Source organism: Scylla paramamosain, chromosome 15 (genome assembly GCF_035594125.1).
Source record: "Scylla paramamosain isolate STU-SP2022 chromosome 15, ASM3559412v1, whole genome shotgun sequence".
NCBI lineage: Eukaryota > Metazoa > Arthropoda > Malacostraca > Decapoda > Portunidae > Scylla > Scylla paramamosain.
The window spans coordinates 10,133,512-10,196,011 of NC_087165.1; the positions used below are offsets into that span (position 1 = coordinate 10,133,512).

Consider the following 62,500-nt stretch of genomic DNA (forward strand, 5'->3'; position numbering starts at 1 on the left):
AAGTCACTGACATTGATTTGTATATTAAGTTTGGCAGTTTGCTGAGTGAGAGCTCTCTGACACACAGACTAATAGATAGATAGACGTACAGCTAACACGTAATGCAGACACCGTGGCATAATGCTTACAGTAATTTTACCATTGCAGTTTTATCTCTGTGTAAGTAAACTTTTCATTCCCTTCAGGTCAGCCAAAGGTTCTTATTCTGAAACCCTTTGCTCTCTCATCATGACTGTTTTCGAAGGCCACAGAGATGATTAGCCTGGTTCTCGAGAGTGTTTCTCCTGTTAATAAGACAGAAATCTTGTTAAAAACCCGTGTAACTTCAAGTAGAGCTTTTTGAATGTAGTGGAAGTGCGGCGCTTAAGTGTATGGTCCAAACAGAAGCCCTAGAAATTCAGTGCAGCACGTCACTAGTCTGAACGTCTCTTCGGACACATCGGAGCAAAATAATTTCTTTATATGTTGGGCGAGCGTTCCGTAGAAGATCAGTGCACTTGATACCTTCTTAAAAGATAATCATGTGAATCGGTGAACATTTTGCATTAGTGTCATCATCCCGCGTGCTGCAATGGTGGTTTATGAAATTTTGTAGAGTTGACCCTAGGAACTCCTGAGGATTCTAATGATTAACAAGAATGGAAAGTACTTATGAATGGCATGAACTTTTTAACTGGTTATAAATTACAGAATATATACACCGTGAAGTCAAAGTTTACAGTAATTTATGAAGGAATGGTGACGTACGGAAGAGTGGGTGTGTGAGTGTGTTTGTGTGATTGACAACGTGAGCTTCCTGGTAGACGCGCGGCTTATTATGATTTTGCTGGCGTGGTCTCTCTCTCTCTCTCTCTCTCTCTCTCTCTCTCTCTCTCTCTCTCTCTCGTTTCTTCGTCTTCTTCCTCGTCTCCTTTTTTTCTTAATGATCTTGTTCTCCTCCTCCTCCTACCTGTTTTTCGCTAATCATTACTTTCTGTTCCTTCATTGATGTTTTTCTTTTAATTAGTAATGCTGAAACCTGAACATTCTCTTCCTCCATGTCCGTCCTCTCTCTCTGACATTGTATCCCTAACCTATGCACGAAAGGTCAAAGAGAAGGTCAAAGGTAAAGAGAGAGAGAGAGAGAGAGAGAGAGAGAGAGAGAGAGAGAGAGAGAGAGAGAGAGAGGGGGGCGGGGGATGGGAAAAGTGTTTAGTTAGTGTAACCCCATCAAATCTTCACCTTTCGATTTTTTCTTTTATTTTTGTTCTGACATGTTTTGTTCTCAGTTTTTTCTGCTTTTCTCTCTTCCTTTCTTCCATTCAGCCATTCCCCTTTCTTTTTTCCTTCATTTCCTCCCTCCCTTCATATTCCTTCCTCTTTTTTTCCATTCTCCCTTTTTTCCTTGTTTCTTTCCTTTTCCTTCCTTCCTTCCTTCCTTCCTTCCTTCCTTCCTTCCTTCCTTCCTTCCTTCCTTCCTTCCTTCTCTTGCCCCTCACTTCCTTCTTTCCTCTTTTTTTCCAAAACGTCAAGGAAAACTACAAAATAGTGTTAAAAAAAATAAAAAAAAAAAAAATATATATATATATATATATATATATATATATATATATATATATATATATATATATATATATATATATATATATATATATACACACACACACACACACACACACAGAGAGAGAGAGAGAGAGAGAGAGAGAGAGAGAGAGAGAGAGAGAGAGAGAGAGAGAGAGAGAGAGAGAGGAAAATACAAGTATGAATGAGGCAATATGACTTTCTCTCTCTCTCTCTCTCTCTCTCTCTCTCTCTCTCTCTCTCTCTCTCTCTCTCTCTCTCTCTCTCTCTCTCTCATGCAATACATAGGCTTCTTTTTTGTTGTTTTGCGTGGGCGAGGCTGTACAGTGATTCTTTTCAATGGTTTCCTGTTTTTTTTTTTCTGTTAATGTCAATGATGCAGTGCGTGGAGTTTGTCGGTGTTGTTGTTGTTGCTGCTGCTACTGATGCTGTTACTGCTGTTGTTAATTTTACGTCTGTCTGTCTTTAATAATAATAAAATAATAATGATCGGTTTATAAATCTTGCAACCTTATAGCTGAAAATCCACATGTTACATACTTAAATACTAACGTACATTACTATCATACGTATTACATCTTAAGTATACATTTAACCCTATGGAAATATCTTACAATTTGATACTGTGGCTGCCAGATGACGCTGGTCAACCTAGTAGACTACTTCCCGGATGGTCGGGCCATCCCGTGTGTATTTTTGTATTCAGACTTTAGCAGCGGGTCACAACTCCCGACTTACACCAGTTACTTAATCTCTGGTAGATGAATAGAGGCTACACTGTAAAGAAGTCCGCCCAAAGCCTTCTGACTTGACCCTGCATTCGATTTTGGGGCCTTCCGAGTGTGAATCGGGCTCGGTAACCACTGTCCCCCTCCCCCTTTTCTCTCTCTCTCTCTCTCTCTCTCTCTCTCTCTCTCTCTCTCTCTCTCTCTCTCTCTCTCTCTCTCTCTCTCTCTCTCTCTCTCTCTCTCTCTCACACACACACACACACACACACACACACACACACACACACACACACACACACACACACACACACACACACACACACACACACACACACACACACACACACACACACACGAGACCTGCAATGGCGTACCGCGTCACCAAATGGCGTTAGTGTTTGATTTATTAGCGCCGGATGCTCCACCTCCCTTTGAAGCTGGTACACACCTCCTACTGAAATTGTATGAGAGAGAGAGAGAGAGAGAGAGAGAGAGAGAGAGAGAGAGAGAGAGAGAGAGAGAGAGAGAGAGAGAGAGAGAGAGAGAGAGAGAGAGAGAGCCGATCGAGTTTCAGCTGACATAATTGAAATGTTAAAAAATAAATAAGTAAATAAAAAGAAGAATACCATCAACACTCTCCTTCCTATACAGTATGTAGTGGTAACTCAACTCGCTTTTCCCTCAGCGACATGAATATAACTTTATCTGTTCCTTCACCAGGAGTGCTGCGAGGGATGGTGACGTTGCGCGTGGCGTTGGTGCGGGGCTCCTTGGTGCTCAACGCTGTGCTGGTGCTGTACCTGTGCCTCACATGGATCTCCACCACGCCTAACCAGCACTCGCCCTCCGCAAGGGACGTCATCGACCTCTCTACCCCTGCCGCCCTCCAGTCCATTCACAATGGCATCAGTGTCCTCGAGAGCTTCAATATTGGAAAACCTGAAGCTGAACCATTAATGGTACCCTCCAACCCCCTGAACCAACCCCCCAGTGCCATGCAGGGAGATGAGGGCATGAAGGACGTGTCTCTGGGCGGCAGGAGAACACTAGGACAGCTTCCTGAACAGGCGGGGGCAGTGAACGGTGGTATAAATGGAGAAGCAGGGGCCGCGGAACAGGAGGAGCCACCCCGGGAGGTGCAGGAGAGTGTGGGGGTCACAGAGCAGCTGGTGGAGCCCCTGCCGATGGACCCTCCTGACCCGCCGCTGGACTCCCTAGAGCGCAAAATGTACCCAGACCTGAGGGAGTGCACCACGAGGCCGCTGCGACCCTTCTACCAGCAGCGGGGCGACTACTGGGTCTTGGAGAACTACCTGCCGGCGGTGATGTCGTTCCGGTGTGACGAGTCCATTACATATACCACCCACGGCGACTACACTTTCCTCGATAACCTGGAACCTCTCACGTCCCGCTGGCAGGTACGTAGACTAATGCTGGTGGTTTCTTAACAGCACAAAGAAACATGTGTGAAGTCTTTATAAGCACATACAAGAAATAAGGGGATAAAAGAATAGATTTTGCAATTTCTAGTTCGTATAATGGTTGAAGGTGGCTTTAGATCAAGAAGAAATGTTTAGAAATGGATAGTGAGTGTGGAAAGATGTGCATAATAGCAGAGAAACTGTTACTGGATGCTGTGAAGGTGGAGTTAGTAGTAGTAGTAGCAGCAGCAGTAGCAGTGGTAAACGTCCTAACAGCAGTATAACTATCAGAATTTTCATTATCGGTGAATCCACTAGCTCTCAAATATCAGCTTCTTCCATCCGTGATAAAGTGACGTGTATTTTTTAAAGATCACTTGAGGAATTTTATACAACTCTGGGATGCATTGCGTGTTCTGAGGGCGGTGCCGAGACCCCTGGAGGTTGGTGTGAGTGGCGTGAAGGGCGATCGAATTCAGGTAGTCGAGTCAGGTTACCTGATCGAATCCTCGCCGATTGGGGTGTCTGTCAGTGGTGGTGGGGCGAGGAGTGGAGGGGAGGGCGTGTGAAGTTTTAGTTCTGATGGTGATGGAAAGAGAAATAGTAGTAGTAATAGTAGTAGAAGTTATTGCTCTTGTTGTTAACCCGATATCTGTGCCTAACTTTAACACCTGCCGCTTACTCGTATCTTTCTTGTATGGTACCCTCACCTGCTCCACACACCTGACTCACGTGCTTACATCAGGTATAGCGGAACCCTTCTCACTTTGATGGTGCCTGTCGCTCCTCCGCGCTCAGGCTTCCTCGGGCAGACGTCCAACACACACACACACACACACACACACACACACACTCTCTCTCTCTCTCTCTCTCTCTCTCTCTCTCTCTCTCTCTCTCTCTCTCTCTCTCTCTCTCTCTCTCTCTCTTTCATTTCGCTTACCAACTCATTCCAGCCACCAACACGTACGCAAACAGACATACACCTGACAGCTACTAATGACGGATTTTGAAGTGTTACTTATATTTTTGAAATTATCCACATTCTAACTGCAGTGAAATATATTACAAGGTTATACATATTATGTGTGTATAAGTTCGAAAAAAAAATACATACTCCGTTACCTTGAAAATTTCTTTGAGATTTTGGTTCTTATCTGATCGGAGAGAGAGAGAGAGAGAGAGAGAGAGAGAGAGAGAGAGAGAGAGAGAGAGAGAGAGAGAGAGAGAGAGAGAGAGAGAGAGAGAGAGAGAGGCTACCATAACGGAATATTTCACGTGCTCCACCGTTACACACACACACACACACACACACACACACACACACACACACACACACACACACACACACACACACGTTCCTTTGATCATTGGAGTGTTGATGTTATATGAACAGTCTTCGGTTTCATTAACTTACCCTACACATCTTGTTTTAGAATAGACAATGCAGCTTATCACTAAAAGCCATGTAGGAGCCAACAAGTCTGCTGCTATTTGCCCTTCCTTTGCGTTTTCTTGTGTGGCTGTAGATTTTATTTATTTATTCACTCATTTATTTATTTATTTAGGATATCACATGTACCATTACGAAGTTTTAATTTTTGCTATTTTTGTGTTTTATTATTCTTTTTTTTTATTTCTCATAGTAAACGACACTAGCCTTATAAACCTTCCTTCCTTCCTTCCTTCCTTCCTTCCTTCCTTCCTTCCTTCCTTCCTTCCATCGGTGATACATATCAGAACTGAAACCAACAAAGTCCTTCCTTTTCTTCTGCCTATTTTCTTCTTTTTTTTTTCTTTTCAAAACGTCAGTATATCGCAACAATCGTGTCTTTTAATGAGAGAGAAAAAGTGCGATGAACAAGAATGAAAGACGAAAATATTACATTACACACTCTCTCTCTCTCTCTCTCTCTCTCTCTCTCTCTCTCTCTCTCTCTCTCTCTCTCTCTCTCTCTCTCTCTCTCTCTCTCTCTCTCCTCGTACGTGATCATTGTTTGCCATTATCGAGGGGGTATAATAGCTGGTCATGTTAGTTCAAGTCACCTACCGAGCTGCTTTGATTCCTGATAAGTCGATTCACAACTCCCTCAGGAACAGGACTGCATAATTTGGTATTCCACTCACTTTACTTTTATTTCTATATATATTTTTATTTTAATCTTTTACATTTATCTTATTTGTTTACTCTCTCTCTCTCTCTCTCTCTCTCTCTCTCTCTCTCTCTCTCTCTCTCTCTCTCTCTCTCTCTCTCTCTCTCTCTCTCTCTCTCTCTCTCTCTCTCTCTCTCTCTTTTGAGCCCGTATTGCGGAAGAGGAATTAGATAAATAGATAGATAGATAGATAGATAGATAGATAGATAGATAGATAGAGAGAGAGAGAGAGAGAGAGAGAGAGAGAGAGAGAGAGAGAGAGAGAGAGAGAGAGAGAAAGTACAAAACACCATGATTGATGAAAGTGTTCGATCGTACGAGAGAGAGAGAGAGAGAGAGAGAGAGAGAGAGAGAGAGAGAGAGAGAGAGAGAGAGAGAGAGAGAGAGAGAGAGAGAGTCAAAATAATGGAGTAGAAAAGTGTGATGGTATTGTGGTAGCGGGCGTCCATTGGCTACATTCGTGTTCCTGATGGAGTGGCTGATTGGTTGGGTACTCCTCTGTCACGGCCCAGCGTTTCAATCTACGCTCGTGTGTCAAGTGCTTGTTCAATAGCCGGGTTACTCGTTATTAGGGAGGACTAGAATCGTCTCTTCCACTGCTAGACCAACCTCACCTGTCGCCTGTATCTTGTTTCGAGAACTTTATTTGTATTCTGCAGTCTTTTAGTACGGTTTAAGGTAGGGATGTTGTGTTTACTTTTTTATTTTTGCGTATGTATCCCTTTTCATCATTTTTATTTAATCTATTTGTGTTCTGGAGTCTTTAAGTGATTTGTTGTTTAATATAGGAATATTTTGTTGCCTTTACTTTTTCGTGTCACTTTTCATCACTTTTATTTTATTTATTTGCGTTCTGGAGCCTCTTGAAATAGTCTTTGGTGTTTTCTTGTCTCTTTTTCTCTGTGTGTGTGCCATTAGTCCCATCACGAACACTGTTTTTAAGACACTCATTACATTTACTTGTGTATTGCAGCCTCTTACAATAAATAGTCTGGTTTAAGAAAATAACACCCTGCCGTCCCTTTTTTATCCGAGTGCACTTTTCTCCCCACTACCAACAACTTTTTTCGGAAATTTATTAGTGTACTGCAGTCTCTTAAATAGTTCTCTGGTATGACACATGATAAATGCCCTATCTCTTTATGACACATGATAAATATCCTATCTCTTGTTTTTTACGTTTGGCGTGTAACATTTTATTTAATAGCGGTCTGAATGTTAAGCCTTTCAATGCGATACCCAACAATCACGTACAGGAAAGAAAGGAGCGAACAAACTGGTTTTCTAGTGTCAGCCTGTAATATGTTTAGAATTAAGCTTACGTGGTAGTTTTTCATGCTTATTTTAGTATTATTCTATCGGAATACCCCCCCCCCAAAAAAAAAAAACACACCATTAGAGGGCACGGGATAAAATCTCGATAAGGACGTACAGGAAACGAAATAGTGTATTAAAGGGCGTTCTCGTGTTAGTATGTGTTAGTAGGGATGGTTATAGAACAAAAGGTAGGTTCTCGAGTGGTTTGCGACTAAGGCGAGGTGAGCCAAGTAGCAGTCAGAGTTAATAAATAAAGGTCTATAGAAAGAGAAGGGTCAAGCAGGGTGTGGTCGATATGGTCTCTCTCTCTCTCTCTCTCTCTCTCTCTCTCTCTCTCTCTCTCTCTCTCTCTCTCTCTCTCTCTCTCTCTCTCTCTCTCTCTCTCTCTCTCTCTCTCTCTCTCTCTCTCTCTCTCTCTCTCTCTCAGTGCTTAGGATTGTTAAACGAGAGAGAGAGAGAGAGAGAGAGAGAGAGAGAGAGAGAGAGAGAGAGAGAGAGAGAGAGAGAGAGAGAGAGAGAGAGAGAGATTTTGAACTTTTAATGTATGATATTTGTCCGAAGAAGTTGTTTACAAAATTGCTGGAAATACGTTTTATAATTGCAGATATAATGGAAATAATTGCATTCACTTAATCTGCTTGCTCTTTTCTGGCCACTTGCGAAGAGTGCCAGTATGTTTATTAAATAAGTAATTCTTTCTTGTTACGCAGTATTAGAAAAAGAACACTCCTTAAAAGCACATCAAGTTTCAGAAGATTTGAGTAGAATTATCCACACACCAACACACACACACACACACACACACACACACACACACACACACACACACACACACACACACACACACACACACACACACACACACACACACACACACACACACACACACAGGTAAATAAGTATTGGTAAGTAAATATTGGAAACTCAATTATTGCTAACTCTCTCGGCTCTTCTGTTTGTCTATGAAAGCGCCAGTGTAAACGGATTAATTTTCTTTTTTTATCGCTTCTTTTTGCATTCGTTTTTGTGGCCTTCGCCGGTCTCCCTGACACGATAAAAAAGATAAAAAGAAAGAAATAGTAACAGAATGAAAGCACACACACATTGCAATAAGTTCGTATAATGTGTACATACGAAATTATTATTTTTAAGAAGTCTCACAAAACTGGTACGAAAGAATCAGGACCAAAGTAAAGTGGGGAATGTGAATCTGTCATCCTGTGCACTCATTTCGTGTTCCTGTGGATTGTTAAGTAGTAAAAGCGAGCAGGGAAAGCAAGGTGACCATTCCGTAGTTTTCAAGGATGATTAGTTTAAATTATACCGTGAGTAAAGATTAAATAGAAGAATCGCTGTGGAAAAAAAATGTTAACTACTTGCCTTGCTGTTCATTTTACACACACGCGGAGAGAGAGAGAGAGAGAGAGAGAGAGAGAGAAGAGAGAGAGAGAGAGAGAGAGAGAGAGAGAGAGGAGAGAGAGAGAGAGAGTTTGAGTTTACATAATGTCTTAAAAATAGGACCACGCGCCCCTCAGCAGATGTTTCCTTTCCTCACACACACACACACACACACACACACACACACACACACACACACACACACACATACACACACACACACACACACACACACACACACACACACACACACACACACACACACACATCCTTCCCTTCCCTTCCTGTTGCCTCCCTAAACTCGCTCCGTTTTCCACTCTGTCAACCATTTCCGAGCCTCCCCCAAAAACTTTTCCTTCTCCCTTCTCTTCCCTCGCATGGCTGCAGAGAGTTTGTTTTTCCACCGGCTACGGCATAGATACAGTAGCCAAGTAAACATAAAAGTAAAGTATTGTCAAGGTTTGTAGGCCAGAATTCATTGTACACCTGTGATTTGTAGCTTGAAAAATGCACGTGTCTGGTCCAGTCTGCTCTGAATACAGGGTGCTTTAGTGTATAACGTGGGCTGTGCGCCACTTAAGGCAGTTGTAGTGGATAGCATGACTCCTGCACGTGTTTGCTTCCCCGTCGTGTGTATTTGTACGTCAACCAGCTCCCTCCTTCTCCTCCGTCCTTGTCGTGCAACACCCCACACCTACACCAGTACGCATTGATTGTACATAAATACACACACACACACACACACACACACAACACACACACACACACACACCACACACACACACACACACAGGTGGGAGAGGCAGGCATTCAGACAGACAGACACAAACAGGCAGGCAGACAGACAGAAATGGATGCTTTCTTCCCTCTCAAGGTGGAGATAAAATACAACATTGAGGAGTCAATAATTATGTCCATAAACTCACGATAACGTGTGTGTAACAGCTCGATTGCTCACTCACTCAGTCACTCAGTCACTCAGTCACTCACTCACTCACTCACTCACTTACTCACTCCTCGCCAGGGCCCCGTGAGTGTGGCCTGTGTACGCTCCTGGCGATGACTTCAACGCTACGGTCAAACACCATCCTGTACCTTCGTGATTGCTGGGCCGAGGGTATCAAGAAATACGTCACCTTCCACCTCTTCTTCCACGTCACCCACACGCCCAAGAAGGTGAGGTGGATTTCAAGGTCACGCGAGGGAATGATGTGTTGTTTTTTCTCCCTTCCTATAATGTAGCTATTATTTTTATCTCTACTTCCTGTATTGCCATTCTTCTTTTCTTGATTTCTTTTCGCTGTTATATTTGTCGTCTCGTTTGAACTGGGATGGGTGATTTTATTTTTTTATTTTTTTTTTATTTTTTTAAGGTATCTTTGGTTATTTTTTTTCTTTGTAGAACTCCGTCATACAATCAATTAATTATTCTATATATATATATATATATATATATATATATATATATATATATATATATATATATATATATATATATATATATATATATATATTTTTTTTTTTTCATTTTATGGTGTGTTTTATGCTTTATTCTCTGGATCTTATCATAATTGACTCTTATTTTGTCTATTTTTTTGACCAACATGTATTTCTTTTTCCCACTACAGACTTCTTTATTTATATATTTTTTGATATCCATTTCTTGCAAAATATACATTTTTAATCTTGTTTCTCTTGACTAATAATAAATCACGAACTATTACTCATTATTACGATTATTTATACCAATGACTGCAACCCGTCTTCCTCCCATGGCATCAGATCCCGTCCACGGAGGAGGCTGCTCAAGAGGAAGACGGACTGTGGGCAGGAGCCGCCTCGCTGGGACCAACGTCACCACTTACAGGCAGCAGAAGAAGCTCTTGTACCCCGTGAATGTGGCGAGGAACACCGCCAGGCAGGCAGTGCAGACCTACTTCGTGTTCCCCTCAGACGTGGAGCTGTACCCATCCATCAACTTCATCCCTGGTGAGAGAGAGAGAGAGAGAGAGAGGAGAGAGAGAGGAGAGAGAGAGAGAGAGAGAGAGAAGAGAAGAGAGAGAGAGAGAGAGAGAGAGAGAGAGAGAGAGAAATGTACAAAAAAGTAAACAGATAAACATGTAGTTCAAACCATTAGTTATAAGACCGAAGAGAACACAGACACACACACACACACACACACACACACACACACACACACACACATCACACACACACACACACACACACACACACACACACACACACACACACACACACACACACACACACACACACACACACACATCGAATTTTGTCGCAACAAGAAAATTATTGCATGCTCATTTCGTGTTTTCTGTAAGCCACCAATGTCCTCGTCCCGCCCTTCGTACATTGGTGCAGTAAAAACACTTCAATGGAAAATCAGCCGACCAGACACATTTCCTCTTCCGCGACTTTCAAGGACGAAAAAGAAAATGTTGCAGAACTCAACCTCCGAAGGCGCTCAATAGACTAAACCTGAATAAGTTGTTCTGCTGTAGTGGGGAAAACAGGTGTGGTATCCGAGCCTGACTTAATCTTGTAACGAAGAGGACGCGTGTTTGTTTGCTTTCATGGTTATTGTCTTGTTCAGTTCTTTTGTTTATAATTGTCTTTTTACTGTAGTCTTTTTTTTTCTCTCTTTTTTTAAGCTTCAGGTTGATATTATGTTAGTTTTAAAAATATTTATGTTGCACCATACGATTTGAACCATCATTGCTGCGCTCTCCCCTCCCCCCCCACCCACACACACAAAAAAAAAAATCCATTACTTCTTATTCTATACTGCTTATTATTTATTTATTTATTTATTTTTTTTTTGTTTTTTCACTTTGTAGGGTTTAAATATTCTACAGTTTTTATGCACTTCTGGCCGGTGCTGTATGACCTTGTAACCGCAGCGAAAAAAAAAAAAAATAATAATAAATTACTTCTCTCTACTTACTCTGTTACTTTCGTCTGGTCGAGGACTCTGCAGCCTTGTGTGGGGAGAACATTTGCGGTGGCAACAGCTTTCACAAATCGTTGAAAAGACCACGCATAAAAACAGCAAAAGAATTAATGCCAAGCTTTTAGTTCATGTATGTATGTGTGTGTGTGTGTGTGTGTGTGTGTGTGTGTGTGGTGGTGTGTGTGAGTGTGTGTGTGTGTGTGTGTGTGTGTTTAAGTGGGGCATGAGACAGCACAGGTGAAGTGAGCATATTAATGAATGCACAGGTGGTATTGCATAATTTATATCTTCCTTTTCTCAGTTTGACATGTTTTCTGCAGTTATTTTTATTAAGTTTCTTTTTCTTTCATTTTTCAGTCAATTCGTAATATAATCAATATGTCACAATTAGAGGTAAACTTAGTAATATGCAAATTTTTTTCTTGTTTTATATTATTTTTGCTATCCTTGTTCTATTTTCCTTCATTGTTTTTTTCCTTCGTCATGTTTATTCGTTTGTTGTTTCTTGGTCACTCTTCTGTCTCTTTGTTTGTCTTTTGTGGGTCCTTTTCTTAAATTTAATTGTCTGATTATCTTCCCTCTATTCCTTTTCTTCTTTCCTGAATTTCTGTACTTGTATGTCTGTTTACCTTTATCTTCCGTCTCTCTCTCTCTCTCTCTCTCTCTCTCTCTCTCTCTCTCTCTCTCTCTCTCTCTCTCTCTCTCTCTCTCTCTCTCTCTCTCTCTCTCTCTCTCTCTCTCTCTCTCTCTCTCTCTCTCTCTCTCTCTCTGTCTCCATTCACGTCTCACCTTGGAACAATAAGACAATAGAAAAGAAGATAGACACACACACTCGAACTTCCCTTCCTCCTCGTAACATATCCTTAACTGCACAGTCTATGTAGTGAAAGAAGTGCCGGAAATTGAGGGAACAAGATCGCTACACCTTGTACAACATTGACTTTATTTGATATTCTTTGTTTTGTTTAATGGGAGAGGCAGTTAGTATTACTTTCATTCGTATTTTTTTTTCTTCCTTTGGGTCTTCCTCCCATGTGCATAAGAGTTAACAAAAAATAAACATTGAACGGTACACCAAGCGCATCTCACGGTAACCTCAAAAACTACAGTATGTTATTAAATTTCATGGTCTTACACCGCAAAGACTACTGATCCTATTCGTCATGTAGTCGTTTGGGCAGAAGAATGACAAATGAAAAAGGGAAAGGAAAGAAAGAAGGCTGATCGAGATGAAAGGACTGTATGAGAGACGACTTGGGAAAGGTCTGAGTGGTTTGCTTTTGGCCTGTGTGTATTGCTGAGAAAGAAACAGTCTCCCCTTGATGAAGTTTGGAGGTGTTTTTGAGTTTTCTGTTTTTGTCAGTGATAAGTAAATAGATATACAATTATATAAGTAAATAAATAATGTATGATATAAAAATACGATCACTGTTTTCCTGGTTTTGTTTATTGAGGCTTCGTTGTAGTAGTAGTAGTAGTAGTAGTAGTAGTAGTAGTAGTAGTAGTAGTAGTAGTAGTAGCAGCAGCAGCAGCATTTATTGTTGTTGTGTTGCTCATTCACCATCACTATATATTAATTTATTTATTCTTTTTTCAGAGTTCTTCCGCATGCTGAAGCGTCCGGATACTTCCAACACAACCAATCCTCGGGTGTTCGTTTTCTCTATTTTCGAGGTGCAAGAAAATGTTGCTGTGCCCGAGACGAAGGAGGAACTGCTCAAAATGCTGGACAAGAAGGAGGCGATTCCATTCCACAAGTTCGTGTGTCCCAAGTGTCACAATGTCCCCATGTCCAAAGTGAGTGAAGGGTCATATTTATTTTCCTTTATTTCGTCTTCATTTTTATCGATTTTCCTCATCCAGTATCTCTTTATTTTATTTGTTTCGGGGTTGCGTAAAATTTCGTGTCTCTAACGCCACGATGTTCCCATATCCAGGTTCCTATCATTATTATATTGTCACATATGATGAGTTTTCGGAGTCTGTGGGGCTCGTAAAAAATTCATGAGCCATTAATGCCATAATGTTTCCATGTTCAAAGTGAAAGTGAGGTCTTACTTTCTCTTTCTTTTATACTTACTTTTATCACTTTCTTCTCCTTCATTTACATTAGATAAGTCAGTAAAGTTTCACGTTTAATATTTGGTTTTGTATTTCGTGGAGGAAGTCAGATTGGTCGTTATCTTGAATGGTTATGAAATAGTAGCATTGAAGAGGACGGTGCACATATTACTGTAGTATACATAATTCCACTCCCCCAGGAATGGCTCAAAGGCCCCGTTAAACCTGGGCTGAGTGTCTTCCACGTGGGCAAGCGGCAGCCACCTTACCATAAGTGGGAACCAATATACGTGGGCACCAACAAAGAACCCCTGTACGATGAGCGGCTCTCCTGGGAGGGCAAGAGTGATAAGATGACCCAGGTGGGTTTTACATATGTACGGGTTGAGGGAGGAATCTATTACCGGAAATACTAACGGTGATAACAAATACAGTTATAATGGGAAGTCAAATAACTTGCCCACATTCACTTCTATGCTTACTTGTACGTTTTTTTTCTGTTTCAGTTAGTGTACAGAGAGAATTACTAACAAAGCATTGATTCTTGTTTTGATATTACCATTCGAATTTGTTGCTCTCATTTATCTTTTTTTTTTTTTGTAGAAATTAAACTACAATTACTCATTATGGAGGATGTTTTATATCTTATGACTAGGGATTTCTTAAATATATGCCATTCTAATGTAGGACTTCGTATTTGTCTTCTACACAATGCCCAAGCTTCTGCTACTTTAGTGATGTATAGGATGCTTTGTTTTTGCACGTTACTGTCGCTTCACTGGCCACTAAGTCTAGAAGGAATGTTGGTGCAGTGTAGACTTATCTTTCAATCTACAGATAAGTGGATCCGCAGTTTTGTGGGCCAACATGTTTTTCCTTCCAATACTTGATTTTCTGTAGATCATTCGATGAAGCCTTTACTTTTTTTTTTTTTTGTATACATTTGAAGACCTGGTAATTCTGACAACACTAGATGAAGCTCCTGTGTCCTGCCAGTTTGGAGGTCTCATAAGCACTGGGATAGATGTGCTGTGAACTTTAAACTTTTGACACAGCTGTGATCTCCGTGAACGTTTCCCTTTGTGTTTCATCACACAAATGGGCGGTCACAACCTACCTTTTAGGGGCAACTCTCTTCCTTCACATAGACATTACATGCACCAAAAACATGTACTCATTGATGTCAGATTCAAACTTAGAAGTGAAAAAAGGCTCCAATAATACCATTTTTAGAGTTCTCGACTGGGAAGGAGACCACAAATGTCCCCAGGTCGGACTGCTCTTCTTGTACCGATCCTAAGTGTCTTGACACACCCATGAACCTTTTTTTCTTCACTTACTTTAGCAGCATTTGCGGCCTTAGGTCTAATTTTCAATCCGTGGAACGTCACATCTCTTCTACTAAACCTAATCTCTTCCTCACTGTCTGAGGCAACTGACAGTAGCCCCTTTGTGTTCTCTCCTATTTCTCTATTCTCACTTTCAATCCAAAGCTGGATGTTGCATCTATGTGCGCAGTGACTTAACTTGGTCTTGTGCCCACGCTCTTGAATTTTCCAAATTTTCTGCCATCTGGCAACGACTACAGAGTTACTCCCAAACAAAATTTACGTGTTTTATACCTCTCACCTAACTCCGCTAGCTAAGAAAATTTATTTGAATATTTAACTTTCAAACTCGAGCATACCTTGACTCTTCCCTCTCGAGATCTCTATCTTTGGAGACTTCAGTGTTCACCAGCAGCTTTGACTTTCCTCTCCCATCACTGACCATCCTGGTGTACTAGCCTTTAACTTTTCTATCCTCCATGACCTAGAGCAATTAGTGCAACACCTTACTCGTATTCCTGACTGTCTTGGAGATAGAGCCAACATTTTTTACCTTTTCCTAACCTGTAATCCTACTACAATCCGTCTTCTCAGTTGGACTCCTCCGATCGCAACTTCATATCTGTATCTTGTCTTATCGCTGCAATCACTCCTCAGGATCCCCCCAAAGTGAAAGTGCCTCTGGCATTTTACTTCTACTAATTAGGGGTATTATTCTGGTTTTCCATAGAATGACTACTGTTTCCGTGTCAGAGACCAATCTCTGTGTGTTGAGCGCATAAAAGAAGTGTTATTGTCTGGCATAGAGGTGTACTTTCCTCACTTATTCTCTCCCACTAAATCTTCCAAACCTTGATTTAACTAAGCCTGTTCTCGTACTATAAATGAAAGAGAGGCGGCCCGCAAACTGTACTTGAACCTTCTATCATTTGAATCTCATGTGCTTTATATCTCTGCCCAGAATTATGGCAATACTGTTCATTAGCTCACCAAAAACTCCTTCATAAATGGAAAGTGTCAAAGTCTTTTTAGATAAAAACGACCCTCGTGACTTTGGGCACTTAGCCAAAAAATTTTCTTCTTCATCTTTCCCTTCTTTATTTCAGCCTGATGGAACCACCGTCTTCTTATCTATCTCTAAAGCTGAACTCTTCGCTCAAAACTTTGCCGAAGACTTTACTTAGATGTTTTATGGCTTGTTCTTCCTTATCCTTCACCCTCTGACTACTTCCTGGGTCCATTAAGATTCTTCATAGCAATCCTTTTGAATACTCCTTGCGAACTGGCACTTCAGTGGACCTTTTTTTTCAGCCTTTTTGTTGCCCTTGGCCAGTGCCCCTCAAGTGAAAAAAAACAAAAAACAGACGCAGTAAAACTTTTAGAATCATAGCAGATAAACAGAAGGTTATTCTGGTGACATATGTGTCTAAGAAGCAGGCGTAATTTCATGTGGGTGAACTAATATGATCTGTTGGCTCTCCCAGATGTATATCCTGTGCGTGCGTGACTATGAGTTTCACATACTGGACAACGCCTTCTTGGTGCACCGGCCGGGGATCAAGAAGGTGCATCGGGACCTCATGCGCGACAAGGTGGTGGCCAAGCAGAACACCGCCATCAGGAGCAAAATTCTTCCAGAGTACAAGACAATATTTGGTGTTCGGAAGAGCTGTGTTATATGATCCTCCGCCCCCTTTGGGTATAGGCCTTAGGAATCTATTTATGCAATGAATGAGTGATTGTTATTTTTTTAACTAGTAGTATTATGGAGCTCAATTGAGGTTGGCAAATGAAAGCCGGTGTTCATTGACATCCAGCATTATCGTCAATCGGTAGTATAGGCTTCAAATGGTGAACTGTTTTATAATTTTTAGGATACCCACTAATACTGAGTGTTGTCAGTTAGTATTTCTACAGTGCGTGATATATTTTTTGTGTCAGCTGGCAGTTCCTTGGAGGAGAGCTACAGGTAATGCAATGTTCCTCTCCCGCTCTCAGACCAGGAAAAAATTGAGTTGTTGGAGGCGCCGGCGCCCGGTTGTCAGAACGACTTAGTGCAAGGACACAGCCTCCTTTACTTGGCACTTCCTCGCACCTTGCAGCGCTCCTGGAAAAGCAAACGCGTGTAGCCTTGTCAGTCTACCTTAACGCCACACACACACACGCTGACTGCACTTATTGTGTGGTGAGGATCAGATTGGGAACCGCTATTGTGTTACTCGCTGAAGGCAACGAAAAATGCATAAATCGTGGTAAAGAAAAGGATGAGGTCGTGTTATGTTGCGTCAGCAGACGATTCATATGTCCAGTAATACTGAACCGGTGTGTGTTTGTGTGTGTGTGTGTGTGTGTAGGATTTCAAAATAATGATACCGAATATGTGTAAGAGAGAGAGAGAGAGAGAGAGAGAGAGAGAGAGAGAGAGAGAGAGAGAGAGAGAGAGAGAGAGAGAGAGAGAGAGAGAGAGAGAGATCACTTTAATAAAATATAATGTGTGAGCAGCTTTGAGTCTTGGAAATTTTTGGAATTTCGCGCCACCAGTCAGCGGGACAGGCGCCACACGTGTTTGCAATGGTGGGGAGGCGAAGAGTGAACTATTACAGCACACAGCAGCACTCCTTGCCTGCCTGATCTGCTGGTGTGACACTCGTGCTGCAGTGCTGGGAAGAGTGCGGTGGAATACTCAGGCCAAGCTGGAAGGGTAATCCGTGTTTGTCACATGAAGAATCCTCAGTAAGCACGCTTGACATTCGCGGTACAGCAGAGGGGCAGTGGGTAGTCGCTGGGGAGCGCGGGCAGCAATGCATTAGGAATGATGTCATTCTGGCAGTCATACTAAGCCGGACTCATGTATACCAAGTTATCTTCACTGACAGATTATTTTCCTACTCTCTAATTCAATAGTTGCATTTGTTCAGCTGGCGGGTGACCAAAGGGCGTGACTAGTTGCAATTGTATGTTGATTTTGCACCTGAGCAAGGTTAATTTTGTAGGCCACGAGTTCCTGTACGTGCCTTCCAAATAAGTAATACGAATGCAACCCGAAGAAGACCAGCAATTTAATTTTTAAGTAAGCCGTTCTTTGAAACACGCAGCAACGTTTATCAGTATTTGGTACTTTGCGGGTAACACTCTGAGGGAGGTGTCCCCGGTGAGGGTGAGGTGTTGCTAGGGAGGCGGGAAGTGTAGCGGTGCACTGTCCGCTGACACGAGTTTACGTACTACATTCCGTCCTTTAGTGCTTCAAAGCATCTTGGGATCAGTGTGTGTGTGTGTGTGTGTGTGTGTGTGTGTGAGAGAGGGAGAACTTGTACATTAACGATAAAAAAACATTTAAGTGCCTTATCTCACTTTGAAGCACGAACTCAGTGCCTTGAATCACTATGGCAGTCACAAGAAGAAAATTTCCCGTTAGACGCGTGCACGAGTCTTTTGAATGTGAGACAAGTGAGAAAGAGACGGCAGCTAGGAGCTCACGTTTCTAGTAGTTGCGTGTGACATGTGGGAGGAGTGGCGGGCAAGGATGGTTAAAAACTCGCTTCATTCAGTAACATGCCCCACTCGGCCCATCTGTCATATACTATATAAGTGTGTGGGTTTAGATTCACGCTTCTTTGTCTCATGTTTAAAAGGAGCGCATGTACGAACCCGTGTGTAACGTGAGTCTGTCTCTGGCTGTATTACACCGCCACAGCCACGCGTGTGCTGGAGAGCACACTGTGCTCTCCAGTGTTGCACACTGTGTACCAGCACTGTGCCTTGGTGTGTCCATAATCCCAGGTGGTGGTCGTGCCTCAGAAAGCTTCCAGTTGACATGCCTTTCATCGTGCTATGGAAAGGCAAGTATTTTGTAAGCTATTTATTTATAAGTGTTCAGTAGAAATATTCTTGGTAATGTGATGTTGGAAACCCCCAGTTTTTTTTTTTTTTTATATATATATATATATTTATTTTTATTTTTTTGTTTATTTATTTATTTATTTATTTATTTTATTTATTTTTTTCTATTGGCTCAATAATGTTTGACTCAATAATGTGTGTCTTTATGTGCTGTTTCATGTCGTCCAGATATTGCATTTATGTATGAAAGAATCCTGCTTCTGACAGTTCACCCAGACAGTAAGAGAAATAAAAGACATCACATGGCTTCCCCGAGAATTGTCATCCACACACAGGGTATTCACGGAATGATTCATGTGTTCCATCGGTTATACTTAATTATGATTTGCGGAGCGCAACTTTCTTGCAAAATATTTTTTTTCCTAATATGTATCTTAATTTTTTGCTAATTTTCTGTCCCTTTTTTTTATTTCTTGTTTTTGGTGATGATGGGTAAAGAATCTTTAATTCTTTTAGAAAGGTAATGCATACATGTTAACTATTTTTCTCTCAGTTTTGTCTTTTGTCATTTTCTTTTAGTTTTAATGATGGCGCCCTTCCGTGCGCGCAGTGTTGGCTCAAACACGTAGAATTTCGTGTTATTTACTCATTTCATTTTGAGCAGGTCTTGACTGATGTGTGAGTTCACTTGTGTACATCTTTACTTTCATGTCGGTAATTTTCTCTAATAAAATGGTAAAACATCCCTGGCATTTTTGTTCGTGTTTGCAAGTGATTATGTCAGTGTGTATGTACATAGCTTTTACGTCATGTCCTGATATGTTTAGTTCCTCATGCACGCTGTGTTTGGCATGAAGCTTGCTTTACAAATGTAGTTCTTCACCAACAATTATTGTGTCAAATTATCAACCATTTCTATGTTTTATCCCAACTGCTTTTTTACGAGGCTTTAATTGAAATTCCTGGAGTCAAGATTTTTTTTTATTTGTTTTTTTCTATGATTGTAACGACAGTTTAATGAAAATTCTGTTCTTAATATCCCTTGTTATCCCAGGATACGTAAGCATTTATGGAGAGTGGTTGAGATGCTCCAAAACACAAGACTGTTCATACCCCTTCCATATGATTCGTGGCACACATAAGAATCCACGGGGTGCAATTCCGGGGTCACGCTAACTTCAAAACATAAATATTCAAATCGTATCTCACAGCATTCCTCATATAGAAGGAAATTTCATGGAAGAAGCTTTACCTTAAATCCTAGACAGGCAGTCAGCCAGACATTGTCTTGGTCACTGTGCCTTGGTGTGTCCATAATCCCAGGTGGTGGTCGTGCCTCCAGTTGACATTCCTTTCATCACGTTATGGAAGACCAATATTTTGTGACTATTTCCTGTAAATAAAGAAAAAAACAGCGAGTCAGTAACTGATTTTTATTTGGTCTATTCCATTTTTATTTGTTATTTTGTTTCTTTTTTAGTTTTTTTTTTTTTAAATATGACCTGAGAATCGGCACATTTTTGGTGGCAGTGGTAAGATTGGCCAAAATTCTTATTGGCACTACTTAATAATACGTGATCCATGTTATCATCTCCTACCTCTTACGCCTAACTAATATATTAAGCGTAATTTGTTACTATTACTACTACCGTTAATACTAATATGTTAAACCTTCAGTCTGGATTTGCGAAATAGTCTCGCTTTAGAGAATTATATAGTCGCTCGGAATACGTTACGTCCAGTGCGCGTTTTTCAAACCGACAAGGAAGTGAGTGGGGATACGGGTGAGAGATTTTCAGGGAGGACTAGTGCAAACTCTACCTTCTTGAGTGTAAAAAACGTGATACAGTAATATAAATGTTCTCAGTTCTTTCTTACTGCTTAAGCAGATCTGTTAAAGTCGACAGGATTCTAACAGTTATTTATGAAAATTTCAACAGTATCCGAACACTCATAGGGTACTATAGACCTCAGCTCTTTCCTGCTTACTGGCACAGTAAGTAAGAGAGTTACTGATAAATTATACCTTCGTCACAAGAGGAGCAAGAACTACTTGACCTATGACATCGCAAATATTGGACTATGGATTTAATAAATTAACGACAAGGTTAGTAGGTGACAGCTTGGTTAGCAGAGCCACTAGTCTCTCTAAATGCTCTTTCCATGTGTCGCTGTGAGTCACAGCATCATCTATACAACAACACATCCAACACATTCAAGAATATCAGCTGCGAAGAAATTCATCAACCTTTGAAAAGTAGCAGGGGCATTAGTCAGGCCCTAGAACAAAACATTATATGCATATATCTGTCCTATCGTGGTGAAGCACGATATTCCTCTAATCCTAGGATTCAAAGATATCTGCCAGTACATCATAAGTATGTCTGTTTCCCTACTTGATCAATATATTTTTCGACTCTATGTAGAAGACAACTAACCTCACATGTTACTTTGTTGACCTTTCGATGGTCGACACAAGAGATGGGAACCGTCAGGATTGGCCGCGAGAGTGACAGGTGATCTTCACTCGTTCTGCGCTGCTTCGACGAGTCTCCACCTCAACATGTACCCCGATTCTTCCTTGGTAATTTCTGCCTCTTTATGACTCACTCTGAGGATTGCTTCCATGGTCAGCCTCAGCTACATCTACATGATGGTAATGCAGTGTGGTGTGGCCTGGCATGTTTCTGGACAAGTCTTGGTGTTCAGCAAGGAGGGTGTACGTAGAGTTTCTCGCGTTGTTTGGGGTTAGGGTGGTTAAGCTTCTCCGTTACAGCATCCTGGTCCACAATGTTGTCCTTCCATATACTAGCTCCACTGACAGGTAGCAAGCTTTCCTCCTCCTCTTCATTCTTCTCCTCCCCTCCTCCTCCTCCTCCCCTTGGCTCGGTGATACTGCACAGAGGGGGACATTAAGCCTTGATAAGGCTTGAGCATATTAATATGTCAGGGGTGGTGGAACTTCCTGCGATCAGGAGTTGAGATAGTGTAATCAACTTATAAGACTCGTCTGATAACTTCAGATAGTTCAGTCTATTTAGCCTGCAGATGTCGTCCTTGAATTGGGAGACGCAACGGGACTTAGTCACCTTCCATATATATATTCCCTCACGACCCCCATTGTCTTACCATGTCTTCATTTTGCGTTGAGAAGATTTTAGATGATTTCTTATCACAGTAGTCATCATAGCAAAAGTTATTCCATGAGCTGACAAAACCTGCAGAGGTTGACAAGGCGGCGACTGATGCTGGTGGCGATGCCATAGACTCAGTTGAAAGTCTGCATGCTGGGGATGATGCCTGAAACTATAACTTTATTATTATTATTATTATTATTATTATTATTATTATTATTATTATTATTATTATTATTATTATTATTATTATTATTATCATTATTATTATTATTTCCTAATCATCTGCCGGTACTTTTCAAGGTCCCCCGATCTTGTCCTCTGCACCTCGTTGGTACCAGCGTGGATGACGTAGGTAGTGTTAGTGGGGGCAACCCTCGTCATTTCGTCCATGGTAGTAGTGACTACGTCATCCACACCTCCACCTAAGATGCAGAAACACTTTCTAGTCGTGAGAGAGAGAGAGAGAGAGAGAGAGAGAGAGAGAGAGAGAGAGAGAGAGAGAGAGAGAGAGAGAGAGAGAGAGAGAGAGAGAGAGAGAGAGATGCTCCTCAACATGCCTCAGATAAGACTGCAGGATAAATAATAGTGCATATCACCTAAGTGCAGTAAAAACCAAGCAAAGGATGAAAGAAAAATAAGTGTACCGCGTTGTACCGGGTGAGTGTGTACCTCTCTATTATTTATCCGCGCTGTCACTCATATTCCCCACGTAGATTTCCTTACTTCGCCTTGTCCATTCTGTTTGAGTCTCACCCAATATTTAGTAGAAGAGTTGCTCTTGACAATAACGTAATCAGTATTCATCTAGCTTACTAGTTTAATCATTAAAAATTTCAGAAATAGCGTGTTTTATTCATACAAGCCAGCGCGGGGTGTAGCTGGCGGAGTGTGTGTGCATACTCGTATGTATGTATGTCGCCACCCCCCACCTTTTATTGTACCTTCTTTTCTCCCTCTCCGTAGTAGCAAAGTGGGAGAGTCTTTGGCGCACTTTCCCAGTCAGTCACTACCCAGCGCTTAAATGGGGTGGCTGTATTGAGACAGGCAGTAGTATCTGGCGGAGACTGGGGCGGAAATACAGCTAGTCGGGTCAGTTTCTTTAAGGGGATAAGTGAGTCATTACCGGCCATACGCCCCAGCTTACTTAAACAGCATAGGAGTTTTCATAGTAGCCTGCCAGGGAGTGTAATTGCCAATAACACAGGGACTCCTCGGCCGCGTGTGGGTGCCGGGCTGAGTGTGGGTGTGGTCCAAGTTCTTGTACAGTGAGAGGTGAATCTCCTGTGTGTTCGTGGGCACTCGTCTATAGTCGTGTCTTTTTTTGGTAAGCTTGATTAGCGTTAATTGCTACTGCATCAGGTTCCTGGAGGGTGCTTGACCTGCAGTGGACTTAGTGATTAGCAGTGTAGTGAAATTTACTCCCTCATCAGGCCCTGATCAGGCCTGCCGTCCAGGAGGCTGTAAACGACGCTACTCTGCTAGTTGTTATAATACCTCGCCAGAAGTGGATGGTCCGTTACGAGGGCGATATTCTCCCGATGTATTATATCTTTCTAGACGTGGATGACGTTTCTTGCCCAGTTGGTAGAATTTGCTGTAATTGTTATATTTCCCTTGCCTGTAGATGGGTAAAACAGACTGTCGACCTCAGTAGTGTGACCTGGCATTACGACCGTTAAGAAAGGTGCATGAGTCAATAGTGAACCTTGTAACCCATATTAAGACCTGCACCCGTTCTCGTAGGAGGTGACTAGGGGGAAGCTAGTCCATGTCGGGAGGGGGTTACACTCATACCGCTTTTCTGGACAGGGTGAAATCAAAAGCTTTTCGTCTCATCAGCTCCTCTCTCCTAACTGACTGTCTTTAGACTTTCTCATCGCCGCAGTGTTGCATCTCTTTCTATCTTCTACCGTTATTTTCATGCTAACTGCTCTTCTGATTTGCTAACTGCATGCCTCACCTTCTCCCGTGGCTCGCTGCACAAGACTTTCTTCTTTCTCTCACTTATATTCTGTTCATCTCTCTAATGCAAGAGTTAACCAGTATTCGCAATTATTCACCCTTTTCTCTGGTAAACTCTGGAACTTCCTGCCTGCTTCTATATTTCCATCTCCCTATGACTTGAATTCCTTCAAGACGGAGGTCTCAAAACACTTATTATTTAACTTTTGACTGCCGTTTTGAACCCTATTCGGGGACCGGCATCTCGGTAAGTTTTTTTCTTTCTTTTTTCTTTTTTTTTTTTGTTGTCCTCGAATGGTGTCTCTCCTGGTAAAAAAAAAAAAAAAAAAATGTGGCAATTTTGTGAATGGGCTGGAAACTGTGATCATAACAATGGACTTTACAAATCCTTGCCCAGATCCTGCAGATTTGTGCTGCAGCTGACCTGGGTGAGATATCTTTATTCATCGGGATGTCTTCTTTTGTCAGTAAAGGCATCTTGCGCATACGAAGAAAACTGAAACTGTCGCACCCAACCGATAAACATCATCCTGAACATCCATGGTGACTGCTGTAACATTGCAAGTGTAGCCACGTCCTTTGTCACACTCAGGATTAGAAATTCAAACTGTAGCACCACGGTCAGCTGGCAGAGCTGGTATCAATATTTCCATAGTTTTAATTGTTCAAATGACTTCATTTTTATAACCTCTCTCGTGTAACGAATGCTGCTAACTGAACCACGGGTCGTCGCAAAGAGACTGTCAGAACCTTGTTTACGAACTTGGATGAACCAGAACTAATTCAGTACCTCGTTTGCTTCAGTTTGTTCGTTTCACAAATTGGCCAGAACGAACTCGGAAATATATACATATATATGATATATATACATATATATCATATGATATACATATGATACTATTTTACACATTGCCTTCCGTTATAGGAGGTATACAGAATCTCTAGATGGTATTTTATGCATTTCCGGATTTCAGTAACATACAGTATATGAGGAGACACAAAGGAAGTGCTTGCATGAAGTGAAACACTGTAGGCTCACTCCTACACATCTATGCATATGTGTCCAAGTATGTATGGATGTATGCATCTATAAGTATGTATGCATAAATGTAATATGTAATACCACGTACGTATGCACCCATCCACTCACCCACGATCCACCCACTCACTTGTACCGCCACACACCCACACACCGGCTCACCCACATCTATCCACACATTCTGCTGATGTGGCAAGAGAGTTTTATTTCCTTAGCAACGGCAACACACACACACACACACACACACACACACACACACACACACACACACACACACACACACACACACACACACACACACACACACACATACATACAGAGAGGGTTGGATAGGTCGATAGGTTTTGGTGGACGGTTGTATGTTTGGGGATAAGTGTAAGTTGGTGTCTGGGTGGATGGATGGAACGGTTGATGGATGATGGCGAGTGGTTGGATGGATGGATGTCGAAGAATGAATGAGTTGGTGGATGGCTGGGTGGATTGGTGTGTGTGTGTGTGTGTGTGTGTGTGTGTGTGGCGAGAAACGTAATAAAAACATCAGGACGATACTTTTATTGGCGGCAGGTCTACAGGTGCACGTGCAGGTGTATTCATGCAGCTGCAAGATAGACTGAATTGCGTGAAACACGCATGTACCTTCTCAAGTGCATCAAGGTATTGTTTTGTAACAAAAAATAAATAAAATAAAATAATATATATATATATATATATATATATATATATATATATATATATATATATATATATATATATATATATATATATATATATATATATATATATATATATATATATATATATATTTTTTTTTTTTTTTTTTTTTTTTTGTTACAAAAAAATATCTTGGGAGCACTTGTGAAGGAACATGCGTGTTTCATGCAATTCAGTCTTGCAGCTGCATGAATACACCTACACGTGCACCTGTAGACCCGCCGCCAATGAAAGTAGCGTCCTAGTATTTTTGTTACGTTTCTCGCCACACACACACACACACACACACACACACACACACCACATTGTTTTTTGTTTTTATTTATTTTGCTGTGAGAAATGGTGAAGCACTCTACTGACGCCATATTAAAAGTAAAGTTCTTTTTGACAAAACACACCTTCGTTCAGAGCAATTTGTTTCACATAGGTGGAATTATTATTTTCACTGCATCTTTGCAACCAATGCCGCAAACAGTGCACAGTTCTTTGTGGCTGTCCTGTCATAGACATGTACTTAAACCCACAACCACTCTTCTGGAGAGAGTTACTAAGGGCTATATTTGTTTGAGATATTTGATGCTTACATGCCATTAACACGTAAGACATTACATCAATATGAAATGTGCGAAGAAATTTGGCACAATTTCCGGGAAAGTGGGGCAGGTGGGGGGTCAAAAGTCAATTGACATGTAGAGATGTGACAGTTGACATGTTCAAACTGGTTGTTGAGGTTAAAAAAAAAAAAAAAAACACTATTTTTCGATTTTATTTTGTTTTATTTAATTGTTTTTTTTTTCGGGGTTGTGCGGGTAGGTATATTGATTTATTTGTTTTATTTATTTATTTTTTGTTTATTCTTCATATTTACATGTATATCAGTTTAAATAAGCAATTAAAAAGTAATTTAGGAGTTTGGAGTGCTTTTTTTCTTTTTCATGTAGGAGGGGGACAGGTCAAGAGCATTATATATATATATATATATATATATATATATATATATATATATATATATATATATATATATATATATATATATATATATATATATATATATATATATATATATATATATATATATATAAGGCCCAAAGAGGTGCCGGTCCCCAGGCAGTAAATTACAGGACAGTATCTTGAAACCTTCCTCATGAAAGAGCTCATGTCACAGGAAGATGAAAATACGAAAGTAGGGAGTTTCAGAGTTTACCAGAGAAAGTGATGAATAATTGAGAATACTGGTTAACTCTTGCATCAAAGAGATGCACAGAATAAGGGTGAGAGAAAGAAGAGTCTTGTGCAGTAAGGCCGCGGGAGGAGGGAAGACATCTAGTTAGCAAGATAAGAAGAGCAGTTAGCATGAAAATAGCGGTAGAAGGTAGCAAGAGATGCATCATTGCGGTGACGAGAGAGAGGCTGAAGACAGTCAGTTAAAGAATAAGAGTTGACGAAAAGTTTTTTTTTTCTTTTATTCCACTCCGTCTAAAAAAGCAGTATGAGTGAAACCCCACATACATACGAATCATACTCCATACATGGACGGATAAGACCCCTGTACAGAGTTAGCAGCTGGGGGAGGTGAGAAAAACTGGCGGAGACGATTCAGAACACCTAACTTCATAGAAACTGTTTTAGCAAGAGATGAGATGTGAAGTTTCCAGTTTAGATTATGAGTAAAGAGGGGGACAGTTGAGTGGGGATAATTGTCTTGAAGGTTGTGTCAAGTTCATAGATGGAGGAATTGAATTTTGAGGCATTGAACAATACTAAGTTTGCTCTGCCCCAATCAGAAATTTTAGAGAGATCAGAAGTCAGGCGTTCTGTGGCTTCACAGCATAACTGTTTTCTTCCTGAAGGGTTGGATGTCTAGGAAAATACGTGGAAAAGTGCATGGTGGTATTCATCAGCGTTCGAGTGGATAGGACAAGAAGTTTGGTTTAGAAGATCATTAATGAATAATAGGAAGAGAGTAGGTGACAGGATAGAACCATGGGGAACATCTCTGTTAATAGATTTAGGAGGACAGTGACTGTCTATCACAGCAGTAATAGAACGGTCAGAAAGGAAACTTGAGATGAAGTTACAGAGAGAAGGATAGAAGCCATAGGAAGATAGTATGGAAATCAAAGTTTCGTGCTACACTCTATCAAAAGCTTTTGATATGTCTAAGTCAACAGCAAAAGTTTCACTAAAATTCCTAAAAGAGGATGACCAAGACTCAGTAAAAAAAGCCAGAAGGTCACCAGTAGAGAAACCTTGACGGAACCCATACTGGCGATCAGATAGAAGGCTGTGAAGTGATAGATGTTTCAGAATCTTCCCGTTGAGGATAGACTGAAAACTTTAAAGAGGCAGGAAATTAAAGCAATAGGACGGTAGTTTGAGGGATTAGAATGGTCACTCTTTTTAGGAATAGGCTGAATGTAGGCAAATTTCCAGCAACAAGGAAAGGTAGATGTTGATAGACAGTTGAAAGAGTTTGACTAGGCAAGGTGCAAGCATGGAGGCATAGTTTCGGAGAACAATAGGAGGGACCCCATCAGGTCCACAAGCCTTTCGAGGGTTTAGGCCGGTGAGAGCATGGAAAACATCACTGTAAAGGATTTTAGTGGTTAGCATGAAATGGTAAGAGGGTTGAGGAGAGGGAGGAACAAGCCGTGAATCATCCAAGATAAATTTTTTAGCAAAGGTTTGAGCGAAGATTTCAACTTTAGAAATAAATTAGATGGCAGTGGTGCCATCAGCTTGAAATAAAGGAAGGAAAGATGAAGAAGCAAAGTGATTGGAGATGTTTTTGGCGAGGTGCCAGAAGCCACGAGGGGAGTTAGATCTTGAAAGATTTGGACACTTTCTATTAATGGAGAATAGGCACTTGTTTAGGTCATGCTGATACAGGTTGGTCCGGTTGGACAAAGCCTGTGTTAACTTGTACTGTACAGGAAATAAATGGCTCAAGCTTGACTATTTTAACATTTTTATGTATATGTACATAAATAGATCTTATTTATGAATATGATATTGAACTAAATTTTGATTTGTTAAATGTTAAAAAGAAAAAAAAAAACGCAGGTTGTTGATTTTTTTTTTTTAGTGGGTTTTATTGTTTTTTTTTTTTTTTTTTTTTTTTTTTTGGGGGTGGTTTCAATGCCAACCCTGATTTCAACTGAGCTGGACAATTTTCCCGAGCTATGAAATAAAGGTTTGTTTATCATGTCCAGCACTTTCACTGGCGGCAGGGTGCACATACAACTCCCGCGTGTTTCTCGGAGCGGCGGATAGATTCATCAGATCAACAGCTGTGAGGTAAACCATCACTCGCTCTCTCACCGTCGCGGAGATAAGATTGGTCTTCAGCCCCTCTCGTCCTTTGCTCTTCAGTATCGTTTCCTTCACACATCACCGCCCTCTATTCTCATCAAGAAGTTTGCTTGACTCATCAGGTGAATATTGGTTAGGGTCTCAAGAAGTAGTGGGTGCCCTATCGTCGCTGCTGCATGGGGCTGAGTGTTGGTCAGTGGTGGCTGTTTTGTTTGGCAGAGTGTTTGTGTGTTCGCCTAGAAGATAGTGGGAAATATTACTTTTGAAGATTGTATAAAGTAGGGCGTTAGCGAAACAAAGCATGTTATTTTACTTCTCATCATCGTTCTTCTCCTGTTAATCTTCTGTTTGTATGTGCTGGTATCTTGTTGCAATATTCTGTACTGTGTGTGTGTGTGTGTGTGTGTGTGTGTGTGTGTGTGGGTGGGTGGGTGTGTGTGTGTGCGTGCTTGTTCTATTTCTGTCACAAACAGGACCAGGCTGATATTGATGTGTCATAATCTAAAAATAGAAAAAGGGAGATGAAACCGAGTACCTCAGGAAGAGAAACATGCAAAACATGCAGACACATGCAAACGGAACACCATGTAATGCTGGAATGTACACTGGTACGGCTCAACTGCGCTAAAGATTTGCTTCCTTAAAATTTGAGGATATAAATGTCCTACGGAAAAATGAAGAGCAAATGACTGGCTTGTGTACAGTAAGCATATATATATATATATATATATATATATATATATATATATATATATATATATATATATATATATATATATATATATATATATATATATATATATATATATATATATATATATTTTATTTATTTTTTTTTTTCTATAATATCAGATATTTTATTGTTTCTCAGGGTTGCTGTGTCACCTATGAATTTAACGTAGAGTTTATTTTGTTAATGGCGTATTGGTACATAAATAGATGATTGCTTTTTCATTGGACCATGTTTGATTTTCTTTTAAGTGTATATGTGTGTGATGATAATGCTTTTTTTTTTCTCAAGAGGGAATTTTGATAAAGGAAAGGCATAGATATTTTTTTTTTTAAGTAAGTTTTATTGAACTTTGTGTCAATGTTGTTACTTCAGGCTTAGTGTGTTGTGTTACTTTACAAATCATTGGCTGCTTAACTGTTTTGTGTTACTTTACAAATCATTGGCTGCTTATCTGTTTTGACTAATCTAATTTTTATTACTGGCCACCTTTAAATTTTTTGGTCTTTCGGGATTTACTTGCAATTATTTGGAATTCCAAATCAAAATTTTAAGTTATGAAATCAAGGAATTTAATGAAGCGAACTTGAATTTCATATTAGTGTGCTTAAAGATTTATGAATTTTAGTTGAGTTATTATTTGAATATTTGAAGATTCGGCTCTTTTGTAGGATTTATTCATTCAAATGGTAATTTGAATGAATGGAGACAGACGAGGGATATAAAAAAAAACTGTAATCACAGTATCTATAATATCTATTTTGTTGTTTTTATATTTTATCAGTAATAATATGTGTGTGTGTGTGTGTGTGTGTGTGTGTGTGTGTGTGTGCTAACTTTATCTCTTCCGTTACCAGGAGTGCTGCCATTGATGACGTTGCTGCGCGTGGCGTTGACGCGGGGCCTCCTGGTGTTCAACGTTATGTTGGTGCTGTACCTGGGCCTCACATGGATCTCCACGCCTAGCCACCATTCGTCCTCCGCCAGGGACGTCATAAACTTCTCCCTCCCGGCCGCCATCCACTACCTGCACAATAGCATCAGTGTCTTCGAGAACTTCAAAAGTGGAAAACCAGAAGCGACGCCTGTGGTTGATCCTCCTGACCCGCCACTGGACTCCCTAGAGCGCAAAATGTTCCCAGACCTGAAGGAGTGCACCACGATGCCGCTGCGACCGTTCTGCCAGCAACGGGGCGACTTCTGGGTCTTGGAGAATTACCTGCCGGCGGTGATGTCGTTCCGGTGTGACGAGTCCATCACGTTCACTACCCATGGTGACTACACCTTCCTCGACAACCTTATACCAATCACGTCCCGCTGGAAGGTGCGTCCTTAGAATTTTTGAAGAATTCTATAGATCTTGTGGATTTGTGTTCTGAGTGCACGATGACGTTAATAACTCACAATAATATAGTAACACTTCGCTCGTCCATTCATTCACTTACTCCCTCACTCATTCACTCACTCGCTCCTCACCAGGGCCCCGTGAGTATGGCTATGTATGCGCCTGGTGATGACTTCAACGCCACGATCAACACCATCCTGTATCTTCGTGACTGCTGGGCTGAGGACATCAAGAAGTACGTCACCTTCCACTTCTTCTTCGAGGCCAAACACACGCCCGTGAAGGTGAGGTGGACTTCAAGGGCACGCGAGGGAATGACATTTTTTTTTCTATAATACTTTTATTATTTCCTTTTATGTTGACATTTTTCATTGCCTATTCCCTTTCCCATGTTATCTTTATCATTTGGTTTGAGCTACATCTTACCCTTCCTCTTATGCGCCCGTCCTCTTCCCATTGCATCAGATCCCGTCCACGGAAGAGCTGCTCAAGATGGAGACGAACTGTGAGCAGAAGCCGCCTCTCTGGATCAACGTCACCACTTACAGACAGCAGAATAACCTACTGTACCCCGTGAATGTGGCGAGGAACACCGCCAGGCTGGCAGCGCAGACCTACTTCGTGTTCCCATCAGACGTGGAGCTGTACCCGTCCATCAACTTCATCCCCGGTGAGGGAGAGAGAGAGAGAGAGAGAGAGAGAGAGAGAGAGAGAGAGAGAGAGAGAGAGAGAGAGAGAGAGAGAGAGAGAGAGAGAGAGAGAGAGAGAGAGAGAGAGAGAGAGAGAGAGAGAGAGAGAGAGAGAGAGAGAGAGAGAGAGAGAGATGGAGAGATAGGGAGATGGGGAGTTAGGGAGATGGGGAGAGAGAGAGAGAGAGAGAGAGAGAGAGAGAGAGAGAGAGAGAGAGAGAGAGAGAGAGAGAGAGAGAGAGAGAGAGAGAGAGAGAGAGAGGATGGATGGAAGAGAGGAAAGATGGATGAATGAGTGGATGGATGGATGAATGCATGATGTATGGATAGATAGATTGATGGGTAGATGGATGGATGGATGGATGTGTGGATATATGTACTGATAGATGCATGATTGGATCGATGAATAGATGGATAAAAGGATGAATCAATGCATAGATGAATAAGTGGATGGATTGATTAACGAATGAAAGAATAGATGTACGGATGGATAAATGCGTGTTTCGAAATTTTCCCAAATGTTTATCAAATGTTTCCTAAATATTTCCCAAATGTTTGCAGTGTGCAAATATTGTTTCCAAAATAAGTTTTTGCTGGTGTTGACGCGGCTTGACAAAGCATCAGTCTTGTTTCCAAAGTTTGGAGGTGTTTTGAGTTTAATAGCTTAGTATTGCAAAAGAAGGTGTGTTCTAGATGATTATATGTAATCCATGTTTTTTCCAAGTGTAAAAAAAGCACGACTGTAGAAGGCTGCCGTATATTAAATAAATACTGGTTGCTGTACTGTACGGAAAGAGAGCGTATAGTCGCATCGGTTCGCCACTGAGGCAAGGGCAAGACCGGCTTCACTGGCAGGGTATCATCCAGCATCAGGTCATAGCATCAGGTGATGTCACATGAGGAGTAAAACGCCGCGAGGTCCTGCATCCGAAAAGGGCGCGGTGTCCGAAGCCGGTATAATACTCATGCCTAACAGAAGCATAATATGGGGTTACGCAAGGCACACTGGGTGATACGCAGGTCACATCCAATAAGAATAAAACTGATAAATGTATGCGTGTGTGTGTGTGTGTGTGTGTGTGTGTGTGTGTGTGTGTATTTTGACTGACCAAAGACACAAAGATAATAATAAGAACGTAAAAGATGTGTATTAGTATTCAGCTATTGAAAAGCAGACCATTTGGGCGCGAAAGAATACTGTTCCTAAACGAATCACTGAGGCGGAAGAACACGTGACGTATGCTCTAGCCAATCACAAGGCTCACACATCAGTGACGTCAGAACAACGAGAACACACTGGCCAGTTACAAGGCCCACAAATCCATAAAGTCAGAATAGCGAGCACGAACTGGCCAATAACAAGGCTTTTTCTAGTAAGATTTAAGATATTTGTGCAGAAGTGGTACCCAAAGGTGTGCCAGGGAAATAAAATTGTAAAAACTGATTCAGTATATTAATATAAACAAAACAGTACATAGAACAGATAAGTGCTACAAGCCTCACATCCAAGCCCGACGCTGGCTGGACGAGGAATGCCGAGGTAAGACTGTCCGCGTGGCCGCCTGGTCAGGTCACGGTTGGGCTCTTGACCTCATTGGGAGCCCACGCGGCCGACGGGGCAGGTGATGAGCACAGTTATAGACAAAGGCAGGGGGAGATGAGGCTTGACCTCACTGTCCATGGGGTCATGCAAGGTAGCCAGAGGCTGGCGTCAGGTTACAGGCAGTCTGTGCCACGTGAGGAGAATGGAATACGGGGCGAGGATGCGGCGTCCCACGCCGGAACAATGTTCGGTCATCCTTCTAGGCACGTCCTCATGCCTATATAAAATTATGGGTTGATGCAAGCACACTGGGTGACACGCAAGTCCAATTCCATGGATGTGCTTATGTGTATAAGACACGTAATATACGCACTATAGCCAACCACAAGGTTCACAGAACAATGACGTCAGAACAGCGGGCACACATTGGTCAATCACAAATCTCACATTAACTGTGACGTCACTACAGCGAATCACAGGCCAGAAAAAAAAACATAAGGATATAATTGAGCGTATAGTCGCATCAGACAAGAGAATATGGCGTTTCTGTGTTAAATTAATTGTAAAAATAACACTGCCCTGGCAAAAACATTATAACACTGCACTAATAACGCACATGGTGGCGATATAATCTTCATCGAGTGTGGCCGTGGCTGATATGTACTGGAAACCACGAGCAGGCAGACTGCACGGACAGGAGACAGGAGAAACACCATAGCTTGTAGCAGATGAGAAGACTGAGGGCTGAGAAGTCCAAATTCTTGAAGAAGCGACAGGAGCAGCAGCACTAAAGCAGTTGATGAGCAGCACTGAAGTGAAGACTGCTGGCTGAGAAGTTCAAATTGTTGAAGCGACGGGAACAGCAGCACGAAAGTAGTCGATGCATCGGTCTTGATGCGGACTGACTGCTTGAAGAGTCCAAAGTCTTCAAGCGTCAGGGAAAGTATCACAATGAGTAGTCAATGCATCGGTCTTGATGCGAAGACTTGACGGTTTGAAGAATCTAAAGTCTTGAAGCGACAGGGACAGCAGCAGAGTGAGTAGTCATACGGAAGCGCAGCCTGATGGGCAGGCAGGCAGGAGAAAGCTTGACAGAGGCCCTGAAGCAGCTGAAGAAGGCACTATAGAGTCATGGTAGAATAGCATTTAGCTACGAGGTGATGAAAACTGAAGTAGTGGGCAAGGACTGTGACCAGGAGGGCTTGAGTAGTGAGGCAGGAGAAGCAGACAGGGAACACTTGCAGAACGTCAAGCTGAGACCATCCCAACGCTGCCATCATTATTTTCTAGTGAGATTCTAGATTGTAGCCCAAACGTGTAGAATTCGTGCCCAAAGATGTGCCAGGAAAACAGAACTGTAAAATTACTGCATTATATTAATATATTAATATAAGCAAAATAGTACAAAGGAGAGATAAGTGCTATGAGTTGCACGTCCAAGGCCAAGGCTGGCTGGATGAGGATTACCGGTGTGAGACTGCCCGCATGGCCGGCTGGGGCTCTTGACCTCACTGGGAGCCCACGTGGCCGAGGCAGCAGGTGATAAGCAAAGTGGTATACAAAGGCAGTGGGAGATGAGGCTTGACCCTACTGTCCACATGATCGGGCAGGGCAGCCAGAGGCTGGCGTCAGGTCACAGGAAGGTGGCGCCATGTGGGGAGAATGGAATGCAGGACGAGGGTGCAGCGGTCCAAACCGGCACAAGCTCACACAGTTTTAAAAGTCGGAACAGCGAATCACAGGCCAGGAAAACACTATGACATCACTGAAAGGACTCAAAATAAGAGGATATAGCGTTCTTTACCGCATAAATTGAAAAAAAAAATAACATTATACTGGCAAAACACTAATATCATACCAAATCATAGCCCAAACCCGTAGACAGCAGGGAAGACGGCGGCGATACTTGCTGGCATGATACACATAAGCTGACAGGAGCAGCCAGGGACAGAATAGTATACGCTGACAAGGGCAGACACGCAGAACAAGGCTGACCAGAGGCCCAAAAGCAGCAGAAGGCACCGTAGAAGGAGACGTCGAGGGCAGATGGCTGCGGCAGGAAGCCCTCATGGTCCGTAAAAAACACCGCGGCTTGAAGCAGGAGCCAGGAGGAGATGAAGTGCGGCCAAGGTGAGAAGGCAACGCACACGTGGCTGTGTGGCGGAGGTAAAACAGCCCAACACGACGCCAGAGGAACCTCCAGAAAGCCACAAGGCAACAGGCAGCAGGTAGCCAGGAGCCCGAGGCACAAGAATAAGACCGAAGCAGCTGGCGAGAGCGGGCAGCACGTGGGAGGAGGAGACAGGTACGACACAATGCAACGCCAAGCCGCCCTCCATTCCATTGCTGCCACAATTTTGTTTTAGTTGTTTATAATATCATGTAGACCATGTTTTCCCTGGGGTAAAGGAAACACGATTGTAAAAGGCTGCCGTATATTAAATGAATACCGGTACTGTACAGAGAGGTAACGCGCAGCCGTGTCCGGTTGCCCTATAGCCAAGGACAAGACTGCCTTCACTGCCCCCGTGGCCGGGTCAAGTGCAGCATCAGGTCATGCCGCATGGGGAGTGGAACGCTGCGCGGTGCTGCATACGAACCTGGGCTAGTGTCCAAAGCTAGTATAACCATGAGCTGTCAATGTCAAAATAAATAAATTAATGAAATAACTTATAATAAACTATTACGATAGTTTTTTTTTCTTGATCTTGGTTGTTGAGGTCTACCTTGTTGTTGTTGTTGTTGTTGCTGTTGTTCTGCTCCATTCACATTCGCTGCATATTAATTTATTTGCCCACTTTCCAGAGTTCTTTCGCATGTTGAAGCGTCCGGACATTTCCAACACCACCAATCCTCGGGTGTTCGTTTTGCCTGTCTTCGAGGTGCAGAAAGGTGCTGCAGTGCCCGAAACGAAGAAAGAACTGGTCAGGCTGTTAAACAGGAGGCATGCGATTACATTCCACAAACACATCTGTGCAAATTGTCACATTATTCCCAGATACCAAGTGAGTCATGGGCCTGGGTTTTTTCCTTTCTTTTCATATATATTTTCTGTCGATTTTTTCACATCAAGTATACAATTATATTTTTTATGTAGAGTTAGTTAAAATTTCATGGGTCTCTTATATTATAATGTTCTCGTGCTCAAAGTGAGGATGAGGTCTTGGCTTTCTCTTATCATCTTTATTTTTTTTTTTACTTAAGTCTTTGGAATTTCTGCAAAGTTTCTCATTTGAAATTGGTTTATGAAAAAAATATGGAAAAAGTTAAACAGATTGCGATCTCTCTGTTCTCTTCTCTTCTCTTCTCTCTCTCTCTCTCTCTCTCTCTCTCTCTCTCTCTCTCTCTCTCTCTCTCTCTCATCCGTAACTTCACTAACTCAGGAATGGCTCAAAGATCCCATTAAGCCTGGGCTGAGTGCTTTCCACGTGGGCAAGCGTTATCCGCCATTCGATATATGGGAACCGAGATACGTGGGCACCAACAAGGAACCCGTGTACGATGAGCGGCTCTCCTGGGAAGGCATGACTGACAGGATGGTTCAGGTTTGTCTGGCAAGTGCAGGCTAAGAGGTTGAGATGGAAGTAAATAACAAGTAATACTATCAGTAGTTATAGGTGAGGCCATTGTTAGAAATCAAATAAGCTACAAACATTTACTTCCACTTTTTTTTTTTTTTGTCCCTTACTTTGAAGTCCTGATCTACTGAAAAAAATCCACTACTTGCCAGAGTTTTTGCAAGATTATTATTCTATATGGGGATTTAAATTTGAGGGAACGGAGAGAAAATGTTAATCATTGTTGAACTAAGTGCGACTGATTAATAATCTTATGACCGTTTCTGTACGAGGGGCAAAGTGTGGGCAGTTAAGGGAAGGTGATAAGGACTTGTATTCCATGTGTGTTTCTAACTTATCTAAGCATGTATAGATTATAAACATTTCTGGAGTAATTTCTGTCTCAAGTGTTTGATGAACATAGTTATATAACTAGAAAAACACCTGTTTGTCATTGTTGTTGTTGTTGTTGTGTGTGTGTGTGTGTGTGTGTGTTAGAATGGTTAGATGTGTAATCATAATTATTCTCGTTGCTATTTTCTTTGTCTTAGTATCCAGATGGTTTCCTTCATTTATTTATACGTACGAGTACATGTCCGTATTTTCTTTGTCCTCTTCTTCATACTGGCAGCACTTCTCCTTCTTTGGTGATGTGTGGGCTACTTTATTTTAGCACGTTACTGTCGTTCCATTGGCCACAAGTCAGCCTAGAAGAGATCCTGATGCAGTGTTGACAAGTAGCTCACAGACTTATATTATCTATCTGCAGATAGAGTGGACAAGTGGGTCATATGATGAAGCTGTGTCGTGCTTCTATGATGCACGATCTTGTTGCGTCCTTAAATCTCTAAGAGAGGTTTTATAACGTTACGTAATTTGTATTATTTACATAGACATACACTCACACGATCATATACGACTTCTAGAAGTTATTCACAGCATTGCCTATAGGTGAACTAACACGAATTTTTGGATCTCAGATGTTCTTCCTGTGCTTACTGGACTACGAGTTTCACATCTTGGACAACGCGTTCGTGGTGCATCGGCCGGGCATCAAGAAGCAGATTTCGAGCCCCATGCGCGACATATTGGTGGAAAAGCAGACTGCCATGATCGAGAAAATTATTCCAGAGTACAAAGCAATATTCGGTGTTCGGAAGGGATGTCGCATATGAGAGAGAGAGAGAGAGAGAGAGAGAGAGAGAGAGAGAGAGAGAGAGAGAGAGAGAGAGAGAGAGAGAGAGAGGTGGGGGGGAGGTGGGGGCAGTGGGTAGCGCGCCCGATTCACACATGGGAGGCCTCGTGTAGCCCCTGTTCACCTAGCAGTGTTTAGGTACCTGGTGTAAGTCGGGAGTTGTGACCCGCTGCTAAAGTCTGAATACAAAAATACACACGGGATGGCCCAGGAAGTAGTCTACTAGGTTGACCAGCGTCATCTGGCAGCCACAGTATCAAATTGTAAGATATTTCCACAGGTTTAGATGTATACTTAAGATGTAGTACGTATGATAGTAATGTATGTTAGTATTTAAGTATGTAACACGTGGATTTTCAGCTATAAGGCTGCAAGATTTATAAACCGATCATTATTATTTTATTATTATTAAAGACAGACAGTCAAATTAACAACAGTAACAGCATCAGCATCGGCAGCAGCAACAGCAACAGCAACAACAACAACACAGACAAACTCCATGCACTACATCAATGACAATAACATCAACATAAAAAAAAAGAAGGAAAAACAGGAAACCATTGAAAAGAATCACTATACAGCCTCGCCCACGCAAAACAACAAAAAAAGGAGTCTATGTATTGCATGAGAGAGAGAGAGAGAGAGAGAGAGAGAGAGAGAGAGAGAGAGAGAGAGAGAGAGAGAGAGAGAGAGAGAGAGAGAGAGAGAGAAAAAAAAAAATGTTATATTGTCTTTCATTCCCGCTCGTTGTATCTCTCTCTCTCTCTCTCTCTCTCTCTCTCTCTCTCTCTCTCTCTCTCTCTCTCTCTCTCTCTTTGACCTTCGGTTTGACCTTTCGTGCACTGGTTAGGGATACAATGCAGAGAGAGAGGACGGACATGGGGGGAGAGAATGGTCAGGTTTCAGCATTACTACTTAAACTACTGTAAACTTTGACTTCACGGTGTATATATTCTGTAATTTATAACCAGTTAAAAAGTTCATGCCATTCATAAGTACTTTCCATTCTTGTTAATCATTAGAATCCTCAAGAGTTCCTAAGGTCAAGTCTAAAAAATTTCATAAACCACCATTGCAGCACGCGGGATGATGACACTAATGTAGAATGTTTACCGTTTCACATAATTATCTTTTAGGAAGGTATCAAGTGCACTGATCTTCTACGGAACGCTCGCCCAACATATAAAGAAATTAATTTGCTCCGATGTGTCTGAAGAGACGTTCAGACTAGTGACGTGCTGAACTGAATTTCTAGGGCTTCTGTTTGGACCATACACTTAAGCGCCGCACTTCCACTACATTCAAAAAGCTCTACTTGAAGTTACACGGGTTTTTAACAAGATTTCTGTCTTATTAACAGGAGAAACACTCTCGAGAACCAGGCTAATCGAAAACAGTCATGATGAGAGAGCAAAGGGTTTCAGAATAAGAACCTTTGGCTGACCTGAAGGGAATGAAAAGTTTACTTACACAGATAAAACTGCAATGGTAAAATTACTGTAAGCATTATGCCACGGTGTCTGCATTACGTGTTAGCTGTACGACTATCTATCTATTAGTCTGTGTGTCAGAGAGCTCTCACTCAGCAAACTGCCAAACTTAGTATACAAATCAATGTCAGTGACTTAGCGACGGTGACTTGACTGCGTACACACACACACACACACACACACACACACACACACACACACACATACACTATTACGAACTGGGAGGTCCTAAGAACACAGTGTACAAGTTACTCTGGAGCTCCTTGCCTGCTTCTGTATTTCCTCCTCCTTATGACTCGAACTCTTGAATTTCAAGAGAGAGGTTTCAAGACACTTATTCTTCAATTTTCGATGATTCTCCTGACTTCTCTTTCGGGACTGGCGCCTCTGTAGGATATTTTTTCCCCTTTTTGTTTCCCTTGGCTAGTGACCCTCTTACAGAGAAAAATCCAGAATTTGACCCAATACTCTAACAATAAAGACCTATGAACCATGAAAACAGAACAAGCAATGCCCATAAAGCAAACGTACACGCATCCTAACGCAATAACCTAATTACCTACAAAAGGCTACCCGGGGGGAGGAGAGAGACATGTAAAGACAAATGAATGAATACGATACGTGTGTGCCAAGCAGCGGAGAACACCCGACGTAGCGGTGACGGTGGCATGGGCAGTCCAGGAGGCCTGTGGTGGGGAACACACTCGGCGTGGTGTCACTGTCTTGCCTGCCTTCCCAGTTTTTTTTTTTTTTTTTTTTTTTTGGCCCCGGCTTCTTGATCTCAAGGCTTCGATGACTTCGGGAATGTGTCGACCACACGAGTGAGACCAGCCGTAGTTCATCGGTGTTCTTGAAGCTTCGAGAAGGCGTCAAGTGTAGTTTATCGGTGTTGTCTCGGGGACAGGATCGTAACCACACACACACACACACACACACATACTTTCTTAGGTTGGATGATGGATCTTAAGACGACAGAAACACATACCAACATGTGATGAGGGAGGAGGAGGAGGAGGAGGAATGATGACGATGACAACAAGGAAAATAACGTGCTTTGTTTCGCGAACGCCCTTCTAGTATAGATTTTTCAATAAACAGTAATATTTCCCCCTATCTCCCGGGCGTTCACACAAACACGCTGCCAAACAAAACATCCACCACTGACCAGCACTCAGCCCCATCCAGCAGCGACGACAGCACGGCCACTATTTGTAGAGAAAAGGGGCTAATGTTAGTTGCCTCGGATACCCGTGTTTCAGTGAGCAAAAGATGAGGTTTAGTAGAGGAGAGGTGGTGTTCTACAGATCGAAAATTAGATCTAAGACCGCGAATGTTTCATAAGTTAATGAATAAAAAGTTGATAGGGGTGTCAAAACATTTACGGTCAATACCAGAAGAGCAGTTCGACCTGGGGACATTTGTGGTCCCCTCCCCAGATGGGGACTCCGAGACTGTTGTAGGAGTCGCGATGATAATTTTGAATTTTGAGTGAAAGGAGTTTGTGTAACTAGGTGCTTGTAGTTTTGTGTGAAAGAGGAGGGTTGTCATTACAACTGCCCCTTTGTGTTGTGGGGCACACAGGGAAACGTTCAGTGAGGTCACAGCTAGTTTTAATGATAAGTTCACAGCACTCCCTGATCCAGTGCTTTAGACCTCATTGGGAGAAATTATCGTTTCGCCAGGTGCCTACTGCCTCATCCACATCCCAAACTTTTCAAAATCCTTATAAAAAATGTGCCTTGGCACCAAATCATATGCCTGACCGAAGTCAATGAATATAAAAAATAACTTTTTCTTCCTGGCTAAATCAGTCAAGACCCACGGCGTCACAATATGTTCAATACAGCCGCGTCATCTCTGTACTCCTGCTTGCTCCTGGCATGGCACAAACCACTGCTCTAGCCTCGAACAAAGTACATCAAACAGTTTAAAAATGATGTTAATTACGCTAATGCCTCTATAGTTTCTTGGATCTTTCTTGTCACCTCTCTCATGAATAATAAAAACCTTAGCTCTGGTCCTAGAATTAGGATATTGTGCCGTGATAAGTGAAAAGTGTTGTAATAAGCATTAGCCAGTGAACAGGTAACAACTTTGAACACTGCAGGCGCAATGGCGTCAAGCCCACAAGCTTCGCCTGCCTTAAGCTTCCTAACCTGAGCACTGAGCTCATCTGTCTGGTGTTCAGCTCTGTAACTTGACAATGGCTGGCTACAAGGTGTTGACATGATAGCCATCACGTCACTTCACAAGGCTAGACATTCTACGCGGGATACTTATCGCACACTGATAACAGTGTCCGATAAATTCAAAGATGCGTGAAGCGGATGACGGAAGGAGGCGAAAACACAATACCATAGAAAAAATAAATGGCCAGGAAAGACAGATAAAACTTCCCTTTATACTCTAAGATTGAGATAAAAGAGGAAAACCCAAGACTGCTTGCTGGATGACGTGTCTTTGAGGACACCGGCTCCCCTCATCCACGACGACCTCGGCTACCGCAGCTATGCATCGCTCCACAAACCTTTATTCTTTATCGCCCAGCAGGAGATGAAGCTTGCTTTCCGCAGCACACACACGACCTGCATCCGCGAGCAGTGGCGTGATGTGCTGTAGAGCGACGAAGTAAGATTTTCAGTGATAGGGCTACAATCTAAATGTTACATAGCCACGACTGCTCTCCAGTACCCAAGCTCCAAACTGCGCTCCACCACCTTTGGACAAGTTTCGCCCCAAAACATCTCATGGCGCTTGCTGACTGTCTTCCTGCACGTTTAAAAGAGCGAAGGAAGCGTAAGGGGATGCCCACAAAATACTAATTGTAAAATCAATCAATTTCTTTGGTGTATTACACTATTACCACACGTAGAAGGGAAGTGGGTTGCATTACCTCCAGTTACAAGCACTAATCTATGATATCACTCACATTCGTACTATCACAGTGATAAGATTGGTACTTAAGCATCTATTCTCTTCCCTTGCCTCTCAGTATCGTTTGCTTCACGCATCGCCGCCCTCTACTCCCATCAAGAAGTTTGCTTGACACGTCGGGTGAGTATTTGTTAGTGTCTCTACATGAAGTGACCGCAGTCATCGCTACTGGGTGTGGCCGAGTGCTGCTCAGTGGTGGCTGTTTTGTTTGGCAGCAAGTTTATGTATGCCTGGAAGATTTTATACCAGAAGGACGTTAGCGAAACAAAGCTCGTTTTTTTTTTTACTTATCAACGTCTGTGTCTGTAGCTGTGTCTGTGTCTGTGTCTGTGTGTCTGTGTCTGTGTGTGTCTGTGTGTGTCTGTGTCTGTGTCTGTCTCTCTGTGTGTCTGTCTCTGTGTCTCTGTGTGTCTGTGTGTCTGTGTGTCTGTGTCTGGTGTGTGTCTGTGTCTGGTGTGTGTCTGTGTCTGGTGTGTGTCTGTGTGTGTGTCTGTGTCTGTGTGTGTCTGTGTGTGTCTCTGTCTGTGTCTGTCTGTGTCTGTGTCTGTGTCTGTGGCTGTATCTGTATCTGCGTGTGTCTGTGTCTGCGTGTGTCAGTTTCTGTGTCTGTGTGTGTGTTTCTGTGTCTGTGTGTCTGTGTGTCTCTGTGTCTGTGTGTGTGTGTGTGTGTCTGTGTGTGTGTGTCTGTGTGTGTGTGTGTGTGTGTGTCTGTGTGTGTGTGTGTGTGTGTGTGTGTGTGTGTGTGTGTGTGTGTGTGTGTGTGTGTGTGTGTGTGTGTGTGTGTGTGTGTGTGTGTGTGTGTGTGTGAAGTAAATGTTTATTGCCATTATATTACAAACATTATATATATATATATATATATATATATATATATATATATATATATATATATATATATATATATATATATATATATATATATATATATATATATATATATATATATATATATATATATATATATATATATATAACAGATTTTGACTCAGTAAAAATAAGAAATAATAATAACCATAATAACTAAGCAATAATAACAAAAATGTTAACGATAATAATAATTGCAATAATATAACAATCTTAGATACTGATTAATTTAGACTTTTGGAGTGTAACCAAATGTTTTTTTTACAGATTATTTTAAATCTATGCGTATTACCACTATTAACTATAAGTTTCATTTCTATTGGAAGAGCATTCCAAATATGTGGTCTGGAGCAAAACACACAGTTTCTGAAAAGAACTGTTCTGAACTGAGGACAAATAAGGTTGACATTATTACTGCGTGTGTTGTGTGATGTGCACACCATCTGGAAGGGATGGGTTCCATGGGTCTGTGTAAGGCATTTGTAGATGATTATTAGCAAAAGGTATCTATGAATGTTACTGAAATGAAGAAATTTGTGAGTGGAAATTACATCATGTGTAGAATCAAATTTGGTCATGTGAAATATGCACCTGAATATTTTATTTTGGGTTTTTTGCAATCTATTTAGAAAAGTGGGCCAAGTACATGCCCAGGGTGATGCACAATGCATTAAATGCGGGTAACAGTGTGTGTAATATATACTGAGAAGTGCTTCTGATGTAAAGTTGCTTCTTATTCTAAATAAAATACCACACATTCTAGATAGCTTACTTACAATGGAGATGATTTGAAATTTCCAGTTCATGTTCTCATCTATAAAAACGCCCAAGAATTTAGTGAATTTAGTGACTCTTTCTATTAGTGTTCCTTCAAGTGTTAATGGTGGCATGTTGACTAAGTGAACGATTTTGAAAAATTATATAATTAGTTTTTCTAATATTGAGGCTTAGTTTCTTATTTTTAATCCATTTATTTATACCATCTAGTTACATATTGAGATTTATGTATACATTATCAATGTTCTCATCATGTAATAATAAATTCGTGTCATCAGCATATATAGTGCATTTGAATTTAGTACTTACGTTAATGATGTCGTTAATATAAATGAAAAATAGAACTGGTCCTAAAATGGGTCCTTGTGGTAGACTCTTATTATTTAGTTTGAAAGAAGAGTAAGTTGAATTACAGAATACTGACTGATATCTGTGTGCGACGTAACTTTCAAATAACCTTAGAGGAACACCCCGAATACCAAAATTACAAAGCTTGTTAAAAAGAATTCTATGACATAGTGAACCAAAGGCCTTACAAAGGTCTAAAAATATTCCAGCAACATAATCTTTCTTGTCAAGCTATTTACATCTATAAACATCTGAAGTAAATTGACAAATAGCTGATTCAGTAGAGCGTCCTGATTTAAACCCATGCTGACAGTCAGAGAACAAGTTATTAATTTCAATGTAATTAACAAGACGAGAACATAAGCTTTTAAAAAACTTTACTCGCTGCAGGAAGAACTGATATGAGTCTATAATTAGTCATTTCTATTACCAGATTTGTATATTAGAATAACTTTTTCTTTTTTAAGTTCGTCAGGAAATATTCCGGTCTTTAGAGAGAGATTAATTATGTGCGTTAATGGCAGAGATATTTGACAAGCTGTGTGTTTTAATACTGAAGGAGAAATACAATCATAACCTTAAGAGGTGGTTTTCAGTGACTTAAGGTTGCTGTTTCTTTTTGGTTAACAGGTGATAAATAAATAGAGTAATTGGGAGAGTTATCTAAATATTTCAAGAACTCGTCTCCAACATTTCCATGGGTTTCCCCTTCAACCTTCAAAAAGTGGTCATTTAATTTGTTGGGAATGTCATGAGAATAAGGTTTAAGTTCTATTGTCGTACTTTTACCATCTGCATCTCCCAAGAATAATATTTATTGATCTCCAATGTGATTTTCGATTACCTTGGTTTCGAACTAACTGGTATTTATTATATTTGTTTAGCAGTTTTCAAAAGTGATGTTAATTTGTTTTTATATATTGTATAGTGTTCCTTGAATGTTAAAAGCCTTTTTTGTTTGCTAATTTTTCAAGTCTATTCTTTTCTCTGATACTGATTTTCAATGCTTGCGTAATATGTGGACTGCATACTTTTTTACTGTTTAATCTGATTATTTTTTTTTCCAGGAAAACATTCGTTAAAGTAATATTTAAATTTTAGAGAAAATGAGTTATAAGCATAGTTAGGTTAGGACAACTAACCAGTTAATTTCTGAGAGAATATTACTAAATCTTATTAGACAGTTCTGACTAAATATTCCTTTTGTTATATAAGTAGGATGATGAGAATATTTGTAACATTCAAATGTAGAAATTACTGGGTAGTGGTCACTTATATCTGTCATCTGTCTTAATTATGTCGTTTCAAACATATGGTCGTTTCAAACATATGGTCAGTAGTGTGGATGACGTGGTAGTAACTCGAGTTGGCAACGTTGTTAGTAGAAATAATGAGTAAGTAGACATTTCTTTTTTTTTATGTAGGAAGGATACTGGCCAAGGGCAACAAAAATCTAATAAAAAAAATGCCCACTGAAATGCCAGTCCCATAAAAGGGTCAAAGCAGTGGTCAAAAATTGGTGGATAAGTGTCTTGAAACCTCCCTCTTGAAGGAATTCAAGTCGTAGGAAGGTGGAAATACAGAAGCAGGCAGGGAGTTCCAGAGTTTACCAGAGAAAGGGATGAATGATTGAGAATACTGGTTAACTCTTGCGTTAGAGAGATGGACAGAATAGGGGTGAGAGAAAGAAGAAAGTCTTGTGCAGCGAGGCCGCGGAAGGAGGGGAGGCATGCAGTTAGCAAGATCAGAAGAGGAGTTAGCATGAAAATAGCGGTAGAAGACAGCTAGATATGCAACATTGCGGCGGTGAGAGAGAGGCTGAAGACAGTCAGTTAGAGGAGTGGAGTTGATGAGACGAAAAGCTTATGATTCCACCCTGTCTAGAAGAGCAGTATGAGTGGAATCCCCCCAGACATGTGAAGCATACTCCATACATGGACGGATAAGGCCCTTGTACAGAGTTAGCAGCTGGGGGGTGAGAAAAACTGGCGGAGACGTCTCAGAACACCTAACTTCATAGAAGCTGTTTTAGCTAGAGATGAGATGTGAAGTTTCCAGTTCAGATTATAAGTAAAGGACAGACCAAGGATGTTCAGTGTAGAAGAGGGGGACAGTTGAGTGTCATTGAAGAAGAGGGGATAGTTGTCTGGAAAGTTTTGTCGAGTTGATAGATGGAGGAATCGAGTTTTTGAGGCATTGAACAATACCAAGTTTGCTCTGCCCCAATCAGAAATTTTAGAAAGATCAGAAGTCAGGCGTTCTGTGGCTTCCCTGCGTGATATGTTTACCTCCTGAAGGGTTGGACGTCTATGAAAAGACGTGGAAAAGTGCAGGGTGGTATCATCAGCGTAGGAGTGGATAGGACAAGAAGTTTGGTTTAGAAGATCATTAATGAATAATAAGAAGAGAGTGGGTGACAGGACAGAACCCTGAGGAACACCACTGTTAATAGATTTAGGAGAAGAACAGTGACCGTCTACCACAGCAGCAATAGAACGGTCAGAAAGGAAACTTGAGATGAAGTTACAGAGAGAAGGATAGAAATCGTAGGAGGGTAGTTTGGAAATCAAAGCTTTGTGCCAGACTCTATCAAAGGCTTTTGAAATGTCCAAGGCAACAGCAAAAGTTTCACCAAAATCTCTAAAAGAGGATGACCAAGACTCAGTAAGGAAAGCCAGAAGATCACCAGTAGAGCGGCCTTGACTGAACCCATACTGGCGATCAGATAGAAGGTTGTGAAGTGATAGATGTTTAAGAATCTTCCTGTTGAGGATAGATTCAAAAACTTTAGATAAGCAGGAAATTAAAGCAATAGGACGGTAGTTTGAGGGATTAGAGCGGTCACCCTTTTTAGGAACAGGTTGAATCTAGGCAAACTTCCAGCAAGAAGGAAAGGTAGATGTTGACAGACAGAGCTGAAAGAGTTCGACTAGGCAAGGTGCAAGCACGGAGGCACAGTTTCGGAGAACAATAGGAGGGACCCCATCAGGTCCATAAGCCTTCCGAGGGTTTAGGCCAGCGAGGGCATGGAAAACATCATTGCGAAGAATTTTAATAGGTGGCATGAAGTAGTCAGAGGGTGGAGGAGAGGGAGGAACAAGCCCAGAATCGTCCAAGGTAGAGTTTTTAGCAAAGGTTTGAGCAAAGAGTTCAGCTTTAGAAATAGATGTGATAGCAGTGGTGCCTTCTGGTTGAAGTAGAGGAGGGAAAGAAGAAGAAGCAAAGTTATTGGAGATATTTTTGGCTAGATGCCAGAAATCACGAGGGGAGTTAGATCTTGAAAGGTTTTGACATTTTCTGTTGATGAAGGAGTTTTTGGCTAGTTGGAGAACAGACTTGGCATGGTTCCGGGCAGAAATATAAAGTGCATGAGATTCTGGTGAAGGAAGGCTTAAGTACCTTTTGTGGGCCACCTCTCTATCATGTATAGCACGAGAACAAGCTGTGTTAAACCAAGGTTTAGAAGGTTTAGGACGAGAAAAAGAGTGAAGAATGTACGCCTCCATGCCAGACACTATCACCTCTGTTATGCGCTCAGCACACAAAGACGGGTCTCTGACACGGAAGCAGTAGTCATTCCAAGGAAAATCAGCAAAATACCTCCTCAGGTCCCCCCAACTAGCAGAGGCAAAACGCCAGAGGCACCTTCGCTTAAGGGGATCCTGAGGAGGGATTGGAGTGATAGGACAAGATAAAGATATGAGATTGTGATCGGAGGAGCCCAACGGAGAAGAAAGGGTGACAGTATAAGCAGAAAGATTAGAGGTCAGGAAAAGGTCAAGAACGTTGGGCGTATCTCCAAGACGGTCAGGAATACGAGTAGGGTGTTGCACCAATTGCTCTAGGTCATGGAGGATAGCAAAGTTGTAGGCTAGTTCACCAGGATGGTCAGTGAAGGGAGAGGAAAGCCAAAGCTGGTGGTGAACATTGAAGTCTCCAAGAATGGAGATCTCTGCAAAAGGGAAGAGGGTCAGAATGTGCTCCACTTTGGAAGTTAAGTAGTCAAAGAATTTCTTATAGTCAGAGGAGTTAGGAGAGAGGTATACAGCACAGATAAATTTAGTATGAGAGTGACTCTGTAGTCGTAGCCAGATGGTGGAAAACTCGGAAGATTCAAGAGCGTTAATGTTAATAAATTCTTGCACATTGTCATTAGTATTATGTTGTAATAGGTCTAAATTGAAATCCACAAGTATAAACAGATCACTATAGTTTTTATCTTATAAAATTTAAAGTTTCATTGAGAGCATTATGAAACTGATTTACGCTGCTTTGAGGTGGTCTGTAAATGCAAATAAATAGTTTTTTCATTAATTTTGGCTTCAATTCCCAAGCTCTCAATAAAAAGTTCTGACAGAGAAAATTCAATAACCTTAGAGGATGTATACTTACTTGAGATATAAATGGCCACTCCCCCTCCATACCTGTTTGTTATTAGTGATCATGTTGTAATACGGTAAGGTATATAATTAGGAGATATCTGCATCCAGTCGGGTTTCTGTAAAATCCATTACATCGAAGTACATACGACTTGAAAAGACAATGTCTACAAAATATTGTAAATTGGTAGAAATTGATCTAATATTCAATGTTAATACATTCATCATAGCATTATTATTATTAGATAAAGGAAGGCAGTCTAGGACAGTGTACTCTGATTTAGAGAAGTTTACATTCCTTGACTGCATATAAAATTGGTTAACATGAAGGGCATCATTATAAACATTGTCTTGTTCATTATATGGATCATAATAATCATGTAATTCTTGTTCTTGTAAATTATTTGAGCTATAACAATCGAATAGGTCTTCATTGTTAACAGAGACAAAAGGAAAAATATTAACATTTGCTAAAGTAGTAGTAGTAGTAGTAGTAGTAGTAGTAGTAGTAGTAGCAGCAGTAGAGGTAGTCGTGGTAGTAATAGTAGTGCTAGTGGCAGTAGTGGTACTGCACCAGTAGCAGTAGTAGTAGAACTAGTAGCAGTAGTAGCAGTAGTACTAGTAGCAGTCGCACTAGTAGCACCAACTAGTAGTACTAGTAGCTCCAGTAGCACTAGCAGCACCAGTAACAGCATCAGTAATACCAGTAGCAGTAGTGCAGCTATATAATAGTGACAAATGATAAAGGATAATAGTAGTAGTATTACTTTAGTGCATTTATTATCAATAGTGTAAGTAGTAGTAGTAATTGTAGTACAAGTGGCGGTAGTATTATTAATATAACAAATAATAATGGTAATTATTGTGTAATTAATAGGAATCATTGTAATAGAAGTATTAGTAGTCGAATTGATAATATAAGTGGTATAAAATAGTAGTAATTGGATAATTAGTATGCTAGTAACGGAAATAGTAACTGTAGTAGTAGAAGTAATAACAGTTGTACAAGTGGTTGTAATATAATTACTAGTATTGTGAGTAGTAGTAATGGTATGAATAGTAGTATTTTGTAGTAGTACGAGTAGCATTAGTAGAATAGGTTGTAGTAGTATAAGCAGTATTAGTAGTAGTAGTACAAGTAGTAGTAGGGATAGTAATAGTAATTGCATAGGTAATAGTACGAGTAGTATATGTAGTGATAACTGTATAATAGTAAAGTACATGGTAGTAGTGGGGAGAGTAATAGTACAGTATAAGTAGTAATAATAGTGTAGCAGTAGTGGTAAATATTGGGGAAAGTAATGGTAGTAGCATAAGTAATAGTACAAGTAGTACAAGTAGTGATAAGTGTGTCAGCAAAATACATTAGCAATTGCAGCACTTAGAACTTATCTATTTCCTATTGCGTTTCCTGAGGGACTTGGAGCATCCAGCACTGCCAGGCGCCTCCATCACCACGACACCATCAACGCCCACTGAACTCGGAATGCCGGCTGGCAGCACCCCAGGAGCGTCTACGTCACTAGTAGGTTCAGGCTCCGGCGATGCTGGTCTCGCAGTAGCTGTCTCGTTCGCCCCAGGACTGCGTCTCAACTGAGGCCCGGCACAAGGTGTCGGAGGGACTCCACCACAGTGGCCCGTCAACTCCGAACCACCAGCGGGCGAAGCACTGGACGAGGCACCGGGTGAAGCAGATGACGGCTGTTGGCTCATTCTGTTCTTGATGATGAGTTTCGTGTGTCGAAAATACGCGATCTTCCCTTCCTGTCTTGCCTGTTTCAGTTGCGGTAGTTGATTCCTTTTTATCTCTTGAGAGGCGGTGCAGAAGTCGTCGTTGATAAATATTCCTGATCCTTTCAGCTTCCTTGCATTTCTCATGACCGCTTCACGATCTCCGTAGTTAAGAAACCGTGCAACGATCGTTCTTGGTAGAGATGAAGTAATGGGTCCGACACGGTGAGCACGCTCCAGCTTCACTGATGAGAGTTGAAGGGTCTCTTCCAGGAGTTTGCTTACAGTCGTAGAAGTTTGTTCCCATGTCTCACCGCCCTGGAGCTCTTTAAGTCCTGAGATGTGTAGGTTGTTTCTTCGCGAATTATCTTCCTGGTAGTTGACACGATGTTGTAATTCAGCTACGAGTATTTTTTTATTTTAGACCGTCAATCTCCGTTTGCTCGTCAGAACAGGACTTATGAAGCACTTTTACCTTGTTCTTAATCTCCAGTAGTTCGGATTGTGTAAACTCCAAACTCTTGATGAGGTTATTGACTGTGCTTTCGGTGCTCTGGATCCTTCCTTCCTTTAAGTTGTTCAGTAACAATGTCCAAAACAGATTTGAAAGCACGTTCGTGTGCTTCCAGCAGAACTTTCACAGGTGCTAAATACATGGTAGTAGTAACAGCCTTCCACTGGAGAGGTATCAGAGAGGTGGTTAGGCACGTCCGCTTCCAACCAGGACAGGCGTGTGTGTGTGTGTGTGTGTGTCTGTGTGTGTGTGAGCTAATTTTATCTCTTACGTCCTCAGGAGTGATGAGAGCCATGGGATCGTTGCAATTGGCGTTGAAGCGGGGCCTCCTGTTGTTCAACATTGTGCTAGTGCTGTACCTGTGCCTCTCATGGACCTCCACCTCGCCCAAGCAGCACTCATCCTCCGCCAGGGACGTCATAAAGTACAAGGCTACCATCCACTCCCTGCACAATGACACCAGTGTCCTCAAGAGCTTCAAACATGGAAAACCAGAAGCGACGCCTGTGGTAGATACTCCTGACCCGCCACTGGACTCCCTAGAGCGCAAAATGTTCCCAGACCTGAAAGAGTGCGCGACGATGCCGCTGCAACCTTCCTACCAGCAACGGGGCGACTACTGGGTCCTTCAGAACTACCTGCCGGCGGCGATGTCGTTCCGGTGTGACGAGTCCATCACGTTCACTACCCATGGTGACTACACCTTCCTCCACAACCTTATACCAATCACGTCCCGCTGGAAGGTGCGTCCTTAGAAGTTTCTTGAAGAATTCTATAGATTTCGTGGATTTGTGTTCTGAGTGCACGATGACGTTAATAACTCACAATAATATAGTAACACTTCGTTCGTCCATTCATTCACTTACTTCCTCACTCATTCACTCACTCGCTCCTCACCAGGGCCCCGTGAGTATGGCTTTGTACGCGCCTGGTGATGACTTCAACGCCACGGTCAACACCATCCTGTATCTTCGTGACTGCTGGGCTGAGGACATCAAGAAGCACGTCACTTTCCACCTCTTCTTCGAGGCCAAACACACGCCTGTGAAGGTGAGGTAGACTTCAAGGGCACGCGAGGGAATAACATGTTTTTTTTTTTTCTTTTCTTTTATATCATACTTTTATTATTTCCCTTTTATGTCAACATTTTTCATTACCTATTCCTTTTACCCATGTTATCTTTATCATTTGGTTTGAGCTACATCTTACCCGTCCACTTCTGCGCTCGTTCTCTTTCCATGGCATCAGATCCCGTTCACGGAGGAGCTGCTCAAGAGGAAGATAGACTGTGGGCAGGAGCCGCCTCTCTGGACCAACGTCACCACTTACAGGCGGCAGAACAACCTACTGTACCCCGTGAATGTAGCGAGGAACGCCGCCAGGCAGGCAGCGCAGACTTACTTCGTGTTCCCGTCAGACGTGGAGCTGTACCCGTCCATCAACTTCATCCCCGGTGAGGCAAAGAGAGAGAGAGAGAGAGAGAGAGAGAGAGAGAGAGAGAGAGAGAGAGAGAGAGAGAGAGAGAGAGAGAGAGAGAGAGAGAGACATTATGATGGAAAGAAGACTGACATACACAGACAGACAAACAAATAGACAAAAAAAAAAAAAGAAAAAAAAAACAGCGGCACTGACATAGAAACAGAGAGAAGAAAAGGCACAGAGAAAATCTCATAACTAAACAATGGAATAGGAGGATACACATGAAGGAATTAGAGAAGGCTGATCAACTAAGAGATTGTAGGGCAGAAAGGAGGCGAAGAGGGCTGAGTTGATTGTTTTGATTTGTGTGTACTGCAGGCGTTTCCTCAACAGGAATCATTTGGGGAACAGTTGTTATGGATTGATGAGTAGATAGATGGATGGATGAATGGACAGATGGATATATGGATGGATGGGTGACTGGATAGATGAATGAGTGCATAGATGGATGAGTGGATGGCTGGATAGATGAGTAGATAGATAAATAGATGGATAGATAGATAGATGGATGGATGGACCTGTAAGTGGATGGGTGGATAGATGGATGAGAGGAAAGATGCATGAAGGAATGGATGGATGGATGAATGGATACATGGATAGATGGAATGATGGATGGATCAATGGAGTGATCGATGCATAGATGGATCAGTGGATTGATGCATGAATAGATGAATGGATGGATGGATAAGTGGGTGTCTCCAAACATTCCCAAATGATTCTCAAATACTTTCCAAATGTTTCTGAAATGTTTGTCAAATATTTGCAGACAGTGTGCAAAGATTGTTTCCAAACAACGCTTCCTAGGGTGGACGTAGCTTGATAATGCATCACTCTCCCTGCTAAAGTTTGGAGGTGTTCTGAGTTTAATAATTTTGTATTGAGTATGAAGGCGTGTCTTGTCAATAGGTTAATAAATGAAAAAAAAAAAAAATAGATGAATAATATGAGATGTAATAACAAACTAAGATTATTTTTCTCGTTCTTGGTTGTTGGGTTTCCTTTGTTGTTGTTGTTGTTGTTGTTGTTGTTGTGCTTTATTCACTTTCACTGTATATCAAATTATTTCTCCACTCTCCAGAGTTTTTCAACATGCTGAAGCTTCCGGACATTTCCAACACCACTAAACCTCGGGTGTTCGTTTTTCAAGTCTTTGAGGTGCAGGAAAATGTTGCACCGCCCGAAACGAAGGAGGAACTAGTCAGATTGCTGAAGGAGAAGCAGGCGTTTCCATTCCACAAGTCCGTTTGTCCCAAGTGTCATAATATCCCTAGATCCAAAGTGAGTCAAGGGTCTGGGTTTTTTCCTTTCATTTCATACATATTTTCTAACGATTTTTCACATCAAGTATGATATTTCTTTTTTATATGGATTTCGTATAATTTTCATGGTTCCCTTATGTTTTAATGTTCCCATGCTGACAGTGAGTGTGAGGCCTTGTTTTTTCTTCTTTTTTTTTCTTTTCTTATCATGTGTTAGGTCTTTGGACGCAAAGTTTCTCACTGAAAGTTTTTTTTTTTTTTTAATTCATGGAAAAGTTAAAGAATCTGCGATCTTAACAGGTCCTGACATAATAGCATTGAGGGACAATGACGATGATTGAGTTTTCATATCATTAATGCTGTCTCTCTTCCCTTTCCCCAACATACACTGAACAATCTCTCTCTCTCTCTCTCTCTCTCTCTCTCTCTCTCTCTCTCTCTCTCTCTCTCTCTCTCTCTCTCTCTCTCTCTCTCTCTCTCTCTCTCTTTCTCTCTCTCTCTCTCTCTCTCTCTCTCTCTCTCTCTCTCTCTCTCTCTCTCTCTCTCTCTCTCTCTCTCTCTCTCTCTCTCTCTCTTTCTCATACGTGGTTCTACTAATTCAGGAATGGCGTGAAGATCCCATTAAGCCTGGCCTGCGTGTTTTCCATGTGAGCAAGCGTTATTCGCCTTACGAGTTCTGGGAACCGAAATACATGGGCACCAACAAGGAACCAGTGTTCGATGAGCGGCTCTCCTGGGAAGGCAAGAATAACAGGATAATTCAAGTGTGTATTGCTTTTTCTGTTGAATAGTTGCACTGATTGCCAGAAATTTATTAAGGAGATCACTGGTGTATCACTGTCGAACTGAGTGCAACTGATTAATAATCTTCTGGCTGTGTGTGTACGAGAGGCAGAGTGTGGGCAGTTAAGAGACAGTGATCATGGACTTGTATTTCATGTGTATTCCTAACTTATCTAAGCGTGTATAGATTATAAACATTTCTGGAGTAATTTCTCAGTCTTAAGTGTGTTTGATGGACATAGTTATATAATTGGAAAAGCATCTGTTTATCATTGTTGTTTATGTGTGTGTGTGTGTGTGTGTGTGTGTGTGTGTGTGTGTGTGTGTGTGTGTGTGTGTGTGTGTGTGTGTGTGTGTGTGTGTGTGTGTCAGAATGGTGAGATGTGTAATCATATTTATTCTCGTTGCTATTTTCCTTCTGTGTCTTAGTATCCAGATGGTTTCATTTATTTATTTATACGTATATGTCCGTATCTTTGTCTTCTTCACACCGGCACTTCTTCTTTGGTGATGTGTGGGCTACTTTGTTTTAGCACGTTACTGTCATTCCATTGGCCACTAAGTAAGCCTAGAAGAGATCCTGATGCAATGCTGATGATAAGCAGCTCACAGACTTATAATATCAATTGTTACGCAGATAAGGGGGTAATTGGGTCATATGATGAAGGTGTGTGGTGCTTCTATGATGCACGATCTTGTTGCGTCCTTAAATCTCTAACACAGGCACTTGTGGCTTCAAGAGAAAGCGTTGAGGTTTTATAACGTTACTTAATTTGTATTAATTACATATACATACACTCACACGATCATATACGACTTCCAGAAGTTATTCACATCATCCTAGCACGGAAAAAAAAAATAGAAATTGGACTCTCCTCTTGTTAAAAAATAAATCAATAAATAAATAAATAAAATGAAATAAGATAAATATCTCTAAACACTTCACATTACATTTCCGATTTGAATTACTTGACGCAATTAACATTCAGTGAGAAAACACTTACTTACACATACCCAATCCCAAAAGTTGTAATGGAGTTCTCCGGATTCCATTGCAACTTTTAGTCGCTACTTACGAGTACGGTGATAGGCGGCTTGCCCATCTTGACCCTCTCTTGTCTAACAACTCTGTCTAGCTTGTCTTTCTGTTTCCATCTCTCCGTTTCCGTCTTTACACTTTATAATATGATGTTTTGATTGCTATTAGATTTATTTTCTAATTTTTCGATCATACTGTTTAATTTTCCATAACTTTCAATAAGATTAATTTTCGATTAACTATATTTATTATGACATACTGATACTTGGGCTACAACAGCTGTCACGACTTTGCTTTTCTGTGGATATTCAAAGACCTGGTCACTCGGACACTACTTGATGAAGCTACCGTGACTTGTTAGTATGTCAGACGAAGGAAAACTTGAAGATTCTTGGAAGATGAATACAAGGTTATTCCAGTTACGTGTAAGCCTACGAAACATCAATAATTGCCTACAGGTGAACTAACACGACTTTTTGGCTCTCTCAGGCGTACATCCTATGCTTGCTGGACTACGAGTTTCACATCTTGGACAACGCGTTCTTGGTGCACCGACCGGGGATCAAGAAGTACCGTTCGAACCCCATACGCGATAAACTGATGGCTAAGCAGAACGCCATGATCAAGAAAATTGTTCCAGAGTACAACGCAATATTCGGTGTTCGGAAGGGTTGTTACATATGATCCTTCGCCCTCCTTAGGTATAGGCCTTGAGAGAGAGAGAGAGAGAGAGAGAGAGAGAGAGAGAGAGAGAGAGAGAGAGAGAGAGAGAGAGAGAGAGAGAGAGAGAGAGCCCTTGTTATATAAAGTACAATGTTGGATATACTCCTAGTCTCATGCAACAGACTGAACCTGCTTTTGTCCCACGGGAAGATCGAAACTCATGATTTCAAGTCACCAATTGGTCCAAGGCAAAGGTACACTCAACCTACTAGGATATATTTTCCCCTTTGTACTTATGGCTTACAGTTCACTTTCTCATATGTATGAGCAGCTTTGAGTCTCTGAATTTCTCTCCACCAACCTGCAGGACTGAGGCGCCACACGTGTTTACAATGGTGGGGAGGTACAATGGTGGGGAGGGGAAGAGTGGAGCTTGACAGCACACAGCAGCACGCTTGGCCTTCCTGATGTGCTGGTGTGACACTCGTGCTTCTGTGCTGTGAAGAGCGATGGAATACTCACTCCAAACTGGAAGGGTTTGTGACTTAACGATAGCAAGCAGGAGAATGGAGAGTCCCAGGTGTCATGTTATTTGCCGAGTTTACCCTGAAAAGGAACACGTTATCTTATTTTCCCGTGTTCAGTTTTCCTTTTAAAAGTATATTTATTCTTAGTTATAAGTTAGTATAAGGCTTATCTACTCATTTTATATCATGTAGTATTATTCTCTTCATAATCTAAGTTCTTTATATGTATGTATATGTAAGGGAAAAGGTGTATTTGAGGTGGAATGTGTGGAGGCGAGAGGCGATACATATCCGTCTGGGCGGCGTTCTCAATGGCTAAATTTGGGTGGTATTATGGTGATACGTGGAGGTACTGACGATGTGGTGACATAACCTTGATATCCAGGATCTCGTTGGTGAGGTTTTTTTTTTTTTTTTGTGGTACCAAGAGCTCTTGTCCGCTGAAATTTGGTTGGTGAGTTGTGTCGGTGACGTAACGCTGAGGGGTAGCGTGGGAGTGAGAGGCAGCCATTTTGTGATTTGGGGTTATAGTTGTGGCGTTATTGGTGTCTTCGGGTGTGGTGTTATGGTGTTATAGGTGAATTATGGTGATGGTGGTGGTCTTGTGAGGTTTGAGGAGGTGAAATACGGGAATTGTTATTTAGTGACGCGGTGACGCGGTCTGGGGAAATTCCGGTAGTTGGGGAAAATATTCCAGCGGCCTGTGAAGGAGTGAAATGTTTTGTGAAGTGACGGAAATGTCATATATTTATGTGTATAACCTTTGAGCAATAAGGGAGGCGATATAAGAGCCTGAATAAAAGGGAAATGTATGGTAATTGAGTGTGGGAATTATCTTGTGTTGGTCTAAGGTAGAAATTTGTTCCCTGATTTCCTTTAATGTGTATTACCTCAATTTATTTATAAATTAACATTACTATTAATATATTCTGTTATTGTGTAGAATAATTGTGTTTTCTACCCCGACACTGATCTGGTATTAAGGTGATTCCTGGCGTGCTGTGCCAAGGTAAGGGTTTTGAGAGAAGGTTTCATAGCTGATTTCGGATAGGTCGGGTAGGTATTCGAGGCCTTTAAAAATGCAGACCTTTAAAACTTTCTGGGATCAGTGTAACGTCCACTTTCTTGGAAAGATAACCGGGATCGTGACAACGGTAAATGCGCTTGATATTCGCAGTGTTCATTCCGCATAAAGGGATAAATAATACCACAACATATCCTTCAAGTGTCTCGTTTATATTTATTTATGTACTGCTTAATCCAAGAAAGCTTGACTTGGAAAACAAATAAATAACACTACACTATTTTTGTCCTGTAGATCTCCGTTTGCGTAAGTTTGAAGGAGTAAATGAGACGACCAGACATCATTTCCGTGCCTCGTTTATATTTATATGTCTAATTTTTAATCTAAGGTTATCACATAGAGTACACATCTGTGGGGGGCGTGATCAGCGGGCCGCCTCCCACCACCCCTCGCCCCCAGCTCGCTCGCGAGGCGCCACCACGCGGCCATCACCCTCACGCAGGACACACACCGCACTCGGCCCAGCAGAACACCACGGCCACTGTGTTTCACCTGAACTGCCTCTGCTTCCTCCACACGTGATGGCTGAAGCCTCCTGCAGGTATGGGCTCGTGTGCCAGCGCCTCCAAAAACAAGAAAAAAAGTGAACACGCCACATGGAAAAGAATACCAAAAAAGAAAAAAAAAAATAGAAAGAATTAAATTAGTGAACGATAACAGAATTTTCCATCAGCAAGGCAGAGAACCTCACTTTTCACTCATTTATTTATATTTTTTTTTCATTTTTATTTTTATTTTCTTGTTTCGTCTCACTAACTTACACGTTGTACACTATTTACAAAGGGAAAAAAACACTCCAACTAGTAGGTCGTGTGATGTGTGTGGGGTGAAATAGTATTAACTCTGTCTCACGGCCACTCTCTCATTCCAGGCTGGCGCGCCGCTCGTGTTCAATACGTGCTTCGTGAATAACTACTGTATTTTCCCTAGCAACACACACACACACACACACACACACACACACACACACGGAAACAAGCAAACAAGTGACTAACAACTACTAATATCCTAAGAGTGAAAAGTTAGTTTTGATTATAGTTATTATTATTATTATTATCTTTATTATTATTATTATCATTATTATCATTATTATTATTATTATTATTATTATTATTATTATTATTATTATTATTAACATTAATCTAGCGTCTCGTTCAGGTGAGTGACGCACGCCGTGGCTAAGGCAATGAATTCCGTGGTGGCATTGCAAGTAGTGGCACTCGCGCTGCCCCTTCAAAGCTGACTATCACAACAAAATAGGACTACATGAGTGTACGTGTGGCTATGGCAATAATAATATAGTACAAAGTATCCGAATACAACATTACTGTATGCATGTCCTATTAAGTGGTGGCGTTAAAACCTTTCAGTTTGTAAGACGTACTTGCCCCTCCCCGATCGATACCCGTTTAGTGTTTTCTGAGGTTTAGTGTTGGGTTTATTCCTTGGCATTTTGTCTTAGTATTCTCCTTACGTCTCCGGAAGACTGTGAAGTACTGTACTAATCGATCGACTCGAAAAAGCAAGATCCACAAAATGTGTCATCAAAGGAAACGGGACATAACAGTAAACCACTTCCTCTTCTTATTTTTCTGCTAGGGGCACCATGGAATAGTGGTCCCTAAAGTACAGTGCATGTGTGTGTGTGTGTGTGTGTGTGTGTGTGTGTTTGTGTGTGTGTGTGTGTGTGTGTGTGTGTGTCCAGTGCTTAGCCTGCTGACTTCTAAAATGTACACCAGTAGGCGAAGCAACGAACACAGGACAGTTTCTTCTTAACTCTCGCTCGCCCTGAGATACAATTGAAAAATGTCGGCTTGAAATTTTTTTTTTCTGCCGAGTGTGTGTGTGTGTGTGTGTGTGTGTGTGTGTGTGTGTGTGTGTGTTTGTGTGTGTGTGCATTATATGAAATACTGACGCGCAAACATTAATGTGTATATTGAAAAAAGAGAACAATTCATTATTATTATTATTATTATTATTATTATTATTATTATTATTATTATTATTACTCCTATCATCTCTATATATATACAAATACATCGCTGAATTCTTTGGTTAGCATCCACCCTACAAATCCTCACCAACTTGTATGTATGTACTGAGAACTTAACCACGAAGGGCTAAGGAGAGACGGAACGCCCAGTGTGTTCCGTGATAGGGAAGGACAAGTTTCATCCACCGAGCGTCTGTGAGTGACTGGGCGGCGAGTGGGAAGATATCAAACATTCGCCCTTCACCGCTTATTGGCCCAAATTTTGAAACGCTCCGGCCTCTCACAAGGACTGCTCTCGAAAGCCACAAAGATGATTAGTCGAGTTCACATGGGTGTTTCTCTTTCTACTGATGGTGCAGAATCTTAGTGCAGGACTATTTATTACTGGAATTATAGAAACACTCTTGAAAACCCAAATAACTTCAGCTGGAGCCTTTTTAAGAACTAGTCAATATAAGATGTTGAAACGTTTGAGAACTCGGTCCCAGAATTTCACGTCGAAGAAAAAATAGTAAAGGAGAATCAGAGACCGTGCATTATAGAACTAGGAAAGTGTTCAGATTATCTCTCACTCTTCCTTACGGCTTCCTCCCTTGCACCCTGTATCCCTACCCTCTCCCTGCCTCCCACCTTCCCTCCCTAAGAACTAAAAAAAAAAAAAAATGCTCCAGTATACTACGTGCGTCACCGTTAATGAATACCCTCAAAGTGCCGAATATATGAAATGTGGAAAGTGTCTCTCAATCTTTTTTTTTTTTTATGTTTCTTTCTCCTCATTTTGTCGTGCACGTGAAAATGTCAACACACAAATCCTAGGCCGGTAGGGAAGAGGACAAAAGGAACTACGGACTATTAAGCTTCAATATTATACACTAAGTAATTCTCACTACCACACAACCCAGACAGACCTGAAATGGGGAGTGCTTTCATCGGTCGAAATGATTCTAAAGTTCCAGTCTTTCACTGATCTCTTGAGAAGGCCTATCGTCTGGTATAGACAGTCAAGACCAAAGAGCGGAGTGGTCCCTGTGTGCGATGTGTGCGGGGACCTGTGTGCGGGGGACAGTGGTCAGAATAAGGCATCGGTGAAGACGGCGTTAAGGCGCAGACGCGGACATCCCTCGACTCACGCTCATCGCAAAATCCTTCCCTCCACAAACGGATAGAATCTGCTTCCCTTTGTATTTCTGAGTATGAAACCCGGAACACATTCTCGTGGGGTGTGTATTTACCTTCATATCTCTGAGCTCGTAGATCGACTAATACGGAACGTTCCTTCCACGATGAGGAGGAAAGATGATAAAGCGTCATTCGAGGAGATGCAGCATTATAAGTGAGGTACACGCTGTACTAGAAAGTGGGTGTTCATTATACTAAGAAAGGCATCGCTCAGTGAAATTCTTGGTACTAAGGCCGACTCACAGTGACAAAATATTGGTGTCTTCTTCAGATATTTTCCACTGACAAACTAAACCCGGGTGAAAAATATCTGGCAGTTTTACAGACTAATTTGATAGGAGAACAAACCGAAATGAACATAACACGTATCATTTTCTTATTTCTGGACGAAATGAGTAACTGAAAGCATTGAATTTTGTAAATGTGCCTTGTCCAATCAAATCCATTTATTACGGATTCTGCTAACCACACCAGTCAGTGATTCTTCTCCCCTTCCAGCCATCAAAAGAGGAATCTAGATGCGCAGTGGTACCTCATCCTCCAGAGGTAAGAGTGCAGCAGCCAGGTGAGACGATTCACGATGGTATGACGTAAGCTGCTGATAGCTGGGACAAGTAACGATGAACTATTATTTTGTCTGTGTGAACCGACTCTCTCTCTCTCTCTCTCTCTCTCTCTCTCTCTCTCTCTCTCTCTCTCTCTCTCTCTCTCTCTCTCTCTTTCTCTCTCTCTCTCTCTCGTCCATGACTAACCCGAGCGAGCGTTTAAGTTATCTCTCATTCATTCATACTTGTAAAGCGGAGGAGGAGTGGTCAGTTGATAAGTGGATGATGAATGGGATATTCCGAAGGGCTCATCCTCGAACATTCCACAAACACACACACACACACACACACACACACACACACACATACACACATTATTACATACGTATTCACACATTAGAAAATAAAATTAAAAGTGATTAATCGTTGAATATGATACCGATCAGTTCTCGAACGTCTCCTCGAAACTGTTTTGAATAACTTTTGTTGTTTGTTCCTCTTGATTTAATTGTTGAATTTAAAAACTCCGATAATTATTGACACCGTCGTGGAGTACAATCATGAATTCCGTAACATTCTTAACGAATATGTTGTTAATGACGAACGAAGATAACGAAGTAACGAAATCGTACATTCTTTTCCACCAAGTAGAATTTGGTCAAACATTAACATTATGGCAAGAACATGAACATGCATACATATCAAAGATTCCTAGTTTAAATTGCACCTATGTTGTAGTCTTTATATCTCTAAACCTTGAAGGATATTGGTGATCCATTGAAATGCAAGAAAATAGAAGGATAAAAAAAGATAAAGAAGAAAAAAAGAAGATAATCAGTTTGCGATAAGTGCTTATCAATATTGTGACATATATATATATATATATATATATATATATATATATATATATATATATAT

General features: G+C 41.4%; 3 protein-coding genes across 3 annotated transcripts in view; all 3 read left to right on the plus strand.

Annotated features, from left to right (window-relative positions):
• LOC135107235 (uncharacterized) overlaps nt 1–19,519 on the plus strand; it is a 30,441-nt gene extending 10,922 nt beyond the window's left edge. The window contains 8 exon segments of the mRNA XM_064016895.1: nt 3,009–3,706; nt 9,599–9,616; nt 9,618–9,653; nt 9,655–9,772; nt 10,357–10,563; nt 13,143–13,342; nt 13,807–13,968; nt 16,419–19,519. Coding sequence (XP_063872965.1) covers nt 3,009–3,706; nt 9,599–9,616; nt 9,618–9,653; nt 9,655–9,772; nt 10,357–10,563; nt 13,143–13,342; nt 13,807–13,968; nt 16,419–16,616 — 1,637 coding nt within the window. The 3' untranslated portion in view covers nt 16,617–19,519.
• Nucleotides 19,520–28,899: 9,380 nt separating this feature from the next.
• LOC135107409 (beta-1,4-glucuronyltransferase 1-like) lies at nt 28,900–38,717 on the plus strand. The gene is made up of 7 exons (XM_064017247.1): nt 28,900–29,057; nt 30,523–30,989; nt 31,145–31,294; nt 31,476–31,680; nt 36,048–36,247; nt 36,626–36,787; nt 37,780–38,717. Exons 2-7 carry the CDS (start codon nt 30,537–30,539, stop codon nt 37,972–37,974), a joined length of 1,365 nt encoding a protein of 454 aa, XP_063873317.1. The 5' UTR covers nt 28,900–29,057; nt 30,523–30,536; the 3' UTR covers nt 37,975–38,717.
• A 3,360-nt stretch (nt 38,718–42,077) lies between these two features.
• LOC135107408 (beta-1,4-glucuronyltransferase 1-like) lies at nt 42,078–57,726 on the plus strand. The gene is made up of 9 exons (XM_064017246.1): nt 42,078–42,112; nt 42,477–42,538; nt 51,311–51,774; nt 51,932–52,081; nt 52,280–52,484; nt 53,589–53,788; nt 54,372–54,533; nt 56,081–56,292; nt 56,622–57,726. The coding sequence occupies exons 1-8, from the start codon at nt 42,093–42,095 to the stop codon at nt 56,273–56,275; spliced, it is 1,458 nt and encodes a 485-aa protein (XP_063873316.1). The 5' UTR covers nt 42,078–42,092; the 3' UTR covers nt 56,276–56,292; nt 56,622–57,726.
• Nucleotides 57,727–62,500: the final 4,774 nt, after the last annotated feature.

Excerpts from the sequence above, each read along its gene's own strand:
- LOC135107409 (XM_064017247.1), top strand. The coding sequence starts at position 30,537 with ATGACGTTGCTGCGCGTGGCGTTGACGCGGGGCCTCCTGGTGTTCAAC. Across the intron at positions 30,990-31,144 it reads CAATCACGTCCCGCTGGAAG|GGCCCCGTGAGTATGGCTAT; the intron begins GTGCGTCCTTAG and ends GCTCCTCACCAG. Across the intron at positions 36,788-37,779 it reads TGACTGACAGGATGGTTCAG|ATGTTCTTCCTGTGCTTACT; the intron begins GTTTGTCTGGCA and ends TTTGGATCTCAG.
- LOC135107408 (XM_064017246.1), top strand. The coding sequence starts at position 42,093 with ATGTGCTGTAGAGCGACGAA. Across the intron at positions 51,775-51,931 it reads CAATCACGTCCCGCTGGAAG|GGCCCCGTGAGTATGGCTTT; the intron begins GTGCGTCCTTAG and ends GCTCCTCACCAG. Across the intron at positions 53,789-54,371 it reads ATAATATCCCTAGATCCAAA|GAATGGCGTGAAGATCCCAT; the intron begins GTGAGTCAAGGG and ends CTACTAATTCAG.